This window comes from Oncorhynchus mykiss, chromosome 26 (genome assembly GCF_057628025.1).
Source record: "Oncorhynchus mykiss isolate SJ-2025 chromosome 26, ASM5762802v1, whole genome shotgun sequence".
Taxonomy (NCBI): domain Eukaryota; kingdom Metazoa; phylum Chordata; class Actinopteri; order Salmoniformes; family Salmonidae; genus Oncorhynchus; species Oncorhynchus mykiss.
In genome coordinates this window covers 22972278-23044366 of record NC_143047.1, presented here as the reverse complement: position 1 = coordinate 23044366, position 72089 = coordinate 22972278, and the positions used below count along the sequence as shown (strand labels likewise).

Here is a 72089-nt window from a genome sequence, read left to right as displayed (position 1 = left end):
CCATCTTCTTTATTTTTCTTCTGATATATCCAGTTTGTATGATGAAAATTGTAATATAGAAAAGGGCTTTCCAACCATGTTCCCGGAGTGCTACCTCCCTGTAGGGTTTCACTCCAACCCTAATTTAGCACACCTCATTCTAATATTAAGCTGGTTGATGAGCTGATTCAGGTTAGTTACAACTGCTGAGCTAAAACCCACAGGAGAGTAGCTCTCCAGGAACAGAGTTGGGGAGCCCTCATATAGAACAGTACTATTCATCTTGCATTGATACATGTATCTATGAAGATATGTGGGTTGTTTACTCTGTCTCTTGTTTTACACTGAGATATTCCTTTTTCAAAAGAATTCGAAGGATATTTCCTTTCATTAAGGGAAATATTTGTAACAACTTATTTTTGTTTTTTTCAGGACTGTGATGGGATGCAATTCACTGTACTGGGTGATCTGGTGCAGTGTGGGCTTTCTGACAGTGAGACTTGTCTAAAGGCTGTTACCCTGTCCCTCTCAGAAGGAGCCACTGTAAGTATTCTTTGACTGACATGCTATCAGCCTTTGACTGCAGTAAATGTTTTTTCTCTAGTGTTGTTAGGTTTTAGACTTTAATGCATTGTTTGAATATCATGAATAAGCATATGGTTAAACAATGACCCTCTATGCAGGTGATCAACATACAACCCAATGGAAAAGCCTTTGTAAATGGAATCTATTCTCAGCTGCCCTTTTCTGCTGGTAAGTTACAGTTGCACAATAAACATACAGTACAATCAATGTAGTCAACTTGTGTCCTACAGTTAAAGCACATCGTTTTATGGGGAATACATAACGATACATGGGAATGTTGTGATGGTAATGCAGCTTTATCATTCAACACTGACACATATATTTTCCTTAACATCATAATTCTGAATCTTACTCATTCCTTCCTCTTCCCTTTGTTCCTTATAGCTGGAGTAACTATTTTCAGAGCCTCCTCATTTTTCATAATTGTCCAGACCACCTTTGGCCTCCAGTTGGAAATCCAACTCTCACCAATCATGCAGGTCTATATTGCTGCAAGCACCGTTTGGCAGCAGAGAACTTGCGGTATGTCTCATCATCCATTGACCAACCACCACAGTCCACTGAGGTGTTCATGTTCTGGGAATGATTTATTTTCCCTGTATATAAATACATGTTCACCCTACAGGTCTTTGTGGAAACTTCAACAACAACCAAGGAGATGATTTCAAGGTCCTGAGCGGAGTGACTGAGGGCACAGCCATTGGTTTTGCAAACACCTGGAAAACACGAGCCAGCTGCCCAGACGTCAAGAGTAGCTTTGAAAGCCCCTGCAGTTTAAGTCTTGACAATGGTATCTGCATGGTTTATCACCTTTCCATGTCTGTTTTAATTGTTATGGAGAACGGTGCAAGTGTTTCTTAAAGTTGGCCTAACTGTGGTTTATTTTTTCACTTTTTCAGAGAAATATGCCCAGCACTGGTGCTCTCAGCTGGCTGATCCTAAAGGGTTGTTTGCTAAATGCCACACAGCAATAAGCCCAGACATGTACAAAGAAGTGAGACCATTTCACCATACTATTCATTTCACACAATTTCCTGAGGATAACTAATTCACAAATGTATGTAACGTGATGCCAGCTGTTATGGGGAATTTGAGAATTACGTTGCTTGCTGTTAGGTATTGTGTTTCTGCACAGAACTTGTGCATAATATGCACACACAATTAATTAAAACTATTGTACAGTATAATATGGATGCTGTTCTGACTGTGGTTTTCTATTCAGAACTGCATGTATGACAGCTGTAACTGTGAGAAGAGTGAGGACTGCATGTGTGCTGCCGTCTCTTCTTATGTCCACGCTTGTGCTGCCGAGGGTATCCAACTCAGCGGCTGGAGAGACACTATCTGCAGTGAGTGACAATCACACAGTAATACCTAAGAAGATGTGTAAATTGTGGGAGAATAAGATACAAATACCATAAATATTTACATCAAACACTAATTGTTGCCATCCCCAGACAAATACTCCACCTCGTGCCCTAGCACCATGGTCTACAGCTACAGCATAAAAAACAGTGATCGCTCCTGCCGCTGCTACAGCGACTCTGACTTTACCTGTTCAATCACCTTCGAGCCTGTGGATGGGTGTGTCTGTTCTGAGGGAACCTACCTGGATGATGAGGGCAAGTGTGTTCCACCAGCCAGCTGCCCTTGTTATTACAAGGGCTCAGTGGTGTCCCCTGGAGAGGTCATCAGCAAGGATGGAACCATGTGGTATGGACCAAGTTATTTACCTACCTATACTCAAACTGTATATCAATGTAATTCACTACACATTTTATTGCATATTTTTGAGACTTTATGAACCAAGAGCCTTGGGTCTTGCTTTCCCGTAGTGAGCATAGCGACATTCAAGTACCATTAACAACATTTTATTTCAGCACCTGCAAGGAGGGAAAACTCCGTTGCATTGGAGATTCACCCGATCAGCCATGTAAGTTCATGTATATTAATTGTCAAAACAACTCACAATTTTGAGCTATTGTACTGTGCCAGGCAACACTGAATTTGAAATAAGTCCATTCTTTTAATGGCAATCTTCCAAATCCTATATACATTTATGGTGTGTGGTAATAGTATGATATTGGCAACAGAATCAGGCTATGTGCATTTTGAAATATTATCTCTCCATCCTAGTACACACTTTACAGAGCATATTGATTTGGTGAAAGACACAACAGAGTCATGACACATGAATTCCCTTTATTTTCACAGCATGTGTTGCACCAATGGTTTTCTTCAACTGTTCCAATGCAAGCCCAGGAGTGAGAGGGTTAGAGTGTCAGAAGAGCTGCAACATTCTGGATATGGCCTGTGTAAGTCCCCTATTCACCTCGTCTCCAGGCCATTCTGCACAACGGATATAAGCTTGTGTACAAAACATTAAAAACACCTTCCTAATATTGATATTAATACACAATCCGTCTCAAGGCTTGAAAAATATTCTTTAACTTTCTCCTTCTCTTCATCTACACTGATTGAAGTGGATTTAACAAGTGACATCAGTAAGGGATCAATGCTTTCAACTGGATTCCCCTGGTCAGTCTATGTCATGGAAAGAGGAGGTGTTCTTAATGTTTTCTACACTCAGTGTATATAATGCCCATAGGATTGTGAATAGAAATTGAGTGTAAAATATAAACTTTCATTTTTTTTAAATATATACTTTTATATTAACATACAGGTAACCTCATATCCAAGCTATTGCACACAGAACATATAAGCTTGGTACATCAACGATTTAATTTTGTCCTTAGTGGGAGTAACCATATACTTCCATGGGAGTATCTTTACTGAGTAAAGTATTTGTTATCATTTAATTTGAGCGAACCATACGACTGCTAGGCGTAGCTCTGTGCTTGTGGTGTGCTAACGTATGGGGGAGGGTTAGGGGGAAGGTGTTGTGGGAGATGATTGGTTGGTAGATTAAGCTGAATAAGCCAATGCCTATGCCCTGGGAGTTTCTCCTGGTCTTTCTGTATTGGCTAATGGCTAATGAAGGCCAAGTTTGACCTTCTGGTCCACCAGACTCCACGCATTTGAGCGGAAGTTAACACAATTTTTACACAGTAGATTTTCAAATCAATAATTTTCACTTTACAGATCAGCACAGAGTGCATATCAGGCTGTATGTGTCCCTCTGGACTGGTATCCGATGGAAAAGGAGGCTGCATCAAGCCAGACCTTTGTCCTTGTTCTCACAATGGAGCTACTTACCAACCAGGAGACAGAATCAAGGTCGACTGCAATACTTGGTAAGGTTATCTTGCCTCAATTGGCGTTTTAAACCAATTAATACTTCAGTCTGATATATCTGTTTTTGCCACTTTCAGCACTTGTAAAGACAGAAAATGGCAGTGCACAACTAACCTGTGCCTTGGAACCTGTGCCATTTATGGAGATGGACACTACATTACTTTTGATGGGAAACGATTCACTTTCGAAGGAGACTGTGAATACACACTTACAAAGGTATGCTTGCAGGGTTTCTTGATAGTCTAAGTGATCATCACCAATATTACATGCTGAACAATAAGGGTTTGTGTTAATTGTTTTAAGGTATATACTGTAGGTGTTTCTGGGGAGTCTGAATAGCAATATTTGAAACTGTTTGGCCATGATCTGCTGTTGCTTTGTAGATGTTGCTGTAGCATTCCCAACAAGCTGAACCTTTTCACTATTTCAGTGATTGACTTACAACATGTATTGTTGGAGATAATGCTCCATCCACCAAAATACTATGTTGGCTGTTGTTACATTTATGACTGAAACCTTAAACAGGACTACTGTGGTAGCAACAATGCCAACGGCAGCTTCAGAGTCATCACTGAGAACATCCCTTGTGGAACGACAGGCACCACCTGCTCCAAGGCCATTAAGCTCTTCCTGGGGGTAACTAGATTCCTGCTTTCTGCCTGGCACATACCATTACTGAAGCCAAGACTACTAATATTCGGTCATACATATACACACACACACACACACACACACACACACACACACACACACACACACACACACACACACACACACACACACACACACACACACACACACACACACACACACACACACACACACACACACACACACACACACACACACACACACACACACACACACACACACACATACTATAAAGCACACAATATACACATAAATCAAAGCTTCATGAGGCCTGGCAAAAAAATGAACATTATGGCATACATTATAACATGATGAGTAATTACATAAATTAATATCTTAACTGCATACTCAAACTATTTAAAAAAAAATCTCTTTCAGAACAATGAACTAATTCTGACAGACGGGAACTACCAAGTCGTTGAGAGAAATACAGGGGAGGCGGTTCCTTACCAGATTCGCACAATGGGCATCTACCTTGTGATTGAAGCCAATAATGGGTTGATTCTCATGTGGGACAGGAAAACAAGCATGTTCATCAAACTGAACCCACAGTTCAAGGTACATTTCAACTTTGATTGGATGACACATTAGATATTAAAATATGGGTGTAGTGTTCCATCAACTGATATTCACAAGTCTGTTATGACTCCTTTTAATCACTCAACTCAATCTTTTGCTATGTCCTCTTCAGGGACATGTCTGTGGTCTGTGTGGAAACTATGATGGCAATGCAAACAATGACTTCACTACCAGGAGCCAGGCAGTAGTTGTCAACCCTCTAGACTTTGGAAACAGCTGGAAAGTCTCTGCAAGCTGCCCCGATGCAAAGAACAAAAGGAGCCCCTGTACTGCCAACCCTTACAGGCAGTCTTGGTCACAGAAGCAGTGCAGCATCATACAGAGCAAAGTTTTCACAGACTGCCATTCTAAAGTAGGTTTAGACTTTAGTCGTTCACTGAATGTTTTGGAATTTTATGTGCTCATGTCAAATAAGATCTGTTCTCCAATTAGGTGGACCCCTCTCCTTTCTACGATGCGTGTGTGACAGACTCGTGTGCTTGCGACAGTGGTGGAGACTGTGAGTGTTTCTGTACTGCTGTGGCAGCTTATGCAGAGGCCTGTAATGAGGCTGGAGCCTGCATAGCCTGGAGAAGCCCACAAATCTGCCGTGAGTTTCTAAATGTTCCATTCATTTAAGTGCTGACATAAAAATAGGCTTAATCCAGTCAGTTTAAACCAAATTGAAGATAATACTTACAGAGAGCTTTTGTCCACCACATACAGCACTGTTCTGTGATTACTACAACCCCCCTGGAGAATGTGAGTGGCACTACAAGGCATGTGGAGCTCAGTGTATGAAGACCTGCAGGAATCCCTCCGGGAGCTGCTCAACTCAGATACCACCTCTTGAAGGTACAGTAGACATTCATTTAAGATCTATTTTGGGTAACTACAATTTTCTATAACAGGTACTTAGTATTTATTTAATTTTGAAGCTAGAGTCCTTAATTGAAACAATAACAAAGTCGCCACCCCGCCTCTGTTTAGGTAAAAAGCTGAGGGAAGGCCCAGGAAAATTGTAACCACTCTCAAATCCATAGACAGAGCTATGGATGCAAGGGCTGACAATTCATGACATAAAAAGTATTGTTTTAACCATGTTTTGAGGCTATAAAGTGTTTGATTTAATTTGTTTTGTTTACAAACATTGGGGTAAAACAAGTGTATATTTTAGGTTATTTTATGGGGCACGACATGCTTTCGTGACAAAGGATTCTAGCTTTAAATTACTATCAATTTTATCTGAACAGAATTAGCAGTGTGAAAGAAATGCAGGCTACATCTTTTACCAAACCATGCTAACTGAAAAGTGATCCAGCAAGTATATGGCTCAGCTTGATAGTAAAGAGTTTGTGTACCTGGTGTTGGTGGTATAACTATAGTATAAACTTGATCTCTAGAGAACTTGATCTGTAGTCGATTCATTTATTTTGTCTTTTTGTTGGACTATTCCAGTTTTACAATCATCAAGTATTTAGAAGAATAACTGTCTGAGGTCATTTTAGATATTCTTACATTTTCACTCCCTTTCTATTCACTGTGTTTCTTCACCATATCCCTCTATCAAAAAATAGCTTTTTGATCATTAATATTTGAATATTTTTCTTCTTCTTTAGGTTGCTATCCAAAATGTCCTCCTGCTCAACCCTTCTTTGATGAAGATATAATGAAGTGTGTGGAGAAGGAGCAGTGTGGCTGCTATGGCAGAGATGGAAAACACTACAATAATGGAGAAAAAGTACCGACCACAGAAAACTGTCAGACATGGTATGCCTTTAGTAATGCAGAGAATCTTGGTCTTGGCTAAAATTGTGAACACTGTAACTGTGTTTGAGTGTCAAGAATGAAACTAAGTAGAATTGTAAATGCTTCTTTTTCCTAAGCTATTGTAATTCTGTGACAGTGGACTGCAAATACGATGTACAAGGTATGAACAGATCCTTCAACCAAAACAACAACACATACATGATTTCTGCAACATTCCAGTACCCTAAAATATATCTTACCCTTTCAGCTTGCACTTGCACCTACAATGGGAACAAATACCCCAATGGGCATATCATCTATCACACCACAAATGGGCACGGCAGTTGTATCACAGCCATCTGTGGGAAGAATGGAACCACTCAGAGGGACATTTACCCATGTTCAACTACAACTCCAACTTTAACTCCATCTGTTCCTAACTCTACTCCATCCTCTACAGTGACAACAACTGTCTTTACTTTCTCAACACCCACAACTGGTGGGTACTTGAGACTAAGACTTGAATGACTGTGAATTAGTTAATGTGTGAAATGTAAAAACTACAGCAGGTATCTTTTGTGATCAAAATGGCTAAGGACATTGCTATTTATGCCCCATAATTAAATGTTTTTACATCATTTAAAATGGTTTGTTTGTTTTAAGTTCAACCAAATAACTGTAATGTAATCCCTGATTCTATAGCGCCAACCACAACTTCAACAGAGACAACAGTGTCTCCAACAACCTTTACTACTACATGTGGCTATCCATGTGTGTGGTCACAGTGGTTTGATACCACATTCCCTACACTAGGAACTCCAGGAGGAGACTCTGAAACCTACAACAACATAAGAGCAGAGGGACACGATATATGTGAGAAGCCAACCAAGATCCAATGCAGAGCCGAGAAGTACCCAAATGTTAGCATAAGCCAAGTAGGCCAAGTGGTGCAGTGTAATGTATCAGAAGGGTTGACTTGCAGAAATGAAGACCAGTCAGGCAAATTCCCACTGTGCTTTAACTACCAAGTTCGAGTCCTCTGCTGTGATGAAGATCTTTGTACATCTAAGCCTACAACCATTTCACCAACAACTACAAGACCACCTGTTACAACAACAACTACAAACGCAACCACCTCCACTATCTCAACAACCACGTTGAATACAAAACCCCCTAACTGCACAGTTTGTGAGTGGTCACCTTGGTATAATGTGGATTATCCTCAATTTGGTCCTGGGGGTGGCGACAATGAATCAATTAAAAAGATTCTAGAATCTGGAAAACATATTTGTGAAAAACCAGTGGATGTCATGTGCCAAGCAGTGCGATATCCAGGGATCCCATTGTCTGAATTAGGACAGAATGTAGTCTGTAATACGAAGGTTGGACTAATATGCCAGAACAAAGATCAAGGCATTCCTCCAATATGCCTTGACTATGAAATTAAGGTGAAGTGTTGCAAGACTGTGAAATGTCACACAACAACACCAGTCCAAACAACTAAACCTACTGTCACAACAACAACAATGTCAGCATCCACATTACCTACAACAACAAGTAAACCAACAACAATCACTACTCCTCCAACCTCAACTCTACCTCTAACCACAACTACAACTCCTACCACTACTCCAACACCAAATACCACAATCTTAACATCGACTACACCACCTACCACATCAACAACAGTTACTCCCATCACTACTCCAACACCCACTACAAAGACCTCAACATCGACAGTTACATCGACAACAAAAACAACAACTCAGACACCCAGCCCTAGTACAACTCTAACCACTACTCCAACATCAACCTCAACAGGAGTAACACCGACCCAATGCAGTGGTGATGAAAAATGTGTGTGGTCAGACTGGATCAACCTTGGTCAGCCAACGTCTGGCTCTGAAGGTGGAGATAATGAATCCATTAAGAGCATCATTTCTGCTGGTTATCACATTTGCTCATCTCCAGAGGCAGTTGAATGTAGAGCAAAACAATACCCTGGACTTCAGATCTCTCAGCTTGGCCAAGACGTGACTTGCAATCCATCCGTTGGACTGATTTGTCAAAACAATATGCAAGGTCTTCAGCAAAAGTGCTTTGATTATGAGATTCGGGTGAAATGTTGTCAATGTGGAACCACAACACACATCCCAACCACCACCACAACAACGACAGGTCCTCACATCACTACTCCTACACCCACTACTACAACATCAACATCAACAGCTCCACCTACAACAAAAACAACAACTCAGACTCCCAGCCCTAGTACAACTCTAACCACTACTCCTACATCAACCTCAACAGGAGTAACACCGATCCAATGCAGTGGTGAAGAAAAATGTGTGTGGTCAGACTGGATCAACCTTGGTCAGCCAACGTCTGGCTCTGAAGGTGGAGATAATGAATCCATTAAGAGCATCATTTCTGCTGGTTATCACATTTGCTCATCTCCAGAGGCAGTTGAATGTAGAGCAAAACAATACCCTGGACTTCAGATCTCTCAGCTTGGCCAAGACGTGACTTGCAATCCATCCGTTGGACTGATTTGTCAAAACAATATGCAAGGTCTTCAGCAAAAGTGCTTCGACTACGAGATTCGAGTGAAATGTTGTCAATGTGGAACTACAACACACATCCCAACCACCACAACAACGACAGGTCCTCACATCACTACTCCTACACCCACTACTACAACGTCAACATCAACAGCTCCACCTACAACAAAAACAACAACTCAGACTCCCAGCCCTAGTACAACTCTAACCACTACTCCTACATCAACCTCAACAGGAGTAACACCGATCCAATGCAGTGGTGATGAAAAATGTGTGTGGTCAGACTGGATCAACCTTGGTCAGCCAACGTCTGGCTCTGAAGGTGGAGATAATGAATCCATTAAGAGCATCATTTCTGCTGGTTATCACATTTGCTCATCTCCAGAGGCAGTTGAATGTAGAGCAAAACAATACCCTGGACTTCAGATCTCTCAGCTTGGCCAAGACGTGACTTGCAATCCATCCGTTGGACTGATTTGTCAAAACAATATGCAAGGTCTTCAGCAAAAGTGCTTTGATTATGAGATTCGGGTGAAATGTTGTCAATGTGGAACCACAACACACATCCCAACCACCACCACAACAACGACAGGTCCTCACATCACTACTCCTACACCCACTACTACAACATCAACATCAACAGCTCCACCTACAACAAAAACAACAACTCAGACTCCCAGCCCTAGTACAACTCTAACCACTACTCCTACATCAACATCAACAGGAGTAACACCGATCCAATGCAGTGGTGAAGAAAAATGTGTGTGGTCAGACTGGATCAACCTTGGTCAGCCAACGTCTGGCTCTGAAGGTGGAGATAATGAATCCATTAAGAGCATCATTTCTGCTGGTTATCACATTTGCTCATCTCCAGAGGCAGTTGAATGTAGAGCAAAACAATACCCTGGACTTCAGATCTCTCAGCTTGGCCAAGACGTGACTTGCAATCCATCCGTTGGACTGATTTGTCAAAACAATATGCAAGGTCTTCAGCAAAAGTGCTTTGACTACGAGATTCGAGTGAAATGTTGTCAATGTGGAACTACAACACACATCCCAATCACCACAACAACGACAGGTCCTCACATCACTACTCCTACACCCACTACTACAACGTCAACATCAACAGCTCCACCTACAACAAAAACAACAACTCAGACTCCCAGCCCTAGTACAACTCTAACCACTACTCCTACATCAACCTCAACAGGAGTAACACCGATCCAATGCAGTGGTGAAGAAAAATGTGTGTGGTCAGACTGGATCAACCTTGGTCAGCCAACGTCTGGCTCTGAAGGTGGAGATAATGAATCCATTAAGAGCATCATTTCTGCTGGTTATCACATTTGCTCATCTCCAGAGGCAGTTGAATGTAGAGCAAAACAATACCCTGGACTTCAGATCTCTCAGCTTGGCCAAGACGTGACTTGCAATCCATCCGTTGGACTGATTTGTCAAAACAATATGCAAGGTCTTCAGCAAAAGTGCTTTGATTATGAGATTCGGGTGAAATGTTGTCAATGTGGAACCACAACACACATCCCAACCACCACCACAACAACGACAGGTCCTCACATCACTACTCCTACACCCACTACTACAACGTCAACATCAACAGCTCCACCTACAACAAAAACAACAACTCAGACTCCCAGCCCTAGTACAACTCTAACCACTACTCCTACATCAACCTCAACAGGAGTAACACCGATCCAATGCAGTGGTGAAGAAAAATGTGTGTGGTCAGACTGGATCAACCTTGGTCAGCCAACGTCTGGCTCTGAAGGTGGAGATAATGAATCCATTAAGAGCATCATTTCTGCTGGTTATCACATTTGCTCATCTCCAGAGGCAGTTGAATGTAGAGCAAAACAATACCCTGGACTTCAGATCTCTCAGCTTGGCCAAGACGTGACTTGCAATCCATCCGTTGGACTGATTTGTCAAAACAATATGCAAGGTCTTCAGCAAAAGTGCTTCGACTACGAGATTCGAGTGAAATGTTGTCAATGTGGAACTACAACACACATCCCAACCACCACAACAACGACAGGTCCTCACATCACTACTCCTACACCCACTACTACAACGTCAACATCAACAGCTCCACCTACAACAAAAACAACAACTCAGACTCCCAGCCCTAGTACAACTCTAACCACTACTCCTACATCAACCTCAACAGGAGTAACACCGATCCAATGCAGTGGTGAAGAAAAATGTGTGTGGTCAGACTGGATCAACCTTGGTCAGCCAACGTCTGGCTCTGAAGGTGGAGATAATGAATCCATTAAGAGCATCATTTCTGCTGGTTATCACATTTGCTCATCTCCAGAGGCAGTTGAATGTAGAGCAAAACAATACCCTGGACTTCAGATCTCTCAGCTTGGCCAAGACGTGACTTGCAATCCATCCGTTGGACTGATTTGTCAAAACAATATGCAAGGTCTTCAGCAAAAGTGCTTTGATTATGAGATTCGGGTGAAATGTTGTCAATGTGGAACCACAACACACATCCCAACCACCACCACAACAACGACAGGTCCTCACATCACTACTCCTACACCCACTACTACAACATCAACATCAACAGCTCCACCTACAACAAAAACAACAACTCAGACTCCCAGCCCTAGTACAACTCTAACCACTACTCCTACATCAACCTCAACAGGAGTAACACCGATCCAATGCAGTGGTGAAGAAAAATGTGTGTGGTCAGACTGGATCAACCTTGGTCAGCCAACGTCTGGCTCTGAAGGTGGAGATAATGAATCCATTAAGAGCATCATTTCTGCTGGTTATCACATTTGCTCATCTCCAGAGGCAGTTGAATGTAGAGCAAAACAATACCCTGGACTTCAGATCTCTCAGCTTGGCCAAGACGTAACTTGCAATCCATCCGTTGGACTGATTTGTCAAAACAATATGCAAGGTCTTCAGCAAAAGTGCTTCGACTACGAGATTCGTGTGAAATGTTGTCAATGTGGAACTACAACACACATCCCAACCACCACCACAACAACGACAGGTCCTCACATCACTACTCCTACACCCACTACTACAACGTCAACATCAACAGCTCCACCTACAACAAAAACAACAACTCAGACTCCCAGCCCTAGTACAACTCTAACCACTACTCCTACATCAACCTCAACAGGAGTAACACCGATTCAATGCAGTGGTGAAGAAAAATGTGTGTGGTCAGACTGGATCAACCTTGGTCAGCCAACGTCTGGCTCTGAAGGTGGAGATAATGAATCCATTAAGAACATCATTTCTGCTGGTTATCACATTTGCTCATCTCCAGAGGCAGTTGAATGTAGAGCAAAACAATATCCTGGACTTCAGATCTCTCAGCTTGGCCAAGACGTGACTTGCAATCCATCCGTTGGACTGATTTGTCAAAACAATATGCAAGGTCTTCAGCAAAAGTGCTTCGACTACGAGATTCGAGTGAAATGTTGTCAATGTGGAACTACAACACACATCCCAACCACCACAACAACGACAGGTCCTCACATCACTACTCCTACACCCACTACTACAACGTCAACATCAACAGCTCCACCTACAACAAAAACAACAACTCAGACTCCCAGCCCTAGTACAACTCTAACCACTACTCCTACATCAACCTCAACAGGAGTAACACCGATCCAATGCAGTGGTGAAGAAAAATGTGTGTGGTCAGACTGGATCAACCTTGGTCAGCCAACGTCTGGCTCTGAAGGTGGAGATAATGAATCCATTAAGAGCATCATTTCTGCTGGTTATCACATTTGCTCATCTCCAGAGGCAGTTGAATGTAGAGCAAAACAATACCCTGGACTTCAGATCTCTCAGCTTGGCCAAGACGTGACTTGCAATCCATCCGTTGGACTGATTTGTCAAAACAATATGCAAGGTCTTCAGCAAAAGTGCTTTGATTATGAGATTCGAGTGAAATGTTGTCAATGTGGAACCACAACACACATCCCAACCACCACCACAACAACGACAGGTCCTCACATCACTACTCCTACACCCACTACTACAACATCAACATCAACAGCTCCACCTACAACAAAAACAACAACTCAGACTCCCAGCCCTAGTACAACTCTAACCACTACTCCTACATCAACATCAACAGGAGTAACACCGATCCAATGCAGTGGTGAAGAAAAATGTGTGTGGTCAGACTGGATCAACCTTGGTCAGCCAACGTCTGGCTCTGAAGGTGGAGATAATGAATCCATTAAGAGCATCATTTCTGCTGGTTATCACATTTGCTCATCTCCAGAGGCAGTTGAATGTAGAGCAAAACAATACCCTGGACTTCAGATCTCTCAGCTTGGCCAAGACGTGACTTGCAATCCATCCGTTGGACTGATTTGTCAAAACAATATGCAAGGTCTTCAGCAAAAGTGCTTTGATTATGAGATTCGGGTGAAATGTTGTCAATGTGGAACCACAACACACATCCCAACCACCACCACAACAACGACAGGTCCTCACATCACTACTCCTACACCCACTACTACAACATCAACATCAACAGCTCCACCTACAACAAAAACAACAACTCAGACTCCCAGCCCTAGTACAACTCTAACCACTACTCCTACATCAACCTCAACAGGAGTAACACCGATCCAATGCAATGGTGAAGAAAAATGTGTGTGGTCAGACTGGATCAACCTTGGTCAGCCAACGTCTGGCTCTGAAGGTGGAGATAATGAATCCATTAAGAGCATCATTTCTGCTGGTTATCACATTTGCTCATCTCCAGAGGCAGTTGAATGTAGAGCAAAACAATACCCTGGACTTCAGATCTCTCAGCTTGGCCAAGACGTGACTTGCAATCCATCCGTTGGACTGATTTGTCAAAACAATATGCAAGGTCTTCAGCAAAAGTGCTTCGACTACGAGATTCGAGTGAAATGTTGTCAATGTGGAACTACTACACACATCCCAACCACCACCACAACAACGACAGGTCCTCACATCACTACTCCTACACCCACTACTACAACGTCAACATCAACAGCTCCACCTACAACAAAAACAACAACTCAGACTCCCAGCCCTAGTACAACTCTAACCACTACTCCTACATCAACCTCAACAGGAGTAACACCGATCCAATGCAGTGGTGAAGAAAAATGTGTGTGGTCAGACTGGATCAACCTTGGTCAGCCAACGTCTGGCTCTGAAGGTGGAGATAATGAATCCATTAAGAGCATCATTTCTGCTGGTTATCACATTTGCTCATCTCCAGAGGCAGTTGAATGTAGAGCAAAACAATACCCTGGACTTCAGATCTCTCAGCTTGGCCAAGACGTGACTTGCAATCCATCCGTTGGACTGATTTGTCAAAACAATATGCAAGGTCTTCAGCAAAAGTGCTTTGATTATGAGATTCGAGTGAAATGTTGTCAATGTGGAACCACAACACACATCCCAACCACCACCACAACAACGACAGGTCCTCACATCACTACTCCTACACCCACTACTACAACATCAACATCAACAGCTCCACCTACAACAAAAACAACAACTCAGACTCCCAGCCCTAGTACAACTCTAACCACTACTCCTACATCAACATCAACAGGAGTAACACCGATCCAATGCAGTGGTGAAGAAAAATGTGTGTGGTCAGACTGGATCAACCTTGGTCAGCCAACGTCTGGCTCTGAAGGTGGAGATAATGAATCCATTAAGAGCATCATTTCTGCTGGTTATCACATTTGCTCATCTCCAGAGGCAGTTGAATGTAGAGCAAAACAATACCCTGGACTTCAGATCTCTCAGCTTGGCCAAGACGTGACTTGCAATCCATCCGTTGGACTGATTTGTCAAAACAATATGCAAGGTCTTCAGCAAAAGTGCTTCGACTACGAGATTCGAGTGAAATGTTGTCAATGTGGAACTACAACACACATCCCAACCACCACCACAACAACGACAGGTCCTCACATCACTACTCCTACACCCACTACTACAACGTCAACATCAACACCTCCACCTACAACAAAAACAACAACTCAGACTCCCAGCCCTAGTACAACTCTAACCACTACTCCTACATCAACCTCAACAGGAGTAACACCGATCCAATGCAGTGGTGAAGAAAAATGTGTGTGGTCAGACTGGATCAACCTTGGTCAGCCAACGTCTGGCTCTGAAGGTGGAGATAATGAATCCATTAAGAGCATCATTTCTGCTGGTTATCACATTTGCTCATCTCCAGAGGCAGTTGAATGTAGAGCAAAACAATACCCTGGACTTCAGATCTCTCAGCTTGACCAAGACGTGACTTGCAATCCATCCGTTGGACTGATTTGTCAAAACAATATGCAAGGTCTTCAGCAAAAGTGCTTTGATTATGAGATTCGGGTGAAATGTTGTCAATGTGGAACCACAACACACATCCCAACCACCACCACAACAACGACTACTCCTACACCCACTACTACAACATCAACATCAACAGCTCCACCTACAACAAAAACAACAACTCAGACTCCCAGCCCTAGTACAACTCTAACCACTACTCCTACATCAACCTCAACAGGAGTAACACCGATCCAATGCAATGGTGAAGAAAAATGTGTGTGGTCAGACTGGATCAACCTTGGTCAGCCAACGTCTGGCTCTGAAGGTGGAGATAATGAATCCATTAAGAGCATCATTTCTGCTGGTTATCACATTTGCTCATCTCCAGAGGCAGTTGAATGTAGAGCAAAACAATACCCTGGACTTCAGATCTCTCAGCTTGGCCAAGACGTGACTTGCAATCCATCCGTTGGACTGATTTGTCAAAACAATATGCAAGGTCTTCAGCAAAAGTGCTTTGATTATGAGATTCGGGTGAAATGTTGTCAATGTGGAACCACAACACACATCCCAACCACCACCACAACAACGACAGGTCCTCACATCACTACTCCTACACCCACTACTACAACGTCAACATCAACAGCTCCACCTACAACAAAAACAACAACTCAGACTCCCAGCCCTAGTACAACTCTAACCACTACTCCTACATCAACCTCAACAGGAGTAACACCGATCCAATGCAGTGGTGAAGAAAAATGTGTGTGGTCAGACTGGATCAACCTTGGTCAGCCAACGTCTGGCTCTGAAGGTGGAGATAATGAATCCATTAAGAGCATCATTTCTGCTGGTTATCACATTTGCTCATCTCCAGAGGCAGTTGAATGTAGAGCAAAACAATACCCTGGACTTCAGATCTCTCAGCTTGGCCAAGACGTGACTTGCAATCCATCCGTTGGACTGATTTGTCAAAACAATATGCAAGGTCTTCAGCAAAAGTGCTTTGACTACGAGATTCGAGTGAAATGTTGTCAATGTGGAACCACAACACACATCCCAACCACCACCACAACAACGACAGGTCCTCACATCACTACTCCTACACCCACTACTACAACGTCAACATCAACAGCTCCACCTACAACAAAAACAACAACTCAGACTCCCAGCCCTAGTACAACTCTAACCACTACTCCTACATCAACCTCAACAGGAGTAACACCGATCCAATGCAGTGGTGAAGAAAAATGTGTGTGGTCAGACTGGATCAACCTTGGTCAGCCAACGTCTGGCTCTGAAGGTGGAGATAATGAATCCATTAAGAGCATCATTTCTGCTGGTTATCACATTTGCTCATCTCCAGAGGCAGTTGAATGTAGAGCAAAACAATACCCTGGACTTCAGATCTCTCAGCTTGGCCAAGACGTGACTTGCAATCCATCCGTTGGACTGATTTGTCAAAACAATATGCAAGGTCTTCAGCAAAAGTGCTTTGACTACGAGATTCGAGTGAAATGTTGTCAATGTGGAACTACAACACACATCCCAACCACCACAACAACGACAGGTCCTCACATCACTACTCCCACACCCACTACTACAACCTCAACGTCAACAGTTCCATCTACAACAAAAACAACAACTCTGCCTCCCACCACTACTATTATTACTACAACTCCTTTTTTTGTAATAACTGGTGAAACAGCGAAACCTTCGATTCCAGTCACATTACCCCATCATTGTTCTTTTTGCCATTTCAATCATACTGATTTCCTCATTGGTAAGTTTTACTTTTCACCTTTCCAAGTTTTAAACCTTTTGTACTATTAGTTCAGCTATTAGTGATGTTCAATTTGTATTTCATTTTACACTTTAAGTTGGAAAACTTGCTTAATGATTACACCTCAAATTACTTTCAGGCTCAATTGTTTATAATGTCTCTGACCATGATGGATGGTGCTACATTGGTCTCTGCAACAAGACTTGTGAAATAGAAACACATTTGACCAGCTGTGGTACATCAACTACCACAGTTACTCCTACTTCACCAACCACTTCACAGCCCCCAACAATAACAGTTCCACATGTAACATATCCAACTGAGAAGAACTGTGACCATGAGCATCCTCCAAGACAGGTTTTACTCTGCTATAGATAATAACTTTTGTTCCATAGGAATTATTATTTACAAAGGGATGATTACATTACAAAAATAATTGAATGATTTTATAGACATTTCCTGTAGAACTAATATATTTCTGTGTTTGTAGAATGGTGACAGCTGGAAACATAACCAATGCACCAACGGTACATGCGCCAACGGGAAAGTTAGTTATGAGCATGTACATTGTGAGACTCCGAAGCCTATAACATGTGAAAATAACTATCCTCCAATCCAAGTGTTTGACGAATCTGGATGCTGTTTCCACTATGAGTGTCAATGTAAGTTTACCACCTCCCACCCCAAAAATAGATATGTTTATTCTTTGTGTCACAAAATCCACTTTATCCATTGATTTTAGTTCAAAATTATTCTTACTATTTGACTTGTTTAGGTTTATCTAATAGTTACCAGCAGTAAATGTATATGCATGTCTAACATTGGAAAACGTTCAGCACAGCTCCATTAATTTTGCATAAAACATTCCACATCTGTGTCCTTATAAATACTAATCATTCTCTTCTTACAAAGGTATCTGCTATGGTTGGGGAGACCCTCACTATGTCACCTTTGATGGAACATACTATGGCTTCCAAGGAAATTGTTCTTACGTCTTGGTCAAAGAAATCCTGCCAAAGTACAACTTCAGTGTTGTAATCGACAATTACTATTGTGATGCCCCAGATGGACTTTCCTGTCCTCAGTCTCTGACAATTTATTATCAATCTTACAAGATATTCATGACCAAGAAGGACATTGATGGAGATTTCACAAGTCTGGTAATTAAAATATCTCAAATACTGTATGTTCAAGAGATTTTCAGTCGTTTTCTCATTTAAGAGGGATTAGTTTTTGGATTAGCTTAGATATTGATTAGCTTCCATTTAAGATTGATATACTTCCTTTATGTATTAGATATAAGATACAGTTCTAGAATACTATTGGGTATAAAAATATTGAATTATTGTAACCATTTTGTCCATCTCTTAATATTTTGGTCCTAGATTTATGTAAACCAGAAACGCATCATCCCAGCATATGAGACCAAGGACTTCCGCATCACAGACAACGGAATTGAGACCCTTTTAGTCATACCAGCAATTAATGCCAAGGTGTCATTCACTGGTCTTATGTTTAGCATATACCTGCCCTGGGACAAGTTCAGTGGCAACACTGAGGGACAGTGTGGTGAGTACAGGTGTTTTATGGTCACTTTGTTAAGATGATTACCCCATGATGTCTCATTGTCTAACAATGGTTTTCAATCTTATTCAGGTACATGTGACAACAACCGGACAGATGACTGCCGCTTGCCAAATGGGACTATCGATTCATCTTGTCCTGACATGGCACACCAATGGCATGTTGCTGACCACAATAACAGTCAGTGCACACCACCACTACCAGAGCCGACACCACCACCAGGCTGTGATCCACCCATTTGTCATCTCATTCAAAGCAAGTAAGTAGCAATTAGTATTTACAGTAAACCTAGCTCTTCTGTCGGATCGATAACCTCCCAATCATAATAATCTCAGTGCCAACAGTAACTTGACATACTAAAACACGGCAATCATTTGACAAAGCCTGATGACAAAACAAAGTGAATTATCATATTTAACTATCTACTCTAACTGAAGCGTGACATCTTTTCTAGGGTCTTTGAGAGTTGCCATAAGATAATCCCCTACGAGCCATTCCTTGTGGCATGTATCTTTGATGTGTGTTATATGGATGATGTTACCATTGGCTGCACCAGCTTGCAGACCTATGCTGATGCATGTGCACAAGCAGGAGTCTGTATTGAGTGGAGAAATTATACAAATGGACAATGTGGTAAGTAGGTCACTCCTCAAGACCATAAAGCTCAGATAGCCTCTCTATGATGTTGCTTATTGGTTATTAACCTTTTTATCTCCCCCGCTACAGACTTCACATGTGAGAAACCCAAGGTTTATAAAGCCTGCGGTCCACAAGTTGAACCAACCTGTAATGCCTGGTATGTATAATGCTGTTGTTGTTCAGTGGATGGGTATAATGATGGGCAAACGTCTTTCAGCTATTGAAACATTTTTTGAATATCTCTGCAGGTACAATTTCAAATTCATCCAGACTCAAAATGAGTTCAGTGTCATGGGAGATATACAATTGGAGGGATGTTATTGTCCCCCTGGGACCACTCTTATGAGTTCCAGCTCAAACTACTGTATCCCCAGCTGTGGTAAGAATGGTCAAATAACAGCATTGTATAATGAGGGTGTGGTGACTTACTGTATGGTGCTGTGATAGTAGCTACATCCTGCTGACCTTCACTTTGGGAAGCACAAAGTGTTTGTTGCTACTGTAGTGGTCTTTTGAAAGCTGGTTCAGCTTTTTGTATAACAAACAAAAAATATCCACAGCATTTTTCACAGATACTTCAATTGTGCAGGTTTTGGTTTATTTTGATTGATATTGATTTCATCAAGTGCTTCCGGTATATAAAATGCATCATCAAAATGAAGTTGTGGAATGTATTTCAATTACTTAGTTTTTGTAATGTATTTTTTTCTCTTTGGTTTATTAGATATTTGCCCATTGCCAAATGGAGAATGGAAAGAGGTAAAATTGTGTTTGAATTTCACTCACAGGTTTAAGCAGGGAAGAGAAACTATTCATTTCTGATATACACATTAACTTAAGGATCGGCGTCCCATCAATGGGACAGTTGTAAATCATGCAGCGCGTTATGTCAAGATCGCAGATTTTAGAGAAACAACAAACGTCGGTAAATATAAGTGTCTTATATCGGCTGAAAGCTTAAATTCCTGTTAATATAACTGCACTGTCCAATTTAGAGTAGCTATTACTGCAAAAAAATGCCATGCAATTGTTTGAGGAGAGCTCCTAACAACAAAATAATTTTTTCACTGTGATAGGTTTGATAAATTCACCTCTGAAGGTAAAATGTATACTTATATTCTGAAATCTTGCTCTGATTTACTATCCAAAGGGTCCCAGAGATAACATGAAGTGTCGTTTTGTTTAATAAAATCCCTTTTCCTATCCTAAAAAGGTCCATATAGCACGCACAATCTATTTTATATTTCCACTCGTTCAATTTGCAAAGAAAGGAATCTGTGAAAATCTCACCTTAAATGTTGTTTCAATGAGTCAAATCACGTTTGTATGTATTCCTCAGAGATCCTAGAAGGTAACAAGACTTTACTATATCATTAGGGGTGTAGTATATCCTATAGAACACCATATTTGGTCAGAGACCGACGCCTTCATGGCACGCCGATGACTCGGGCGGCCATCACTTGAACAACTGTATCTTTGTCAAATAAGCACCAATCGGGGTCAAACAAAGCTAGCTAGATATCCAATGAGCTGGGCTTAACGGGAGTATCCGGAAACCATGTATATGTCGTAAACTGTAGCTACTAACCTTGTACGACAGCATGCCTTTTTCATTTTTGACAAAAATGTCCACAAACTTCAAAGTGTTTCCGTTCAAATGGTACCAAGAATATGCATATCCTTGCTTCAGTGACTGAGCTACTGGCAGTTAGATTTGAGTATGTAATATAGACGAAAATTGAAAAAAAAAGGTCATGTAGCTTGTATTTCACTTTTGGCAATCATGTATAGTAATGTATGCAATAATAATAATTATAATAATAATAATAATGTATTACAATTCTATAGTGCTTTCATAAAACCTCAAAGCGCTTCAGTGATTACTAATTACACACACTGAATGATTGAACTTTGTACTGGTAGTGTCCATACAAACCTTAGTGTACTTAAATTGTTCCTCATTGCAGGCTAATGAGACCTGGGTGAGCAACTGCCAGGAGTGTGTGTGTGACCCGTACAGTCTGGAAATCCAGTGCCAGCCTATGGCATGCCAACATCAGCCTCCTCTCACCTGTGATCAGGAGGGCCAAGTTAAGATCGTAGAAACCGTTGACTGTTGTCAAAAGGACAAATGCGGTGAGTGACTTGTTTGGATAATGTGCTTTATATGTGGGCTTTTTAACATTTTGGTTAAAAAAAAAATCCAACCACTGTGGCCATTCGCATAGTTTTTAAAACAATCGTTTTTTCTTTCCAAACAGAGTGTGATGTCACACGATGCTCTACTTCCAAGATAACTTGCCCAGTCGGATTCGAGACAGAGGCAACTATGGGAGTCTGCTGCCTAACTTATCAATGCGGTGAGTTTGCGTCTGCATGTGTTTGAGTGTGCGTGTACAGTATTTGTGCATATCCTAGAAATCCCAACAGGTTAGTTGCATTATTGAATGATTATCCATGTTCTTTGCCCCACAGTGCCAAAGGATGTCTGTGTGTTTAACAACACTGAATATCAGGTGAGAATGCATTCTATGCTATTTTCATTTTGGCCAGTCCCACCACTTCTAAATTATCAACTTAATTAAAGAGTACAACGTTATTTTTACTTGCATACATTAATTAAAAAACAAGTTAAACTATGCAAATTCCTCCTTTAAGCAATTAGAGGCCTCTATCAGGGTGCCAACAATGTTTTTGGTCAATCCATTTATGAGATTAGATTGGACAAAAAAAGTGTCTCAATTCATAGACTTTCGATATAAATATTATATGTTCTCATTCCAGCCTGGTGCCAATGTTCCTGAGGACAAGTGTAAGAATTGTGTGTGTGGTGACAGTGTAGATGCCCAAAGCCATCTACATATCATTGAGTGTCATCCTACTGAATGTGACACTCACTGCCAGCAGGTAAGTGATCTCCATTGACGCATCGACACCCTTTGGCCTCATTATGTAATTCAACATACTTAGTGTAATGTGAGTTCTTATCCATGTCAAAATATTATAATAACACTGATTCCTCTGTGTCCACTATTGGACTACTACTGGATAAGTGTAATTACTAGTGAGTTACAAGGATCACACATTGGTATAAGAGAGATCATGTGCACATCATAAAGGTTTTCTCCTCTCTGGTCTGTCTTCTTCCTTTCAGGGCTATGATCATCAAGCCGTTCCTGGGCAGTGTTGTGGGAAGTGTGTACAGACAAGCTGTGTGGTTATGCTGCCAGATAACACCACACACACTATTCAGGTAAAATAGCATCAAGACGCATTATTTATCTCTCACAGATTCTCAAATTGTATTATTTTTTTTTACAATTCGTAAAACATATCAGTCCTATTTCACTTGATTATTTAAAAACATCAACATGTAATTTTACTGTAGCAATACAGTTTTATGCAAAATAACTATCTTAGCAATGATACAGTATATTGTATATCATTTGAAGAATCTCCTGTTGACATCTTTCATATTCTCACCTCTACAGCCTGGTTCCATCTGGATACCATCGGGAGACAAGTGTCTCAAGTATGAGTGCGTAAAGATTCAGGACCAACTCATCCCAATCGAGGCTAAGACTGTGTGCCCTGTCTTCCACCCAGAAGACTGCGTACCCGTGAGTTACAATAATCATCTGGCAAATTATCAGGGTCCGGATACAGTGCCTTGCGAAAGTATTCGGCCCCCTTGAACTTTGCGACCTTTTGCCACATTTCAGGCTTCAAACATAAAGATATAAAACTGTATTTTTTTGTGAAGAATCAACAACAAGTGGGACACAATCATGAAGTGGAACGACATTTATTGGATATTTAAAACTTTTTTAACAAATCAAAAACTGAAAAATTGGGCGTGCAAAATTATTCAGCCCCCTGAAGTTAATACTTTGTAGCGCCACCTTTTGCTGCGATTACAGCTGTAAGTCGCTTGGGGTATGTCTCTATCAGTTTTGCACATCGAGAGACTGACATTTTTTCCCATTCCTCCTTGCAAAACAGCTCGAGCTCAGTGAGGTTGGATGGAGAGCATTTGTGAACAGCAGTTTTCAGTTCTTTCCACAGATTCTCGATTGGATTCAGGTCTGGACTTTGACTTGGCCATTCTAACACCTGGATATGTTTATTATTGAACCATTCCATTGTAGATTTTGCTTTATGTTTTGGATCATTGTCTTGTTGGAAGACAAATCTCCGTCCCAGTCTCAGGTCTTTTGCAGACTCCATCAGGTTCTTCCAGAATGGTCCTGTATTTGGCTCCATCCATCTTCCCATCAATTTTAACCATCTTCCCTGTCCCTGCTGAAGAAAAGCAGGCCCAAACCATGATGCTGCCACCACCATGTTTGACAGTGGGGATGGTGTGTTCAGCTGTGTTGCTTTTACGCCAAACATAACGTTTTGCATTGTTGCCAAAAAGTTCAATTTTGGTTTCATCTGACCAGAGCACCTTCTTCCACATGTTTGGTGTGTCTCCCAAGTGGCTTGTGGCAAACTTTAAACAACACTTTTTATGGATATCTTTAAGAAATGGCTTTCTTCTTGCCACTCTTCCATAAAGGCCAGATTTGTGCAATATACGACTGATTGTTGTCCTGTGGACAGAGTCTCCCACCTCAGCTGTAGATCTCTGCAGTTCATCCAGAGTGATCATGGGCCTCTTGGCTGCATCTCTGATCAGTCTTCTCCTTGTATGAGCTGAAAGTTTAGAGGGACGGCCAGGTCTTGGTAGATTTGCAGTGGTCTGATACTCCTTCCATTTCAATATTATCGCTTGCACAGTGCTCCTTGGGATGTTTAAAGCTTGGGAAATATTTTTGTATCCAAATCCGGCTTTAAACTTCTTCACAACAGTATCTCGGACCTGCCTGGTGTGTTCCTTGTTCTTCATGATGCTCTCTGCGCTTTTAACGGACCTCTGAGACTATCACAGTGCAGGTGCATTTATACGGAGACTTGATTACACACAGGTGGATTGTATTTATCATCATTAGTCATTTAGGTCAACATTGGATCATTCAGAGATCCTCACTGAACTTCTGGAGAGAGTTTGCTGCACTGAAAGTAAAGGGGCTGAATAATTTTGCACGCCCATTTTGATTTGTTAAAAAAGTTGGAAATATCCAATAAATGTCGTTCCACTTCATGATTGTGTCCCACTTGTTGTTGATTCTTCACAAAAAAATACAGTTTTATATCTTTATGTTTGAAGCCTGAAATGTGGCAAAAGGTTGCAAAGTTCAAGGGGGCCGAATACTTTCGCAAGGCACTGTAACTGGCCCATTTAAAAACAACTGGACAATGTGCAAAATCATATTCGTGAAATGAAGTTTAAACATGCCCAGTCACTCAGACCAAGGCCTGTTGCTTAATATAGTATGCCAACTGTGTATTTATGTGAGGTTATTGACACCTGTTGCTTAAAGTGAACAATACAAGAACACTGCACTGAAAAATATGTGGAGACAGTTTGGTAAATGTCAGTGACTTAAAAATGTTCTTGTTTTTTCTTCCATTTTCTTGTTTTTAAGGGAACTGAAGTCATTGCTCCAGATGGTTGCTGCCATGGCTGTGAGTGTCTTTTTAACACCATCCTTTTTGATAGACATTTGTAAATCATTCTTGCCCTTTATCAGGCATTGGGGAAAGTGTTTTAGCTATTGCCATGGTCCTCAGGATGATTAACGTTAATTCATTTGAAAATGTCACTTTTGTGTGCAGGTATTCCAATAACTAAGCCATGCAACGTGACAAAGAGCAAAGTGTACCTGGACAGCAATGGCTGCAAGTCTGCAAACACGGTGGAAGTGACAACATGCAGTGGATCCTGTGTCACCTACGCCATGTGAGTATTTTGATCATTCCTGAAATATTTCAGGAACACTAACACATTATTCCTCCCAATTAAACAGAATTCGGCTGCCTGTCTAAATGCAAACTACAAATTATATTTTCAGTAATATGTTATGTTACAATTGCTGTGTTTACAAAGGCAGCCCAATTCTGATATTTTTCCCAATTATTGGCAAAAGAGCTCATCTGATTGGTCAAAAGATCAGAATTAGGTAGCCTGTGTAAACGCAGCCAATGTTATATAATTACAACTGCTACAATCATTACTTCCACATAATGACATCATCTCTCCTTTCTGTTTTCAGGTATTCTCTTGAGGCCAACATGATGGAGCGCTCTTGTACCTGCTGTCGGGAAGAATCCACCACCAAGAAGGAAGTGGAGATGATCTGCCCAGACGGGTCAAAGTTCAACCACCCCTACATTCACATCAATAAATGTGGCTGCCAGAGGACAGAGTGCGTGACCCCGGAGGAAACCCAGGTCACAAGGTCACGACGCAGGAGAAGATGAATGACTCTCCACTACCATCCCTTTACTGCTTAGATTAGTTTTCTATTTATGTTCAACACGTTCCTGCAAAGTAATCTGCTAAAAGTAGGAGAAATCATTTCAGCTTCTTATTCAATTTTTATTTTATTTTAGCCATTCAAAACAATTAAATAAAGTTGGCAATAGGCTGTGCATATATACCGTGTTCTTGTTTTCGTTCCTTTTGATACTCTATTGAGAAATATTTGATTGCAGACACCCAGTTCAACAATGGCCTATCCTCTTCCAGATAAACAGCCACAATTCAAAGTGTCAAACACTTATTTCAATTTGAGATGGTGTTAGGTTAGAGAAACGGATCAGTAATCAGAAGGTTGCTGGTTTCAGATCCCTGGCACCACTTCCTACTGTTGTTCTTGAGCAACACACTTAGTTAACATCTACATATCTCCAGGGGCAGCACTGAGCCTGACACTGTGCTCCTCCCTATACAGTACTAAAGACACATTTTCCACTTTGATGGACAAATAAAGTAATCAAATATTTGTCCTAACTCATCTATCATATTAAATACTATACAAAATAGTATACAAAATAGAAACTGTATTGTCCGGGCAATAATTGTCCTTCGGCTTCACCGAAAATGAAAATCAGATAATTTCATTTTAACTGTACCAAGTGAACAAAGTACAAAATGGACAAAATGCAAAGGGAAATACATGGGGCTTGTGTGATTATATAAAACAAAGGGAAATACATGGGGCTTGTGTGATTATATAAAACAAATGGAAATACATGGGGCTTGTGTGATTATATAAAACAAATGGAAATACATGGGGCTTGTGTGATTATATAAAACAAAGGGAAATACATGGGCATGTGTGATTATATAAAACAAAGGGGAACCCATGGGCCATGTGTGATTATATAAAACAAAGGGAAATACATGGGGCATGTGTGATTATATAAAACAAAGGGAATTACACGGGGCTTGTGTGATTATATAAAACAAAGGGAATTACACGGGGCTTGTGTGATTATATAAAACAAAGGGAAGTACATGGGGCTTGTGTGATTATATAAAACAAAGGGAATTACATGGGGCATGTGTGATTATATAAAACAAACACAGTATTACTATGCACTTACATGATTTCTTTCAAATGATTTTGAAAGTGTTTGTCAAACTGCATGAACAGAAATGGGAAGGTTCCCACCTTAGTTGGAGGGAATTATAAAACTATTTTGTTGTTATAACCAGTCCTCTGTTACAGATGACTTATCTTACTGATGTTGTAGCCTCACAACAATCACACAAAAAGTGGATCAATATACTCATTAAAATCAAAACTAATATTGCAGAAAAGAGCACTGCCTGCTTTATAGCATGATCATGTTATACTGACTTGTCTACAACAGGCACGACAAGTGTTGGTGTCCAAAGGGACATTTTGCTGACAGCTTTAAGTTAGTTGAGGCTTCAATGGCTCTTTAAAATGAGAAATACTCTCTACAGTTTCTTGAAACCCCTTATATTAAACAGAATGATGGATAATGGAATAATGGGCCCTTCAATAGACCACCACAGTCAAAGCACTTGACAAACAATTTCGATTTCAATCAAAGTCAGTGTAGTGCCAATTGCTATGGACAGGACATGACAGATATTTAGAAGATTATGCCTTGAGGTGCCACAGTGGATTAGATATGCATTTAAATTGTAATTAGATCAATAATTGTATTGACTCTGAATCAACATTGAAAGTCCCACCTAAGAAGGTAAACAACATTCCTGTGAGATAAAAAAGTATGCAGTAGAACAACTTAATAGGGACCCCATTGCCCAAAGGCCATAATACTAGGACTGTTTATTAGTTTTACCCAGGCACTGTATACCTAGGCACTGTATATTTGCTGCCAAGTCATCAAAAAAGGAACTCTGAGCTCACAGAAAGTGGGTTATATGTGTGACATAATTAGACCAGGGACAGTAAAATACACATGAAATAATATAATGGTCAAATAAATAAGCTAATGTATTTTTATTTTATTTTATTAAACATACAGTAGTGTTGTTGGGGAGCCTATATAGCCAATAAAACAGTAACATACAGTGGGGCAAAAAAGTATTTAGTCAGCCACCAATTGTGCAAGTTCTCCCACTTAAAAAGATGAGAGAGGCCTGTAATTTTCATCATAGGTACACTTCAACTATGACAGACAAAATGAGAAGAAAAAAAATCCAGAAAATCACATTGTAGGATTTTTAATGAATTTATTTGCAAATTATGGTGGAAAATAAGTATTTCGTCAATAACAAAAGTTTATCTCAATACTTTGTTATATACCCTTTGTTGGCAATGACAGAGGTCAAACATTTTCTGTAAGTCTTCACAAGGTTTTCACACACTGTTGCTGGTATTTTGGCCCATTCTTCCATGCAGATCTCTTCTAGAGCAGTGATGTTTTGGGGCTGTTGCTGGGCAACACGGACTTTCAACTCCCTCCAAAGATTTTCTATGGGGTTGAGATCTGGAGACTGGCTAGGCCACTCCAGGACCTTGAAATGCTTCTTACGAAGCCACTCTTTCGTTGCCCGGGCGGTGTGTTTGGGATCATTGTCATGCTGAAAGACCCAGCCACGTTTCATCTTCAATGCCCTTGCTGATGGAAGGAGGTTTTCACTCAAAATCTCACGATACATGGCCCCATTCATTCTTTCCTTTACACAGATCAGTCGTCCTGGTCCCTTGGCAGAAAAACAGCCCCAAAGCATGATGTTTCCACCCCCATGCTTCACAGTAGGTATGGTGTTCTTTGGATGCAACTCAGCATTCTTTGTCCTCCAAACACGATGAGTTGAGTTTTTACCAAAAAGTTATATTTTGGTTTCATCTGACCATATGACATTCTCCCAATCTTCTTCTGGATCATCCAAATGCTCTCTAGCAAACTTCAGACAGGCTTGGACATGTACTGGCTTAAACAGTGGGACACGTCTGGCACTGCAGGATTTGAGTCCCTGGCGGCGTAGTGTGTTACTGATGGTAGGCGTTGTTACTTTGGTCCCAGCTCTCTGCAGGTCATTCACTAGGTCCCCCCGTGTGGTTCTGGGATTTTTGCTCACCGTTCTTGTGATCATTTTGACCCCACGGGGTGAGATCTTGCGTGGAGCCACAGATCGAGGGAGATTATCAGTGGTCTTGTATGTCTTCCATTTCCCAATAATTACTCCCACAGTTGATTTCTTCAAACCAAGCTGCTTACCTATTGCAGATTCAGTCTTCCCAGCCTGGTGCAGGTCTACAATTTTGTTTCTGGTGTCCTTTGACAGCTCTTGGCCATAGTGGAGTTTGGAGTGTGACTGTTTGAGGTTGTGGACAGGTGTCTTTTATACTGATAACAAGTTCAAACAGGTGCCATTAATACAGGTAACGAGTGGAGGACAGAGGAGCCTCTTAAAGAAGAAGTTACAGGTCTGTGAGAGCCAGAAATCTTGCTTGTTTGTAGGTGACCAAATACTTATTTTCCACCATAATTTGCAAATAAATTCATTAAAAATCCTACAATGTGATTTTCTGGATTTTTTTTCTCATTTTGTCTGTCATAGTTGAAGTGTACCTATGATGAAAATTACAGGCCTCTCTCATCTTTTTAAGTGGGAGAACTTGCACAATTGGTGGCTGACTAAATACGTTTTTGCCCCACTGTATGTTGCTCAAATGTGTGCTCCACACTGGATAGTTAATTATGATTAATTTCTCCCACTCTATTCAACATGTTTTAATATTACACTTACTTTTACATAAAGGTTCCTCTTTCAACCTACCTCAATCTAACCTGTAGTTACACTTGACATTAAGCTGTCACCCATAAATCATCACAGTTGGTTTGAGTTATTCAGAGTGCTCATCAGCTTGCTCTGTATGATATTACTTCTGTATGCTGAATTGAGTTTACTCTCAACCTCAGTCTATTTACCAAGATGTTGTGTAATAATGGTTCTATACAAAAACCAAGTATAGCAATGACGATAGAAAAGCCAAATACGTAACACAGAGCTGCTAAAATCATCAAGCCTTTGGGTAAGGTTGAACCGCACACAGCCTCTGGCAAGACCTAGGTGGAGATGCGTGGGGAAGGGTGGATAGGCTATTCAGTCAGCGAAGGCTTTGTTAAGAAAGAAACCACCTGGGGTGTAGACACAAGGGCATATGACATAGCCTAGGCAGTGTGAAAGACATTGAAAGGTTGGGCCAGTTATCAGGCATAAATCAGTCAATAGCATTTTGGAAGAGCGCCCTAGGTACGGTAGTGAGGTTTGAGCTCTGTGTGAATTCCAGACTGACCACTATGAATATTCCATTGTCAATGTAAAGATGGGTCGGATACAAAAAGTACTACCCTACAAACCTGTAACAGATTCTTCCCTTTAGCAGATTAATGTAGACATGATCATATACAGATATGATAATTTCACACATAGGTCGACTCTGTCAGCAATGGATCATAGAATTCCTGTTAGGCAAGTTAGATGATTGACTTAATAAGAAAAGGCAATTCTTCAACAAAGATGAATCAACTGACAGTACAATATTTCATGTCATGTGTTACATTCATATCAGGAAAACCAAGCAGGATTTGGCTTGGTTTGAACACAGAACTGCTAAAATGAAGGAAACTCCGACATAAAGTGTCTTAATAAGGCATTGGGCCACCATGAGCTGCCAGAACCGCTTCAATGCACCTTGGCATAGATATTTCAAGTGTCTGGAACTTTATTGGAGGGATGCAACAACATTTCTATCATGCCAAGGTGGCGTCACCCCGAACTAGCGGAGGATTCTCTACCACGAGTCGAACCAGCGAGCCACTACGCCAGCCTATCCATCAGTCCGCCCAGGTCAGTGATGGCCGATTGTGCCTCCCGGACAAATATGACGGGACGCCATATAAATCCTGTGGCTTTCTATTCCAGTGCTCCCTCTATATCGACCATCAGATGGGAGCCCCCACCACCGAGAGGTCCAAGGTTGCCACGGTTATTTCCCTGTTGACCGGACGGGCGTTGGAGTGGGCTACGACCATCTGGGAGAAGATGAGCTGGGTTCCTATGAGAGGTTCATGGCTCTGTTCAGGGGTTTCTTAGATCATCCACCGGAAAGTAGAGAGGGGGGTGAGCTCCTACTCCAACTACAGCGGGATGGCCAGATCGCTGCGGAGTACCCACTCACTGTCCGGACAGTGGAAGCATCCAGAGGATGGAATGAGCCGGCACTCTACACCCTATTCAGAAGGGGACTGCACGAAGAGGTCCAGACAGAGTTGGCCTGCCAAGACGACACCCTCTCTTTGGATGCATTCATCACGATGGCCAGCCGTCTGGATAACCTCCTTTGGGAGCGTCAACACCTCCATCACCTCTCTCCTTCCTCCATTGACCATTCTGAGTCAGAGCCTGAACCAATGGAGGTAGCGGCATACGCCTCCCCGCGGCTGAGTGACACCATCGGAGACAGCTTTGGGTCTGTCCCTATTACGGCCAGGAGGGGCACCAGCTTCAACGGTGTCTGGTATGTTCCAACCCGGGGTTCACGAGAGGCAGAGGGACAGCCCCATGATCATCTGTCTCCTGGGTTAGGAGTGAGTATTCAATCACTTTCTGCCAAACCCTTTCTAGTATTGATTTCACTGGCTGCCTGTCCCTCATTTGTTGTTTCTACAGCTCTAGTGGACTCCGGTGCCGCAGGGAATTTTATGGACCAGGTCCTTGCCTCCTACCTGAGCATCACCTCATATCTGCTTTCCTCTCCTTTTCCGGTTCAAGTGCTGGATCGTGGGCCACTGGGATCCGGGACTATCACACACATCACAGCACCACTCAGCCTCACCGATGACCTGCTTTCTCTTCCTCTGTGGTTCCATGTCGGTCAAGAGTCCTGTGGTTGCCCTTCAGCCCAACATCCCAGAGGTTTACCAAGACCTGCGGGAGGTTTTCTCCAAGACCCGTGCCATCTGTCTCCGTCCTCATTGCCCCTTGGGACTGTGCCGTTGATCTGCATGCAAGCTCTGCGCCTCCGTGCAGCCGCATCTACCCTCTGTCGGTGGCTGAAACCAAGGCTATGGAGGAATACATCCATGAGGCTCCAACAGGGTTTCATTCGCAGTCCTTCTTTTTCATGGCCAAGAAGGATGGAGGGTTATGCCCATGCATTGATTACAGAGGTCTGAATTCCATCACCACAAGGTACCACTAATATCTCCCGTTGGTGCTGGCCACGATCAAACAACTCTTTACCAAATTGGACCTGCGGAGTGCCTACAATCTTATATGCATTCAGAAGGATGAATGGAAAATGGCTTTCAGCACAATGTCTGGTCACTACGAGTACTTTGTGATGCCTTATGGATTAGCCAATGCTCCGTCAGTGTTCCAGGCATTAGTCAACGAGGTGTTCTGGGTCATGCTCGGAAACCAGGTGGCCATGTATATCGATGACATCCTGGTCTACTCGGCTAACTTGGAGGACCACATCGCTCAAGTCCAAGTAGTCCTGGAACGCTCCTGGCCAACTATCTGTATGTCAAAGCGAAGTGCCATTCCATCAGGATGCTGTCTCCTTTTTGGGTTACCAGATCGGCCTTCAAAGAGTGGTGGATGGTAAAAAGGCTGATGCTGTCAGGTCATGGCCAGTCCTAACCACCATAAAGGTGTTATGACGGATTTTGGGGTATGCCAACTTCTATCGCCGTTTCATTAAGAACTTTAGCTCTATCGCCTCTCCTCAAGGGTGGTCCCCGTAAGTTGGGGTGAAGGAATGCAGCCAACGAAACGTTCCACCTACTGAAGGGACGTTTCACGTTGCTCAAACACCCAAATCATATGCTGCCATTCGTGGTGGAGTTGGACGCTTCAGAAGTGGATGTGGGGGCTGTCCTGTCACAATGACAAGGTAATCCACAGAAATTGTATCAATGTGCATATTACTCAAACAACTGTCTCTTGCTAAGAGGAACTATGATGTCGGAGATCGGGACCACCTGGTGATGAAGTTGGCATTAGAGGAGTGGAGACACTGGCTGGAGGGCGCCAAGGATTTCTCATCCTCACGGACCATCGGAACCTGGAGTACATACGGACAGCGAGGCGGCTGAACCCGCGACAAGCAAGGTGGGCGCTTTTCTTCACTAGAGTCTACTTCACTCTGACATATTGCCCAGCTTCAAAGAACATCAAAGCCAATGCCCTGTCCCTTCTCTACGATTCAGGAGAGGTTCCTGTCCTGAGTGCACCCATAATTCCGCCCTCTTGAGTCGTAGGCCCCGTGCTCTGGGACATCGATGTAGACATTCGCCAGGCCAAGGAAATGGAACCCGCTACCTATCCTCCTGAGCGAACCTATGTTCCCACAGGGATAATGGATCGGCTGTGGACCTGGGCGCACACAGCTGTCGTTGCTGGACATCCAGGTATCACCCGCACTATTCAATCTCTGGAAAGTACTGGTGGCACACCTTGGCGCAGAACATCACTCGCTATGTCAACTCTAGTTCCGTATGTGCCCAAACTAAATCTCCCAGTCACGCCATGATCGGTTTCACCTGTCCTTGTGATTGTCTCCACCCCCTCCAGGTGTCGCTTATTTTCCCCAGTGTATTTATCCCTGTTTCCGGTCTATCTGTGCAAGTTTGTCTTGTGTGTTTCCAAGTCAACCAGCATTTTCCTGTTCTCCTGCTTTTTGCATTCTCCTTTTTCTAGTCTCCCATTTTTGACCCTTGCCTGTTTCTGAACTTTGTACCCGCCTACCTGACCATTCTGCCTACCTGGTCCACGAGCCTGTCTGCCACTCTGTACCTCCTGGACTCTGATCTGGTTTTGACCTTTTTGCCTTTCCACGACCATTCTCTTGCCTACCCCTTTGGGATTAATAAACATTGTAAGACTCCAACCATCTGCCTCCTGTGTCTGCATTTGGGTCTTGCCTTGTGCCTTGATACTCCCTGGCACGCCCTAGCAGGGAAAGTCCTTCCTCTTCCTGTGCCTCAGCGTACCTGGTCTCACCTATTGATTTGTCACTGATCTCCCCTTTGATGGTTTCACCACCCATTTGGTGGTTGTGGACAGATTCTCTAAATCCTGCAGTTTTATCCCTCTTTCTGGTCTCCCTGCCTCTCTCCGGGTTGCTGCGGGACTGTTCCAGCAGGTCTTCCAGCAATGACATTCCGGAGGACATCATCTCCGACCGTGGCCCCCAATTCACGTTAAGGGTATGGAAAGCCTTCATGGAGAAGCTGGGGGTCATGGTCAGCCTCACTTCTGGGTACCGGCCTCCATCTAAAGGGCAGGTGGAGAGGATGAACTAGAAGCTGGGGAGGTTCCTGAGGAGTCACTGCCAGGACCGGTAGGGGGAGTGGGCCCAATTCCTTTCCTGGGCGGAGTACGCCCACAATTCATTGCGTCACTCCTACAACGGGCTGACTGCCTTCCAGTGTGTTCTGGGATACCAGCCAGCCCTGGCTCCATGGACCCTGAGCCAGATCAAAGCTCCTGTGCTGAATGAGTGAGTGGTTCAGGCGCACTGAGGAGGTTTTGAACGATGCCCAGGTGAGGCCCTCCGCAGACAAAAGGAGCAGGTAGATCGCCACCGCAGTGAGGCTCCCGTGTTCGCATCTGGCTCTCCACCAGGAACCTCCCACTCTGCCTGCCCTGTATGAATCTGAGCCCCCAGTTTGTGGGGCTGTTCAAGGTTCTCCGGAGGGTCAACAAGGTAACATATAAATCACAGCTCCCCACAAACTACCGGCTCTCACACTTTTCATGTTTCCTCCCTCAGGCTGGTGGTTCCTGGTCCCCTGGCTGATGCCGTCCTCCATAACACCCCTTCACCTCCCCTGGACATCGAGGGGATCCCCGCCTATGCCATCAGATCCCTCCTGGACTCCCAACGTCATGGGGGCCGACTCATGGGGGCCGACAGTACTTGGTGGACTGGGAGGAGTACGGTCCAGAGGAGCGGTGTTGGGTCCCGGTGGACGATATTCTATATTGCTGAGATTTCCCCCTTCACCCACTGGCCTGCCCCTCTTACTCGGGGACATCCTCCTGACCGGCATCCCCCTGGGGCTGGAGCCGCGCATCAGGGGATTCTGTCATGCATACTCCCACACCTAGACTTTATCACTACCTTGATTACTTTCCCTTTATCTAGCACTCTGTAGCCTTACTCATCAGGCAGTATTGGTTCTGTTTTCTTGTCTAGACACTTATTTTGTTTTGTATCTCTCCATGTTCGTTATTAAACTCACCAACTGCACCTGCTTCCAGACTCCCTGCATCTCCGTTACAGGCATGCGGGTATAGCAAACTTCTTTAATGGGTTTTTAGTAAAATGTCTACTTTTTGGTCATTTAGTAAAAGAAAATGGAGCATATTTCCAGTGTTGAGACTTTACAATTTTAATGTATGCTTAAAGTGAGGGTTTAAAGGTGTGTCTAAACTTAACAATAACCATAAGCCTTTAAATGACAACCACCAATTGAACAGGGATGGTTTGGTTTGACATAAAAATGAATGTTATATTTTCAAACATAAATGTGGAAAATGTAGATAGTCCCTATGCTGTTGCAAAAGGAACTTATGCTACTAAAGCTATGTGCTACATACCAACAAGTAATTCCTGTTGAATTTAAACATTTTTCAACCAAAAATAATAGGTTGATAGACTTAGTGGTCATATATGAAAGCTAAAATGATTAACACAGTTGTGAAGAAATGCACATCAGTGTGTCAAAATTATTTTGAAAACAATGGCTCATCTTTTTTTAATCAGGATGCAGTTCCTGGATCAGCATGGTGAGTCACACTAGCCTATGAATACTAACTATGCATACAATTAGTATGATCACTCCTTTAAGCAACAGCAGAGAGACAAATGTTTGCATTTGGACAATGTGTGCTCAAGCTACTGAGCCAATAAAGTGGATGAATGTATTATTAATCCGTTATACATTGCCAGAGTTTGGGATGGCCATGGAGATGGCCATACAACTTTTTGTTCTAACAAACCTCACTACATATTATGAATGTATCTGTAATTATACATTAAAATATACATTACATAGAGAAAAAGCATGTATTGTGTTGTGGACACCAGGAGGAGTATCTGCTCCTTTCGGAATAATGGGGATCCTAATACAATACCAAATACCAAAAGCTCAAACCACTGGAGTGGAGATGCTGCCTGAGATAGATACTGAATGAGGAAGGGAAGGAAATCACATAAGACTAAGTAAATGATCTTGTGCAATATAGATGTATGGGAGTATAATAAAGGACATTATGAACCACCTGAGTTTATAATAACAATAGGGGTACACAACGATTCCCAATGATAGAATACTTAATGAACAGCTAAATCTGTATGTAAATGCTCATGCTTAACGTACTGTTAATGTAATTAAAAACCTCATAAGACAGAACATTGAAGTCTTAAAGTCATCATTGAGTCATGTTTAACCTTTGGCCCCACCTTTGTTTTAACCTTTAAGGTCCCTCCTCAAATACAGGTGGTTATAAAGACCAGATCCATCCTAAGCACCTCTCTCATATCACCTGTGCAGGACCTGTTCACTACCCACAGGATCACCATGGGGACAACCAAGGATACACCGATATGGAGGCTGATATGCCTGGTACTACTGATCAGATCAACACAAACAGGTTGGTAGAATATTCATTCATTTGCCTATATCAGAAACTGTTCTGATTATTACTATAATATAATTATTCTACATTTTTAAAAGTGTGACAAATCTGTAAAATCTACATATTATGTCATAAATCACACTGAATGTTAATTACAAATAGTAAGTATTCAGGACAACACCAAATTATTATGATTATTGATGCTTGGAATGTATGTATGGAAGAATGTCATCGACATGTTAATTCAGCAGGTAGGTTTAAAATCTATAGGTTTCCAATCTGTAACCACAAGTTTAGTTTACAAATATACCCTATCAATATATGATTTGGTGACTTTCAGATTTGATAATATATCTATATTTATTTTATGCAAAATCTCATTATCAAAAAAATTTATGTATTAGCTACTCATAAATGTACTAACACACAGAACATTGATTAAATGTATTACAAAAAGCATTTTGAAGAATTCGACAGTAGGCATACAGTAGCAGTTGTTACGCAATCAGTAATAACGGTTCTCCTGTTTTCTGCTTTAGGGCAGCAAACACATTTACTACGATCATATGATTACATTATTCATCCTATTTCTGTTCCTTATACACATTTGTTTATGAGATTGTTTCCATCTAAATTTGAAAATGTTACACGTAGTGAAAAATGTGTAAACTTATAGAAATTGTTATCATTAGTGATTGTTATCATGAGTGGTTGTAGTATAGTTTATAGTGTTATAAATACATAAAGCACTCCCCACACTGGGTGTGTGTTTGTACTTTTGAAAAAAAAAAAGTTTGATCGGGAACGAAAACAAGAACAGAATACAAACTCAAATGCATATCTTTAAAATAACAGTTGTCGTAAGTCTGATGTCTGATATTACTCAAATAACAGAACAGAAAACATCTGATGCCTAAATATGTAAAATAGGAACTGAACAGTCATCGGAATTCAATATGTTTAGTTTACAAAGCAGATGACACTTGATTCTGGAATCTTTAGGTCCGTTTTATTTGTTGGATGACCTGCAGAGCTGAGCTTTCCAAAAGCTTGGACCACACCTATGCGATTCAAAGAACATCAAAGTACTGTAGTTCAGGCACAGAATACTCCGCTAACGCAGGAACATTCCCTTTAAAATTAAATTGCATGATAGCGCTGAACTTTGGCAATACGGTTTGAATTGAGCCTTAGGTTCGCTGTAAATATTGAATGGGTCACATCATGCTTCAAATGCTCCTTGGTCTGGACATACTGCTGTGTAAATCAAATACACTTCTAAAAGCGCAGTGCAACAATCTATATCTGCAATGATTGATTTCCATCCGTAATGTACATATAATATTGTAAAATACTCATGAATTGCTTTTATTTCAGTGAGCCCCACCACAAGTGTAACAATCATCCCGACTATGATCACGACTATACCCACACTTTCAGGTAAATGACTGACAGAATGCACACCAAATAAATGACTGGGTATCCATCAATACGCTAAGATAGAACTGACATTTGTATTCCTTGTCCCTCAGGAGTGAATGTCTCACACAATGACCAGGTCTGCAGCACATGGGGTAACTATCACTTCAAGACCTTTGACGGGGACTTTTTCCAGCTCCCCTCTACCTGCAACCATGTTGTGACCTCACTGTGTAAGAGCAGCTATGAGGCTTTCAACATCCAGATGAGGCGGCAGGTGGTGGACAACCAGCCCACCATTAGCAAGATCACCATGAAGCTGGATGGTGTAGTGGTGGAGCTATCCAAGGGTGTTGTTGTGGTCAATGGGCAGACGTGAGTTTCCCTGTCATTTGACTTATACGCCATTCTGCAAGCACCTCTCTTGAGGATTTTATGTGCTACATTCTGGAGTTTAATAAAAATTATAATCATAATGTATAGGATGACCTTTAACCATCTTCTTCCTCCTGAAGGGTGACCCTGCCGGTCAGCTTGTCTGGAGTCAGCATCGTGAAGACTACATCCAATGTGAAGGTCATAGCCAAACTGGGGCTGGTTGCTGTTTGGAACAAGGATGACTCCCTTTTGGTAAAATACCTGCTTTTATAATTTTCTAATCTTCAATGGTTGATTAGTTAACCACGTTAAATTTGTCGTTAGATTAAAAGCATAGCATCTTTGCCATTTGGCAATGATCAGCAGTTGATTGTGAGTGAAAGACACCTATTTTTGGCTGCACTTTGTCTCATGTTGGTTGAATCACTGTCTACTCACCTCGAGATATGTTAACATTGAAAGGCAGAATTACCTGAAGAACGACGATGAATTTAACAGGATCTGTGAAGATGTATAGGTTATACACACACAGGACAATGTTCCAATGTTTATCTGATGAAGTGTTTGCAAATACTTGTAGATTTGAATTAGATTTTCTGTCACTCCCTAATATAAAGACTAATAAAAATAAAGGTTTTAAATGTGGAGGATAGCCAAGACTTAGAACATGTGAATGGTGCTGAACACGATGAGATTTTTTGTTTTACCTAACACCTTGCGTCTGATCATTCTACAGATTGAAATGAACGAGAAGTACAGAAACCAGACCTGCGGACTGTGTGGTGACTTCAATGAAGTCCAAACATACAATGAGTTCATCATCAATGGTAAAAACAAATCTGACCAAACTATTGAAATTTAACTACATTACATACTGTAGGTGGAAAAGCTAATTGTCAATGTCTGTGTTGTTGCAGGTGGGAAACTCTCTAGCTCTGACTATGGAAACCTCTGGAAACTGGATGGTCCCCTGGAAGTCTGTGAGGAGCCTACACTAACTTCTGAGGAGAGTTGTGGAGATGAGGTATTACATTTCACACCGCAGAAGAAGAATACAAAAACAATATTAATAGAAGTTAGAAATGGCAATTATTCCATGTGATCCATCAAATGTTTTCTATATGGGAACCTGTTATGGTTTGTCTCTATTTGTAGGAATTTTGTCAGCAGCTGTTCTCCAGTGCAGCTTTCAGTAGCTGCACTAATTATTTGGACAAGGACGCCTTCGTCGAGACCTGCCTGGCTGACCTGTGCCACTGTGATAACAGCACCAACTCCTTCTGCCTGTGCAACACTATCTCAGAGTACTCCCGTCAGTGTGTTCATGCAGGGGGGAAGCCCCAGCAATGGAGGACTGAACAGTTCTGCTGTAAGCATGCAGATACTCTTCAACATGACCACCAAACACTTAATGATCATGTTCACAATCTATTTTAAGGAATCTGTTAATCACAATGTTTATTTTCTCAGATAAGACATGCCCCGACAACATGGAGTACCAGGAGTGTGGAAGCCCCTGTGTTGACACCTGCTCCAACCCAGTGGCCAGACAGTTGTGTGAAGACCACTGTACAGGCGGCTGCTTCTGTCCTCTAGGTACCACATAGGTTCAACTCTGTTGTACAAATTAACCTTAAGCACATCATGAAAACACCACACTTTTACCCATTCTGCCTTTTATGTCAATGTTTGCAACGTATCTGAATATGATGACAAAGGAAGAAGTAAATAATACATGTTTTTCTCAGTTACTTCTTGGAGTCAGTGCAGTTTTATGTGTAAAGTAAACATTTGAGTAACACTCCTTACTGAATGCAGTTATAGCAATCTCTTAAACAGTGAATTTTCTGTCAGGAACTAAAATCTTTCTGAATATTGTCTTACAATTCTGCCTGATCTCTCACCAAATAGGTACTGTTTTCGATGATGTCAACAACAGTGGCTGTATTCCAGTGAGCGAATGCCTCTGTGTCCACAATGGACAATTATACAAGTCTGGAGAATCTTACACCAGCAACTGTAAAGAATGGTATGCTAAGTACATCATCGGACTTAAACATGACATATCCCATGCCTCATTTTCATGAATCATGCCAAATCATTCCAAACAGATGAGCCTGTATAAATGCTCCCTTTAGCACCTGTGCTGGTGGTCAGTGGGCCTGCACAGACAAGGACTGTCCTGGGACCTGCTCTGTGGAGGGAGGATCCCACATCAACACCTATGATGGGAAAGCCTACACCTTTCACGGGGGCTGCTCTTACATTCTGACCAAGGTCAGTGCAACTGGTGCAGTATAGCAAGGCAATATAAACTAGTAGAAAATATTCATACATTTTCAGTGCAAAGGTGAGGTAAAATAGCTTTTCCTGCCATATGTTGAAAGGGGGGGTCAAAGGGGTCATTCTTTAAGTGAGTCACTCTCATTTCATGTTTTTGCATTCAAACTCGTGCTTGTTTTTTCCCAGCAATGCAATGGAACTGAATTCACCGTGCTGGGAGACATTGTGAAGTGTGGGTTGACTGACACTGAGACATGTATGAGGGCTGTTACCCTTGCCCTCTCCAGCAGATCCACCGTAAGGCAACTCTCCAAATATGTTTCAGAGCAAATAATACAGGGAACTGTCAACTCATTTTCAAACAAAAACACTTCTTTAAGATAATCATACTGGTTTGCAAATAAATGTCCCTCAAATGTTTTGTTTTAACACATAATAACCTTATTTAAAATTGCCCTGATTAGGCAAATATTGCTGGGCTGTTTGCAATCTTATAAAATGCTTATGTATGGAAACAAATGAGAATTGAATAAAATATATTATCTTCTCTAATTCACAGGTGATCCGAGTCCAGTCATGTGGAAGTGTTTTTGTAAATCAGATTCTTTCTCAGCTCCCACTCTATACAGGTGAGATAATCCAAATTAATCTGTAGTGTGGATCAGTGTATAAACACCATATCAATTATATTCACTAGATTAAGCATTGATGGTTTCCCTCTATTTATTTCATGTATTGCAGCTGAAGTGACCGTCTTCAAGCCCTCCTCATTCTTCATTGTTATCCAGACAACTCTTGGAGTTCAACTTCAGATCCAGCTTTCACCAGTTATGCAGATCTACATAACTGCCATCTCATCCTACAAAGGAACAACCTGTGGTATGCTTCAGATTCATCCATCAGTTTCATACCTTTTTCTTCAGTATCTCTATTCATAAAAATCTAATACATCATACGGCTTCAATTATTTTTCCACAGGCCTTTGCGGAAACTACAATAATGTTCAGGCAGATGATTTCAGAGTCATCAGTGGATTGGTGGAGGGCACAGCTGTAGCTTTTGCCAACACATGGAAGACCATGTCTAGCTGCCCTGATGTCAAGACTAGCTTTGAAAACCCCTGCAGTTTGAGCATTGAAAATGGTACATATTTATTAAGCCTACAGATTAATCACTTGTTGAATGATTATAACAAATTTATATGAGATAGTATATGCGTATGTTGAAATTATGACTGTCTTTTTCACAGAGAAATATGCCCAGCACTGGTGTTCCATGTTATCAGATCCTAAAGGAGTGTTCTCACCTTGCCATTCTGAAATAAGACCTGACACCTACAAAACCGTAAGTTAGTTAAGAAGGATACAATCACAAAGTAAAACCATTAAACTCTTATGTGATGAAGTTTTAGTCCTGAAACACTTTGACTCATTTTTTCCAACAGAATTGCATGTATGACAGCTGTAACTGTGAGAAGAGTGAGGACTGCATGTGTGCTGCCGTCTCCTCTTATGTCCACGCTTGTGCTGCCGAGGGTATCCAGCTCACTGGCTGGAGAGACACTATCTGCAGTGAGTAGACAATGCGTCATTTTAATGAGTGCTGCAAATTGATTAGAACAGAATGATTTACTGAAACAACAACTGTAGGGTTGAGTTACTAAATACAAATAACCTGAGGAAATAACTGCACAAATACAAAGATATAAGGAAAACAAAAATGGTCTTGCTAATACTAATCATATCGAATGACTTTTCTCAGATAAATTTGCCACTTGCCCCAGTCAAACAGTTTATACCTACAACATGACCAGCTGTGGACGCACCTGCCGCTCCCTGAGCATGACAGACCAATCTTGCCAGGTGGAGTTTGTTCCAGTGGACGGATGTGGCTGTGCAGAGGGCACCTACATGGACGAGGCTGGCCAGTGTGTTGCCCCCACCAACTGTCCCTGCTATGACAAGGGCTCGGTGGTCCCTGCAGGAGAGACTATCAGCAGAGACGGTGCCACCTGGTAAGCACCTCCCTCATACGTATAAAGCTAGGAGACCAAAATAAATACAAGTACTAATGAAACTTGATGGATATATTCAAAGCTGTGAATTCAATTATGTCATAATGATATTTGCTGTTAATTTGATTATCTAACTATAACTATTAATACTGTAACTATTTAACAGCACTTGCAGACAAGGGACACTGAGTTGCACTGGGGGAGCAATATTATTTAGTAAGTTTTATGTTCTTTGCTTCCAATGTAGTAGCAATTTATAAAATATATGGCTCGGTATTATGTAACCATTTACATGCATCCTTCACAAAACAGGTACATATGAAATGAACCAAGATAATTTAAGTAATTCATTTATGACAATGTGATTAATTATGATGAATGTGGATATTTCTGGATATATGTCAATTATATTCTTCTTGTTTGAGAATTGAAAATCGTTTTTTAAACTTGTATTCTCATATATCCCCAGTATGCACACTGCCAATGGTTTTCTTCAACTGCTCAACTGTACCTCCAGGAGCGTCAGGTTCAGAGTGTCAAAAGAGCTGCAAAACTCTGGACATGACCTGTGTGAGTCTCTCATTCACTCTAAATGGGATTGTCACATACTGTCATTATTATACAGATTCGTGTTGAATGAACAAAAACCCTGGAAAATCGAAATGATGTCAAATAGACCCCCCCCCCCCGCGCGCACAAAATCTCTTTCATTTGCCATGACTTATTTATGTACTTTTTTTTTGTTAAATCCCTTTAGATTAGCACAGAGTGCACATCAGGTTGTATGTGCCCCAACGGACTGGTGTCTGATGGAAACGGAGACTGCATCAAGGAGGAACTTTGTCCTTGTGCTCACAATGGAGCTACTTACCAAGCTGGAGAGACCCTTAAGGTTGACTGCAATACATGGTATGCCTGTTTTGTGTCTTACATCTCATGGGGGAGAAAACATAAAGAACACAGACTTACAAATAATGAAAAACCTGACATTATGTGTGTGTTGTTCACAGTACTTGCAAGGACAGACAATGGCAGTGTACCACACATCTCTGTGATGGAGTTTGTGCAATCTATGGAGAGGGTCACTATATCACTTTTGATGAGAAAAGGTTCAACTTTAATGGAAACTGTGAATACACTCTCATTCAGGTCTGTGTCTCTTTATTTGGTAGAATTGTAACAGCATCGAAAAGTGTGAATTTGAACAATATTAATAATATGTTTCATTCTCACAGGACTACTGTGGCAATACTAATGGCAGTGGCAGCTTCAGAGTTCTCACTGAGAATGTTCCTTGTGGAACTAAAGGCACCACCTGCTCCAAGACCATCAAGCTCTTCCTGGGGGTAATGAGCAACTTGACTTCACACAATACTGTACATTCCATCCCTCGTGTAAAGAACAATCAACAAATCATCAACTAAACATCAGGTTGATATCCGATTTCAGACCAAGTTATGTACGAAAACATATTTCTCTTCTTCAGACCAGTGAGCTCATACTGGCAGATGGGAACGCTCAAGTTGTCAGGAGTACTCCAGAAGAGCAGTTTCCTAAACAGATCAGCCTTCTGGGGAATTATCTGGTCATTGAAGTCAAAAGTGGTCTAATCCTCATGTGGGACAAGAAGACCAGTCTCTTTATCAAGCTTAGCCCACAATACCAGGTACATTAAGATACTCTGATAAAGAACTGAATTCAGTATTCAGTCAAAACTGATATTACCAAGACTTTTGTAGAACCCTGCCAAATCAGTCATTTTAATTCATGATCTATTTTCTTCAGGGGCTGGTGTGCGGTCTGTGTGGAAACTATGACGGCAACGCAAACAATGACTTCACCACTAGAGCCCAAGCGACTGTTGTTGATCCGGTGGAATTTGGAAACAGCTGGAAAGTTTCATCAAGCTGTCCAAGCGTAACCGCTGTAGTGCACCCATGTGCCTCCAACCCGTACAGAGCGTCTTGGGCCCAGAAACAGTGCAGCATCATTAACAGTGATGTCTTCACAGCCTGCCAGAACCAGGTATGGATATATTCAACTAGGATATATTAGTAGCGTGGTGGCTTATTTCTGCTTTACCAAATGAGGATAGTTACAAACTTCACATACCAGTCAGATTTATGCTTAAACTACATTTTTAATAATAATAAGCTTTGCAATAGCATTTGACCTTCAATGATGCGCTATCTCTAATGAACCATTGAAAGTGACTACAGAAAAGTACAAAGATCTTTTATAGCCAAGATACACCCCTCTCAAATTACATGACGAACCACAGATCTTACAAACAGTTCACAAATAAAGACTTTTACTTGAGAGAGAGAGGAGTATCCCATAGCCAGATAGCATTCACTATAAATTATCGTTCAGTTTGGTCCCTACGACGAGGTTCTAATCTCGTTCCTGGTACTTCATAGCACAGAACCATTACCTCATAGAATGGCATAACTCAATTGTCAACTCTAGATACACCCATCTCAAGTAAATCCCCTCTTGACCCCTCTCCCTGAACAAACTCACTGAGGGGAGTGACTTGCGCTCAGACAAGTAATTGGTTCCCCCTTAATCACGCCATCCCTTCACATGGTTTAACAGATACATTCACATATGAAGACAATGTTCCATCCTGTCCTCTTCCCTTTCTGATATTCTGCATAGCACCAGGGATATGTGAAAGACAAGTCTGACCTCTCCCCTCTCTAGGCCGCAAGTGACTGAGCCCCAGCTGAGGGAAGAAATGCAACTGCCAACACTAGAGTCTATAAGAAATACATTCTAATAAAAAGTATATCCCATAAGAATATGATGCAGATATCAGATCAAATTTATTTTTATAGCCCTTCGTACATCAGCTGATATCTCAAAGTGCTGTACAGAAACCCAGCCTAAAACCCTAAACAGCAAGCAATGCAGGTGTAGAAGCACGGTGGCTAGGAAAAACTCCCTAGAAAGGCTAAAACCTAGGAAGAAACTTAGAGAGGAACCAGGCTATGTGGGGCTCTCTTCTGGCTGTGCCGGGTGGAGATTATAACAGAACATGGCCAAGATGTTAAAATGTTCATAAATGACCAGCATGGTCAAATAATAATAATCACAGGCAGAACAGTTGAAACTGGAGCAGCAGCACGGCCAGGTGGACTTGGGACAGCAAGGAGTCATCATGCCAGGTAGTCCTGAGGCATGGTCCTAGGGCTCAGGTCCTCCGAGAGAGAGAAAGAAAGAGAGAAAGAGAGAATTAGAGAGAGCATACTTAAATTCACACAGTGACTCAGCCCCTGTAATAGGGTTAGAGGGAGAGAATCCCAGTGGAAAGAGGGGAACCGGCCAGGCAGAGACAGCAAGGGCGGTTCGTTGCTCCAGAGCCTTTCCGTTCACCTTCACACTCCTGGGCCAGACTACACTCAATCATATGACCCACAGAAGAGATGAGTCTTCAGTAAAGACTTAAAGTTGAGACCGAGTTTGCGTCTCTCACATGGGTAGGCAGACCATTCCATAAAAATGGAGCTCTGTAGGAGAAAGCCCTGCCTCCAGCTGTTTGCTTAGAAATTCTAGGGACAATTAGGAGGCCTGCGTCTTGTGACCGTAGCGTACGTGTAGGTATGTACGGCAGGACCAAATCAGAGAGATAGGTAGGAGCAAGCCCATGTAATGCTTTGTAGGTTAGCAGTAAACCCTTGAAATCAGCCCCTGCCTTGACAGGAAGCCAGTGTAGGGAGGCTAGCACTGGAGTAATATGATCAAAGTTTTTGGTTCTAGTCAGGATTCTAGCAGCCGTATTTAGCACTAACTAAAGTTTATTTAGTGCTTTATCCGGTAGCCGGAAAGTAGAGCATTGCAGTAGTCTAACCTAGAAGTAACAAAAGCATGGATTCATTTTTCTGCATCATTTTTGGACACAAAGTTTCTGATTTTGCAATGTTACGTAGATGGAAAAAAGCTGAAACAGTCTTGATATGTTCTTCAAAAGAGAGATCAGGGTCCAGAGTAACGCCGAGGTCCTTCACAGTTTTATTTGAGACGACTGTACAACCATTAAGAATAATTGTCAGATTCAACAGAAGATCTCTTTGTTTCTTGGGACCTAGAACAAGCATCTCTGTTTTGTCCGAGTTTAAAAGTAGAAAGTTTGCAGCCATCCACTTCCTTATGTCTGAAACACAGGCTTCTAGCGAGGGCAATTTTGGGGCTTCACCATGTTTCATTGAAATGTACAGCTGTGTCATAGCAGTGAAAGTTAACATTATGTTTTCGAATGACATCCCCAAGAGGTAAAATATATAGTGAAAACAGTAGTGGTCCTAAAACGGAACCTTGAGGAACACTGACATTTACAGTTGATTTGTCAGAGGACAAACCATTCACAGAGACAAACTGATATCTTTCCGACAGATAAACCAGGTCAGAACTTGTCCGTGTAGACCAATTTGGGTTTCCAATCTCTCCAAAAGAATGTGGTGATCGATGATGGATAGCAGCCTGTAATATGACATCTTAATTACTTATGTTGCCCAACTAATTCTGATTCATCCACCACACTAGTAAGATATGTGGATTTGTGTTTTGTGGACAAAGAAATGTACTTCACCATGCAACTTCTGTATATCTTACAACACATTTCTGTGCTTTTAAGGTGGACCCCTCTCCTTACTACGATGCTTGTGTGAGAGACTCATGTGCTTGTGACAGTGGTGGAGACTGCGAGTGCTTCTGTACCGCAGTGGCAGCTTATGCAAAGGCCTGTAATGAAGCTGGAGCATGCGTAGCCTGGAGAACCCCTCGAATTTGCCGTAAGTTTCTTCACAATCAACAGTCAATGTGATTTTCGAACTACATTAATGCACTTGTCAATTCAATACTGGACTAGGTTGACACATTATCATATAGGACAGTTGATCATGGAAAGGCATCATTATTCTAGTTCAAATAATGACAACTTTTTTCCCACAATATTTTGTACACCACATACAGCACTGTTCTGTGATTACTACAACCCTACTGGAGAATGTGAGTGGCACTACAAGGCATGTGGAGCTCAGTGTATGAAGACCTGCAGAAACCCTTCCGGAGACTGTTCTAGTTTAATTCCAGCATTGGAAGGTGACCGTCTAACTCATATTTTGTCTCATTTTGGATATTATTTCTGAATAACAATTGTAATTGAAACTGACTCCAACAATTGTTATACATCTACATGCTGTATGTCTGAGCAGCCTCAGGCTACATTTACACTGACTACTGTTATCCATAACAAGACCTTTTGTAACCTCTTGGCTATTGTGCTTATTACAGGCTGCTATCCTAACTGTCCTGCGGCACAACCTTACTTCAATGAGGAGACAATGAAGTGTGTGGAGAGGGAACAATGTGGCTGTTATGACTATGAAGGAAACCAGTACACCAATGGACAGAATCTTCCGGCACAAAATTGTGAAACATGGTATGTTTGAATAATTCAGTTCACAGTACGTGTACTATTTCAGAGCATATTCTGAATGTTACAACTGTGAAAGTATTAGGTACTCTGTGCTATGTTAATTCTGGGGAAGAGGGTAAGAGTTCGGCAAAGATTGGAAGGGCTAGTGCTAGTTTTTCCATAGTGATGCTAACTATGGTTGTATGACAATCTGAAAATGTGCCCTGCTCCCCATGCATTTCACAACTTACTTAATTACCAAGTCCTGAATAGTCCTCTTACCTCTTTACTGGTATTTCATTTGAACCTCTGAATAATTTCAATGTTTAAATATGTTTTCTTCTTTTAAAGCACCTGCACAATGACTGGAGTGAGCTGTAGTTATGATGTAAATGGTAAGGATGACATCCCCAAATAAAAGTAACATATTTAGCAATAACCAAAGCAAGATTGATTAAATCTAATTGTAAAATACTTTCCCCCCTGCAGATTGTACATGCTTGCATAATGGTAAACAACACCCATATGGAGAAACCCTCTACAATACAACAGATGGGATTGGTAACTGCATAGTTGCTGTTTGTGCCTCGAACGGAACCATTACCAGGAACATTTCGCCTTGTAAAGTGACCACAACTCCAGTACCAACCACAACATCCCCTCTGACCACAACAACAACACAGGCCTCTACGACAACACTAAAGCCCACAACTGTCTTCCACTTCTCAACACCTGGTAAGCAGAGAAGCTCTTGAATGATTCAAGTGCAGCCAGATGTTTATATCATAGTGATTAATGGCAATTTTGATGGCAATTAATAGAAATGGGTATGTAACGTGTTAGTAAATGCCTTTTCGGGTCCAAAAAAGTTGAGGACAATCAAACTCGGACAAGAACGGACCCAAGAACAATTATACTCAAACCCGAAGACAACCAGACCTGGGTCTGGGTCTGGGTCTAGACCAAACCCGATTGGACTCTATTTAAAAAAATGACGTTTACCAGCCAAGTTCCTCCACTGGTTAACAAAAAGGACTTTATATTTTGCTTTCTATAAGTATGTAATTTAACCTTATTAGCATAATTTAAATATGCTATACGCTATGCAGAGCTTTGAATGGGTAATTTCGGGTCCACTCAGGTTTATCAGCTGTACTTACAATTGACTCGAGACCTGATGACAATCAAACAGGAATCGACCTGAACCCGGGTAAAACGTTGCATTTTGGTGGGGTCTTGAGTATTCGGGTTTGGGTGGACCCGTGAGGACCTCTAGGTGGTAATGAAACGTTTAATTCATATTAACGATATGTTAAAATGTAGAATTGGAAATACGAGCTATTTGGTAAACTAAAAAGTTATTTTTCTGGCCGGGTTAACGAAGTAAATATATTTTTCAAAAACAGAACCAACATCAACATCAACATGGACATCAACAACAATGGAGACCGCAACAACTACGGTACCCTCAACAAGTGGAGAAGAATCTACATCGACCACAGCTGAAACTTCAACAAAGGAAGAAACAACAACTGAGACCATCGCATCCACAAAGCCACCTAAAGAAGTCACCACAGGCCCAACAACCACTTTCCCCACTGTAATTGTTGAAACCTCTACTTCAACATCGCAGCCCACAGCAACAGGTGAAGAAACATCAGGGCCAGTTGTCATAACTTCCAATCCCACTACTTTAACAACAACAACAGAGGTAACTACATCTACCACAGGTGTAACTACAACAGTTGAAGAAACCACAACGGAGACAATTTCATCTACAGCCACAAAGCCACCTAAAGAAGTCCCCACGGGCCCAACAACCACTTCCACCACTGTAAATGTTGAAACCTCTACTTCAACATCACAGCCCACAGCAACAGGTGAAGAAACATCAGGGCCAGTTGTCATTACATCCAATCCCACTACTTTAACAACAACAACAATTGCACCCACAACAACTACACCTACCACAGGTGTAACAACAACAGTTGAAGAAACCACAACGGAGACAATTTCATCTACAGCCACAAAGCCACCTAAAGAAGTCACCTCCGGCCCAACAACCACTTCCACCACTGTAATTGTTGAAACCTCTACTTCAACATCACAGCCCACAACAACAGGTGAAGAAACATCAGGGCCAGTTGTCATTACATTCAATCCCACTACTTTAACAACAACAACAGAGGTAACTACATCTACCACAGGTGGAACTACAACAGTTGAAGAAACCACAACTGAGACAATTTCATCTACATCCACAAAGCCACCTAAAGAAGTCACCTCCGGCCCAACAACAACTTCCACCACTGTAATTGTTGAAACCTCTACTTCAACATCACAGCCCACAGCAACAGGTGAAGAAACAACAGGGCCAGTTGTCATAACTTCCAATCCCACTACTATAACAACAACTACAATTGCACCCACAACAATGACACATACCACAGGTGTAACAACAACAGTTGAAGAAACCACAACGGAGACAATTTCATCTACAGCCACAAAGCCACCTAAAGAATTCACCCCAGGCCCAACAACCACTTCCACCACTGTAATTGCTGAAACCTCTACCTCAACATCACAGCCCACAGCAACAGGTGAAGAAACATCAGGGCCAGTTGTCATTACATCCAATCCCACTACTTTAACAACAACAACAGAGGTAACTACACCTACCACAGGTGTAACGACAAGAGTTGAAGAAACCACAACGGAGACAATTTCATCTACAGCCACAAAGCCACCTAAAGAAGTCCCCACGGGCCCAACAACAACTTCCACCACTGTAATTGTTGAAACCTCTACTTCAACATCACAGCCCACAGCAACAGGTGAAGAAACATCAGGGCCAGTTGTCATAACGTCCAATCCCACTACTTTAACAACAACTACAATTACACCCACAACAATGACACCTACCACAGGTGGAACGACAACAGTTGAAGAAACCACAACGGAGACAATTTCATCTACAGCCACAAAGCCACCTAAAGAAGTCCCCACGGGCCCATCAACAACTTCCACCACTGTAATTGTTGAAACCTCTACTTCAACATCACAGCCCACAACAACAGGTGAAGAAACATCAGGGCCAGTTGTCATAACGTCCAATCCCACTACTTTAACAACAACTACAATTGCACCCACAACAACGACACCTACCACGGGTGGAACTACAAGAATTGAAGAAACCACATCTGAGTCAATTTCAACTACATCCACAAAGCCACCTAAAGAAGTCCCCACAGGCCCAACAACCACTTCCACCACTGTAATTGCTGAAACCTCTACTTCAACATCACAGCCCACAACAACAGGTGAAGAAACATCAGGGCCAGTTGTCATTACATCCAATCCCACTACTTTAACAACAACAACAGAGGTAACTACACCTACCACAGGTGGAACTACAACAGTTGAAGAATCCACAACGGAGACAATTTCATCTACAGCCACAAAGCCACCTAAAGAAGTCCCCACGGGCCCAACAACCACTTCCACAACTGTAATTGTTGAAACCTCTACTTCAACATCACAGCCCACAACAACAGGTGAAGAAACATCAGGGCCAGTTGTCATAACGTCCAATCCCACTACTTTAACAACAACTACAAACGCACCCACAACAACGACACCTACCACGGGTGGAACTACAAGAATTGAAGAAACCACATCTGAGTCAATTTTATCTACAGCCACAAAGCCACCTAAAGAAGTCACCTCCGGCCCAACAACAACTTCCACCACTGTAATTGTTGAAACCTCTACTTCAACATCACAGCCCACAACAACAGGTGAAGAAACATCAGGGCCAGTTGTCATTACATCCAATCCCACTACTTTAACAACAACAACAGAGGTAACTACACCTACCACAGGTGTAACGACAAGAGTTGAAGAAACCACAACGGAGACAATTTCATCTACAGCCACAAAGCCACCTAAAGAAGTCACCTCCGGCCCATCAACAACTTCCACGACTGTAATTGTTGAAACCTCTACTTCAACATCACAGCCCACAACAACAGGTGAAGAAACATCAGGGCCAGTTGTCATAACTTCCAATCCCACTACTTTAACAACAACAACAGAGGTAACTACACCTAACACAGGTGTAACGACAACAGTTGTAGAAACCACAACTGAGACAATTCCATCTACATCCACAAAGCCACCTAAAGAAGTCACCTCCGGCCCAACAACCACTTCCACCACTGTAATTGTTGAAACCTCTACTTCAACATCACAGCCCACAACAACAGGTGAAGAAACATCAGGGCCAGTTGTCATTACATTCAATCCCACTACTTTAACAACAACAACAGAGGTAACTACATCTACCACAGGTGGAACTACAACAGTTGAAGAAACCACAACTGAGACAATTTCATCTACATCCACAAAGCCACCTAAAGAAGTCACCTCCGGCCCAACAACAACTTCCACCACTGTAATTGTTGAAACCTCTACTTCAACATCACAGCCCACAGCAACAGGTGAAGAAACAACAGGGCCAGTTGTCATAACTTCCAATCCCACTACTATAACAACAACTACAATTGCACCCACAACAATGACACATACCACAGGTGTAACAACAACAGTTGAAGAAACCACAACGGAGACAATTTCATCTACAGCCACAAAGCCACCTAAAGAATTCACCCCAGGCCCAACAACCACTTCCACCACTGTAATTGCTGAAACCTCTACCTCAACATCACAGCCCACAGCAACAGGTGAAGAAACATCAGGGCCAGTTGTCATTACATCCAATCCCACTACTTTAACAACAACAACAGAGGTAACTACACCTACCACAGGTGTAACGACAAGAGTTGAAGAAACCACAACGGAGACAATTTCATCTACAGCCACAAAGCCACCTAAAGAAGTCCCCACGGGCCCAACAACAACTTCCACCACTGTAATTGTTGAAACCTCTACTTCAACATCACAGCCCACAGCAACAGGTGAAGAAACATCAGGGCCAGTTGTCATAACGTCCAATCCCACTACTTTAACAACAACTACAATTACACCCACAACAATGACACCTACCACAGGTGGAACGACAACAGTTGAAGAAACCACAACGGAGACAATTTCATCTACAGCCACAAAGCCACCTAAAGAAGTCCCCACGGGCCCATCAACAACTTCCACCACTGTAATTGTTGAAACCTCTACTTCAACATCACAGCCCACAACAACAGGTGAAGAAACATCAGGGCCAGTTGTCATAACGTCCAATCCCACTACTTTAACAACAACTACAATTGCACCCACAACAACGACACCTACCACGGGTGGAACTACAAGAATTGAAGAAACCACATCTGAGTCAATTTCAACTACATCCACAAAGCCACCTAAAGAAGTCCCCACAGGCCCAACAACCACTTCCACCACTGTAATTGCTGAAACCTCTACTTCAACATCACAGCCCACAACAACAGGTGAAGAAACATCAGGGCCAGTTGTCATTACATCCAATCCCACTACTTTAACAACAACAACAGAGGTAACTACACCTACCACAGGTGGAACTACAACAGTTGAAGAATCCACAACGGAGACAATTTCATCTACAGCCACAAAACCACCTAAAGAAGTCCCCACGGGCCCAACAACCACTTCCACCACTGTAAATGTTGAAACCTCTACTTCAACATCACAGCCCACAGCAACAGGTGAAGAAACAACAGGGCCAGTTGTCATAACTTCCAATCCCACTACTTTAACAACAACAACAGAGGTAACTACACCTAACACAGGTGTAACGACAACAGTTGTAGAAACCACAACTGAGACAATTTCATCTACATCCACCGAGTCACCTAAAGAAGTCCCCACGGGCCCAACAACCACTTCCACCACTGTAAATGTTGAAACCTCTACTTCAACATCACAGCCCACAGCAACAGGTGAAGAAACAACAGGGCCAGTTGTCATAACTTCCAATCCTACTACCTTAACAACAACTACAATTGCACCCACAACAATGACACCTACCACAGGTGTAACAACAGCAATTGAAGAAACCACAACGGAGACAATTTCATCTACATCCACAAAGCCACCTAAAGAAGTCCCCACGGGCCCAACAACCGCTTCCACAACTGTAATTGTTGAAACCTCTACTTCAACATCACAGCCCACAACAACAGGTGAAGAAACATCAGGGCCAGTTGTCATAACGTCCAATCCCACTACTTTAACAACAACTACAATTGCACCCACAACAACGACACCTACCACGGGTGGAACTACAAGAATTGAAGAAACCACATCTGAGTCAATTTCATCTACAGCCACAAAGCCACCTAAAGAAGTCACCTCCGGCCCAACAACAACTTCCACCACTGTAAATGTTGAAACCTCTACTTCAACATCACAGCCCACAACAACAGGTGAAGAAACATCAGGGCCAGTTGTCATTACATCCAATCCCACTACTTTAACAACAACAACAGAGGTAACTACACCTACCACAGGTGGAACTACAACAGTTGAAGAAACCACAACTGAGACAATTCCATCTACATCCACAAAGCCACCTAAAGAAGTCCCCACGGGCCCAACAACCACTTCCACCACTGTAAATGTTGAAACCTCTACTTCAACATCACAGCCCACAGCAACAGGTGAAGAAACATCAGGGCCAGTTGTCATTACATCCAATCCCACTACTTTAACAACAACAACAGAGGTAACTACACCTACCACAGGTGTAACGACAAGAGTTGAAGAAACCACAACGGAGACAATTTCATCTACAGCCACAAAGCCACCTAAAGAAGTCACCTCCGGCCCATCAACAACTTCCACGACTGTAATTGTTGAAACCTCTACTTCAACATCACAGCCCACATCAACAGGTGAAGAAACATCAGGGCCAGTTGTCATAACTTCCAATCCCACTACTTTAACAACAACAACAGAGGTAACTACACCTACCACAGGTGTAACGACAAGAGTTGAAGAAACCACAACTGAGACAATTTCATCTACATCCACCGAGTCACCTAAAGAAGTCCCCACGGGCCCAACAACCACTTCCACCACTGTAAATGTTGAAACCTCTACTTCAACATCACAGCCCACAGCAACAGGTGAAGAAACAACAGGGCCAGTTGTCATAACTTCCAATCCTACTACCTTAACAACAACTACAATTGCACCCACAACAATGACACCTACCACAGGTGTAACAACAGCAATTGAAGAAACCACAACAGAGACAATTTCATCTACAGCCACAAAGCCACCTAAAGAAGTCCCCACGGGCCCAACAACCACTTCCACAACTGTAATTGTTGAAACCTCTACTTCAACATCACAGCCCACAACAACAGGTGAAGAAACATCAGGGCCAGTTGTCATAACGTCCAATCCCACTACTTTAACAACAACTACAATTGCACCCACAACAACGACACCTACCACGGGTGGAACTACAAGAATTGAAGAAACCACAACTGAGACAATTCCATCTACATCCACAAAGCCACCTAAAGAAGTCACCTCCGGCCCAACAACCACTTCCACCACTGTAAATGTTGAAACCTCTACTTCAACATCACAGCCCACAGCAACAGGTGAAGAAACATCAGGGCCAGTTGTCATTACATCCAGTCCCACTACTTTAACAACAACAACAGAGGTAACTACACCTACCACAGGTGTAACGACAAGAGTTGAAGAAACCACAACTGAGACAATTTCATCTACATCCACCGAGTCACCTAAAGAAGTCCCCACGGGCCCAACAACCACTTCCACCACTGTAAATGTTGACACCTCTACTTCAACATCACAGCCCACAACAACAGGTGAAGAAACATCAGGGCCAGTTGTCATTACATCCAATCCCACTACTTTAACAACAACAACAGAGGTAACTACACCTACCACAGGTGGAACTACAACCGTTGAAGAAACCACCACTGAGTCAATTTCATCTACAGCCACAAAGCCACCTAAAGAAGTCACCTCCGGCCCATCAACAACTTCCACCACTGTAATTGTTGAAACCTCTACTTCAACATCACAGCCCACAACAACAGGTGAAGAAACATCAGGGCCAGTTGTCATTACATCCAGTCCCACTACTTTAACAACAACAACAGAGGTAACTACACCTACCACAGGTGGAACTACAACAGTTGAAGAAACCACAACTGAGACAATTCCATCTACATCCACAAAGCCACCTAAAGAAGTCCCCACGGGCCCAACAACCACTTCCACCACCGTAAATGTTGAAACCTCTACTTCAACATCACAGCCCACAGCAACAGGTGAAGAAACATCAGGGCCAGTTGTCATTACATCCAGTCCCACTACTTTAACAACAACAACAGAGGTAACTACACCTACCACAGGTGTAACGACAAGAGTTGAAGAAACCACAATGGAGACAATTTCATCTACAGCCACAAAGCCACCTAAAGAAGTCACCTCCGGCCCATCAACAACTTCCACGACTGTAATTGTTGAAACCTCTACTTCAACATCACAGCCCACAACAACAGGTGAAGAAACATCAGGGCCAGTTGTCATTACATCCAATCCCACTACTTTAACAACAACAACAGAGGTAACTACACCTACCACAGGTGTAACAACAACAGTTGAAGAAACCACCACTGAGACAATTTCATCTACATCCACAAAGCCACCTAAAGAAGTCACCTCCGGCCCAACAACAACTTCCACCACTGTAATTGTTGAAACCTCTACTTCAACATCACAGCCCACAACAACAGGTGAAGAAACATCAGGGCCAGTTGTCATAACTTCCAATCCCACTACTTTAACAACAACAACAGAGGTAACTACACCTAACACAGGTGTAACGACAACAGTTGTAGAAACCACAACTGAGACAATTTCATCTACATCCACCGAGTCACCTAAAGAAGTCCCCACGGGCCCAACAACCACTTCCACCACTGTAAATGTTGAAACCTCTACTTCAACATCACAGCCCACAGCAACAGGTGAAAAAACAACAGGGCCAGTTGTCATAACTTCCAATCCTACTACCTTAACAACAACTACAATTGCACCCACAACAATGACACCTACCACAGGTGTAACAACAGCAGTTGAAGAAACCACAACGGAGACAATTTCATCTACAGCCACAAAGCCACCTAAAGAAGTCCCCACGGGCCCAACAACCACTTCCACAACTGTAATTGTTGAAACCTCTACTTCAACATCACAGCCCACAGCAACAGGTGAAGAAACATCAGGGCCATTTGTCATAACGTCCAATCCCACTACTTTAACAACAACTACAATTGCACCCACAACAACGACACCTACCACGGGTGGAACTACAAGAATTGAAGAAACCACATCTGAGTCAATTTCATCTACAGCCACAAAGCCACCTAAAGAAGTCACCTCCGGCCCAACAACAACTTCCACCACTGTAATTGTTGAAACCTCTACTTCAACATCACAGCCCACAACAACAGGTGAAGAAACATCAGGGCCAGTTGTCATTACATCCAGTCCCACTACTTTAACAACAACAACAGAGGTAACTACACCTACCACAGGTGGAACTACAACAGTTGAAGAAACCACAACTGAGACAATTCCATCTACATCCACAAAGCCACCTAAAGAAGTCCCCACGGGCCCAACAACCACTTCCACCACCGTAAATGTTGAAACCTCTACTTCAACATCACAGCCCACAGCAACAGGTGAAGAAACATCAGGGCCAGTTGTCATTACATCCAGTCCCACTACTTTAACAACAACAACAGAGGTAACTACACCTACCGCAGGTGTAACGACAAGAGTTGAAGAAACCACAATGGAGACAATTTCATCTACAGCCACAAAGCCACCTAAAGAAGTCCCCACGGGCCCAACAACCACTTCCACAACTGTAATTGTTGAAACCTCTACTTCAACATCACAGCCCACAACAACAGGTGAAGAAACATCAGGGCCAGTTGTCATAACGTCCAATCCCACTACTTTAACAACAACTACAATTGCACCCACAACAACGACACCTACCACGGGTGGAACTACAAGAATTGAAGAAACCACATCTGAGTCAATTTCATCTACAGCCACAAAGCCACCTAAAGAAGTCACCTCCGGCCCATCAACAACTTCCACCACTGTAATTGTTGAAACCTCTACTTCAACATCACAGCCCACAACAACAGGTGAAGAAACATCAGGGCCAGTTGTCATAACTTCCAATCCCACTACTTTAACAACAACAACAGAGGTAACTACACCTACCACAGGTGTAACGACAACAGTTGTAGAAACCACAACTGAGACAATTTCATCTACATCTACCGAGTCACCTAAAGAAGGCCCCACGGGCCCAACAACCACTTCCACCACTGTAAATGTTGAAACCTCTACTTCAACATCACAGCCCACAGCAACAGGTGAAGAAACAACAGGGCCAGTTGTCATAACTTCCAATCCTACTACCTTAACAACAACTACAATTGCACCCACAACAATGACACCTACCACAGGTGTAACAACAGCAGTTGAAGAAACCACAACAGAGACAATTTCATCTACAGCCACAAAGCCACCTAAAGAAGTCCCCACGGGCCCAACAACCACTGCCACAACTGTAATTGTTGAAACCTCTACTTCAACATCACAGCCCACAGCAACAGGTGAAGAAACATCAGGGCCAGTTGTCATAACGTCCAATCCCACTACTTTAACAACAACTACAAACGCACCCACAACAACGACACCTACCACGGGTGGAACTACAAGAATTGAAGAAACCACATCTGAGTCAATTTCATCTACAGCCACAAAGCCACCTAAAGAAGTCACCTCCGGCCCAACAACAACTTCCACCACTGTAAATGTTGAAACCTCTACTTCAACATCACAGCCCACAACAACAGGTGAAGAAACATCAGGGCCAGTTGTCATTACATCCAATCCCACTACTTTAACAACAACAACAGAGGTAACTACACCTACCACAGGTGGAACTACAACAGTTGAAGAAACCACAACTGAGACAATTTCATCTACATCCACAAAGCCACCTAAAGAAGTCCCCACGGGCCCAACAACCACTTCCACCACTGTAAATGTTGAAACCTCTACTTCAACATCACAGCCCACAGCAACAGGTGAAGAAACATCAGGGCCAGTTGTCATTACATCCAGTCCCACTACTTTAACAACAACAACAGAGGTAACTACACCTACCACAGGTGGAACTACAAGAGTTGAAGAAACCACAACTGAGACAATTTCATCTACAGCCACAAAGCCACCTAAAGAAGTCACCTCCGGCCCAACAACAACTTCCACCACTGTAAATGTTGAAACCTCTACTTCAACATCACAGCCCACAGCAACAGGTGAAGAAACATCAGGGCCAGTTGTCATTACATCCAATCCCACTACTTTAACAACAACTACAGAGGTAACTACACCTACCACAGGTGGAACTACAACAGTTGAAGAAACCACAACTGAGACAATTCCATCTACATCCACAAAGCCACCTAAAGAAGTCACCACAGGCCCAATTACATATTCCACAACTGCTGAAGTTGTAACTTTGACATCACAGCCTTCAACAACAAGTACAGAAACAACAGAGCCAGTTGTAATCACAGGCCCATTAGAAACAACAAGAAATCCTTCAGCATCGCCACAAGTGATTATTACACCAACATCACAAGTAGTCACCACCAGCCAGTGTATGTGCCATGTTAATGGGACACAATATCTACCAGGTAACATGTTATAAATGTCATTTAGACAATCAAAATAAATTTCATTTCACTAATCTTTTAATTCATTTTCATTTGTAAAAGGAAATGTTGTAACACTTGCCTTTCTTAACAATCAGGGGACCTAGTGTATAATGTGACTGATGGTTCAGGGTGGTGCTTCACCGCTTACTGCAAAGCAACGTGTCAAGTTGAAGTGGAATCAAATCCATGTCCTTCCTCTACACCACCCACTGTTTCACCCACAACGTCAGAAGAGACAACGACCACACCACCAACAACCCAATCCTCCCCAGACTGCACTAGCGTTCAGCCGCCAAGAAAGGTCATTTATTCCCTAAAAATCTTTTTGGGGCTGTAATAATGAAATGGGTGAATATGTATATATCTCTTTGTGGTGTAATGCTTGAGACATGGAATATGTATGTGTGCAATTCAGAGGTTGAATGGGCAAGACAAAAGATTGAAGTGACTTTCAACGGAGTATGGTAGTAGGGGCCAAGCTCACTTGTTTGTGTCAAGAACTGCAACACTGCTGGGTTTTTCACGCTAAACCGTTTCCTTTATGTATCAAGAATGGTCCACCACCCTAAGGACATCCAGCCACTGTGGGAAGCACTGGAGACAACATGGGCCAGCGTCCCTGTGGAAAGCTTTCGACACCTTGTAGAGTCCACTTAGAGTATGTTTAACCCTCCTTGTGAATGTTTGAGTAATTGCTTTCCCTTATCAAATCAATGGCAGAATGGAGAGTCTTGGCAGCTGAATGGCTGTACCACAGCAATTTGCCAGGACGGCATTGTTGTCCATCTACCAGTAAAATGCAAGCCAGTGGAGCCACTACAGTGTGAGAATGGTCGTCTACCTGTCAAGGTCTATGATTCAACTGGATGCTGCTTTACATATGAATGTGAATGTAAGTGACAACATACAACCCAACAATCTGAATGAAAATAAGACATTGTTGCTCATTCATATTCATTTGTCCTCTGTGAATAGCTTAGACAATGATCAACTCATATTTTAACATGTTGCAGGTGTATGCAGTGGATGGGGTGGATCTCACTACATGACATTTGATGGAGTGTATTACAATTTCCAGGAGAACTGCTCATACATCTTAGTGAAAGAAATCAACTTCAAATACAACCTTACCATTATTGTTGATAATCACTACTGTGGAAACGCCGACAGTGGATTCTGTCCTCAGTCTCTTATCATTCACTACAATTCCTATGAAGTGATTCTTACCCAGCAGAGATCTGGTGAAACAACAGAAAACGTGGTAACTATTTAAAAAATATAATTCCCATTGCTTGTATTTTTCTATGCTGCTGCGTTTTTATGCTGCTGCGTTATCATGCATTATTAAAATCCCATAACTTTAAATTAAAACCAATAACGAGGTTAATATTGTCATGTTACTACTTTCAAGATAACACATGACTCAACCATCTAAATGTGTATCCATTTTTGCACAACTGCAGGTATATGTCAACAGTAAACGAATCTACCCAGCTTACAGAATGGGTGACATTGCTCTAACAAGTACTGGTGTGGAGGTTGTGCTGGAGATCCCTGATCTTAAGGTTCAGGTGTCTTACAAGGGGTCATCATTTAGCATCAACCTTCCTTACTCCCTCTTCCAAAGCAGCACAGAGGGCCAGTGTGGTGAGTATTATAAAAGAGGGTCAATATACATTTCACAGTTTCAAACTTCCAGTAGATGCTCCTATCGAGACCACCCTATAGAAATTGCATACAACAAAAAACTATGGCCTGGCCTTGCTAACTAGGTCTTACACTATGCAAAATCCCTATTTTTCAAGGTACCTGTGATAATTCCCAGAAGAATGACTGCCAGTCACCTAATGGTCAGATACAGAGTTGCTCAGTCGCAGCTAGCCAGTGGCTAATTCCAAACCAGGACTGTCCAACTCCTCCAACAGCACCACCCGCAAGCACATCCCCTACCCCCTGCAAGACAGCCGTTTGTGAAATCATGAACAGCAAGTAAGGAACATATCAAACTAAGTTCGAGAAAGGGAACAAGCACACAAGCACAACAAGCACAACTTCCTAATGTGTTTTATCAATTGTAATGTACATTTTCTGTCATGTTAATTTGCTTGTATTTGAAACTTGTTTCTATCATAATACAGGTACTGTTCCATTGGCATTTCTGGTTAAAGGTTGCACTCCATGCATCTCTCTAAATCACTATGTTCTTTTCTGTCAAAGGGTCTTTGAGGAATGCCATAAAGCGGTTTCTCCTGATGCCTTCGTTCAGGCCTGTAGATCAGATGTCTGCTACAATGCTAATTCTAGCTGCTCTAGTCTGGAGGCGTATGCATCTGAATGTGCAAATAAAGGGATCTGCATTGAATGGAGGAAGTTCACCAATGGAGAATGTGGTGAGCTATGAATCCAAGCATAGTAGTCATGCCACAAATTCATAGGCAGCGACTTACATTTTTTTTTGCTGTTGTTTAGCATAACTGTGGCCTATTTTTGTCCTGCAGAGCATACATGCCCAGCCACTAAGGTGTACATGCCATGTGGTCCAGCAGTTGAACCAACATGTAATACCAGGTAAGCTTTAGTCTGATTGGATGTCATATGAATTTCCTTCATATTCCTTCATATTCTTTTAAATAAATGATATCCTGTATAATCCCAAACCTATTTTGTACGCAGATATAATGAGAAGTATTTGAACAACCAAATCCAAATGATCAATAAGACGAAGGAGGGTTGCTTCTGTCCATCTAAAACCGTCTTGTTCAGCACCTACTCTGATACTTGTGTGGTCTCCTGTGGTAAGAATGGGTTATGGGTCATTTTGCAGGTAGCTATCAATATAAGAATGAGACCTTTCTGTACTTTTAAACCTTGAATTCAGCATGAATCACAGTTTACTGGCTTTACTGGCTCCACAAAATGTGGAGGTGTGAAGAACTTGATCCCAACTATGTGAGACAAACATTTTAAACACACCCTGTATTTATTTTCAGGCTGCACCGGACCTGATGGCAACCCCCAAATGGTAAGAATTTCCTCCATCTAAATATTCTCCAGATATTCACATTGACATATCATGAGATGCATTTCACGTGAGTCAGGGAAACTCACATACTTAGGATGGATACTTTTCATTGATAGGTCTTGTCCTCTTTATTCCTTCCAAAGAACAGACCAGAAAACATTTAATCTCTGAATAACCACTTCCAACCCATTCCTTCTCACCTTATGATGGTTCATATTAACTGTCATAGTTAAATCCAGTTCATTGCAGAACAACAACATTTGAGTTCGTCTTTTCTATCTATGTATTGACCTGACATTACTCTGTTTTTCCGTTAAGCCTGGTGATACATGGGAGAGTGGTTGCCAGCAGTGCACCTGTGACATGGACTCCATGATTGTCCAGTGCCAGCCTATCACCTGCCCCACATCAGCCACACCCATCTGCAATGAGACTGGTTACAGACTGGTGAACAAGACAGAAGGCTGCTGCCAGAAATATACATGTGGTGAGTGATGGAACAGACCCTTCGGTAAATCATTAGAAAGCCAACTCTTATTCATACAGTACTAGACCAAGATTATCTGAAGTGTTGTGTAGGGTCATAGGGGTTATTTGACCCTCTATCGGCGTGTCTTTTAATCACTTCCCATTGGTTACCTCTGTAACAGAGTGTGATGCACTGCTTTGCCCCAAAGTCATGATGGACTGCCAGCCAGGGTGGGAGGCAATTATAAGCACATCCAACTCAAGCTGCTGTCCAGAGTATACCTGTGGTAAGACCCTTTGATTTTCTTCATCAGCGGTTTAGTTAGTTCATTGACTTTGTAATTCCCAGGTATCACTGGTTTGAATTACGTTTGTGTTAACTATGACATGAATCACTGGTATCACTGACTGATTCCTTCTCAATGTGTGTCTGTTCAGTTCCTAAGGGTGTATGTGTCTACAATAACATTGAGTACCAGGTGAGAATAAATAATTTCAAATAAATTTAATTCAACAAGCTTCTGAAAGACACCCACACACATAGCTTTAGATAAGCTGTATTGTGTTTGCTGCCCTCATAATTGGCCGCATTCTACTATAAAACTGCTCCCTTTGCACTCTGACCCTCCTCTACTCAAACAGTCTGTTATTGTGGATTATAACGTGTGTCTCTCCCTTTCACTCCAGCCTGGTGCTGAAGTTCCTAAAGGAACATGTGAGAATTGTATCTGCAGCTCGACCATGGATCCTAGCACCAAGCTCAACAACATTGTGTGCACAAATATATCCTGCGACACTACATGTTCACAGGTAGTCATGTCTCTCTTAACAAACATGATACATGGATTTACGTATTTATAAGAAACTTGCAGTAGCCTACTCTGAAGGCTTATGAAGTAGGTTACCAATGATTTACTAATATACTCTCCATGCTCGTATTAGGGCTTCCAGTATCAGGCCATACCTGGTCAGTGTTGTGGGAAATGTGTACAGACAAGCTGTGTGGTTAATATGCCAGATAAGACCAAACACACTATTCAGGTGAGTACCACAAGAGTGTATGAGGATGCATAATCTGTCTGCATGATCTGAAACTCCATCATAATTCTTCATCTTCTCCTTGTGCGACAGGTGAACGAAACATGGTCACCACCTGGTGACAAATGTGTGATGTACACGTGTGACAAAAGTGATGACCAATATATACCAGTAGAGGTGAAGACTGTGTGCCCTGATTTCAGCCCAGAGATCTGTGTCCCAGTGAGTTTCTATCCTATCTCACCTCCTTCTTGGGGACAATCAACACTGAAGTTACACTGTTTCCCATTCTCACTCAGAATGTTACTATAATTTGTAGTGCTCTTGGGTCATAGAGATAGATGTTTCAGTAACATTTAGAATGGAAGGGAGCTCACATAATGTATACAATCTAACGCTTATAAATCATCTCTCCTATTTTTCACTGCAGGGCACAGAAAAGACAGATGCAAATGGATGCTGCAAGACCTGTAAGTAACACGTCCAGCCAAATCATTCCTAATAACCACCTATCTACTGGTTAATAATAGCATGCTATGTCACCAAAATAAGACCAACAGGAAACATTGTGTGCCTACATACTGGCCAAAAATGTATATATTGGATGTTTCTGCTTCATCTACTGTCATACTGTTTCAAACAATAACTCTTGATGCATCTTTCCTGACCAGGCACAGAACGCAGCAATGTCTGTGAGATGAAGTACACCACCACTAGCATTGTCATCAGTGGCTGTGTGACCGCTGAGCCTGTGGAGATCAATTCCTGCTCAGGAAACTGTGGAACCTCTTCCATGTAAGTACTACGGATATTGAATGCAGCACTAGTCAATGTCATGCAGGCCCCAGTCAGTCATCACCTATTCACTGTCTAGTTTGCCCTTTATGAACTAGAAGCCAATTTGACTTACTTATTGTTCCTGTGCTCATCTTGTCAAGACAACCCAGGGAATTCAAGCCCTCTTTTCAACTTGTCTTGTGTTTCTGTGAATGTGCAGGTACTCAGCAGAGGCGAACACCATGATGCACTACTGCTCCTGCTGCCAAGAGGCGACCACTAGCCAGAAAGAGGTGGAGCTGCTCTGCCCTGATGGGTCAAAGGTCAAGCACTCCTACATCCACGTTGAGTCATGCGGATGTCATGTCACAGACTGTGACACAGGCACGACTGCCACCCCGGGAACAACCAGACAGCGCAGGAGGAGGCGCTAAACGTCTAGGGAGACAACATCGGAATTGTTCTCATGACATCGAATGTTTTAGTGCAAATTTGTTTTCTTGTTACGTTTTAATTCAGTCTGTCATGTCAGTGTATTTCTACAATCGGCAGCACTTAGTATTATGTTCTTATACCTTCATTATAGAATGAATGTATTTTCTATGATAAATGTTGAGGGTAATCTCTTTTCTCATTTGTAGTGATTAATAAACAACAGCAACATCATGTGCTTCTGCATGTTCCTTTTGCTCTTTCAGCAATTCTCACAATCCTTCAAGCTATTCACAGTGACCACTATAAGTAACATTGTGCTAATTAGAAGTATGTACAGGTAACTGGCAAAATAACAGTAACAACATAAAGTGTCCTCATACGGCTATCGGCTGACACGAGCCGCCAGAACAGCTTTAATGCAGCTTGGCATAGATTCATCAAGCGTCTGAAGCTCTATGTTGAGGTATGCGACTCCATTGTTCCACGAGAAATTCCATAATTTGGTGTTTTGTTGATGGTGGTGGAAAATGCTGTCTGAGGCTTCCCTCTAGTATCTCCCATTCATGATCAATTGGGTTGAGATCTGGTGATAGACAGCCACGGCATATGGTTTACATCGTTTTCATGCTCATCTAACCATTCAGTAACCACTCGTGCCCTGTGCATGAGGGCATTGTCATCTACTCCCATCAGGATATACATTTTTCACCATACTTTAGGTTGGTATATTGATGCAACAAAACCACCAGTAAGCCACAAGTTAATAAGGTATAGAAAATATGTAGCTAGAATAGGGTAGTGATGTTCCTGTATCATTGACAACATGGTGAGGTGTAAAGGGGCAATTTGCAGTTCAGACAAAAACAAAGTGGAGACCCCGCCTCTGTTTTATTAAAAGCTGGGGGATGGGGCTGTAGAAATGTAACCACTCTCAAATTCACAAACAGCTATGGATGTAAGGACCGACGATCCATGAGATCAAAATGATTCTTTAAGGGCCAGACTCAATCCGACCACGTTTTGTCCACTATATGCAAGTTTTGAAGGCAATGTTCCAGCGATCGCAAAGACCACAATAACGGAAAACGCAGCACATGTCGGCTCAATCGAAAATGACCTTTATGTCAATTGCTCTGTAACACAGATCTTCCACAGTCCAGATTGAATCTAGGCCTTAATCATGTTGAGTCTATGCTTGGTTTGTTTACAATTATATTGTTTATAAACAAAGAAGTAAAACAAGCTTATATTTTGTGTTCTGTTGGGGTATGACAGTTGATCTAAGATCATAAGTCATTTTTTAGTTATATTTTTTAGCTAACAAACCAGTAGGTTGAGATATACACTACAAGACCAAACAAATGCAGATAAAACATTTATTTCCATAATGTGTCATTCGTAAAGGAAACATTGGAATTAATTAACTGCAAATATAATGTAATGCCCATTCAAACCAGATAACCAATTAAATTGCTGTAGCACATAGCATTACAACAGAATCAGAACAACCTTCCTAACTTACGCTAAAGTGCCTTTGAACATAATGGTGCACATTGATCTAAAAGGACTGCAAATGTGAAATAAATTATATGCTTTCTTTAGCTTAGGAAGGTACATTTAAGTAGAAATAAGTAGACTGGCTAAATGTGTAAGAGTTAAATGGACATGTCTGGCTAACCATGACACATTCATGTTCAACATATGTCTATGATAATGGTATATGTGTGAGAAAAACTGAGAATGTTACAGTACTGTGTAAAAGTTTTAGGCAGGTGTGAAAAAATGCTTTAAAGTAAGAATGCTTTCAAAAATAGACATGTTAATAGATTATATTTATCAATTAACAAAATACAAAGTGGGTGAACAGAAGAACAATCAAATCCATATTTGGTGTGACCAACCTTTGCCTTCAAAACAGCATCAATTCTTCTAGGTACACTTGCACAAAGTCAGATATTTTGTAGGCATACAGTTGAAGTCGGAAGTTTACATACACCTTAGGCAAATACATTTGGCTAAGGTCATGCCATCTATTTGGCTAAGGTGATGCCATGATGCCATCTATTTTGTGAAGTGCACCAGTCCTCCTGCAGCAAAGCACCCCCATAACATGATGCTACCACCCCCGTGCTTTACGGTTGGGATGGTGTTCTTCGGCTTGCAAGCCTCCCCCTTTTTCCTCCAAACATAACGATGGTCATTATGGCCAACCAGTTCTATTTTGGTTTCATCAGACCAGATGACATTTCTCCAAAAAGTAAGATCTTTGTCCACATGTGCAGTTGCAAACCGTAGTCTGGCTTTTTTTATGGCGGCTTTGAAGCAGTGTCTTTTCTTTGCTGAGCGGACTTTTCGCACCAAAGTACGTTAATCTCTAGGAAACAGAACGCATCTCCTTCCTGAACGGTGTGATGGCTGCGTGGTCCCATGGTGTTTATACCTGTGTATTATTGTTTGTACAGATGAAAGTGGCACCTTCTGGCATTTGGAAATTGCTCCCAAGGATGAACCAGACTTGTAAAGGTCTACAATTTATTTTCTGAGGTCTTGGCTGATATCTTTTGATTTTCTCATGATGTCAAGCAAAGAGGCACTGAGTTTGAGGTAGGCCTTGAAATATATCAACAGGTACACCTCCAATTGACTCAAATTATGTCAATTGGACTATCAGAAGCTTCTAAAGCCATGACATAATTTTCTGGAATTTCCCAAGCTGATTAGTTGCACCGTCAACTTAGTGTATGTAAAATTCTGATCCACTTGAATTGTGATACAGTGAATTACAAGTTAAATAATCTGTCTGTAAACAATGGTTGGGAAAATTACTTGTGTCTTGAACAAAGTAGACGTCGTAACCGACTTGCCAAAACTATAGTTTGTTAACAAGAAATGTGTGGAGTGGTTGAAAAATGAGTTTTAATTACTCCAACCTATGTGCATGTAAACTTCCGACTTTAACTGTATAGTCAGGTGTATGATTAAACAATTATACCAAACAGGTGCCAATGATCATCAATTCAATATGTTGATAGAAACACAATCATTAACTTAAACAGAAACAGCTGTGTAGTAGGAATAAAACTGGGTGAGGAACAGCCAAACTCAGCTAACAAGGTAAGGTTGCTGAAGACAGTTTACTGTCAAAAGTCATACACCATGGCAAGACTTAGCACAGCAACAAGACACAGGGTAGTTATACTGCATCAGCAAGGTCTCTCCCAGGCAGAAATTTCAAGGCAGACAGGGGTTTCCATATGTGCTGTCCAAGCTCTTTTGAAGAAGCACAAAGAAACGGGCAACGTTGAGGACCATATACGACGTTGAGGACCATACTTCCCTTCACAATCGCAAGATGTCCAGCAGTGCTATCAGCTCAGAATTGGCAGAAAACAGTGGTACCCTGGTATACCCATCTACTATCCGGAGAAGTCTGATCAGAAGTGGCCTTCATGGAAGACTTGCGGCCAACAAGCCATACCGCCGACGTGGAAACAAGGCCAAGCGACACAACTATGCACAAAAACACAGGAACTGGGGTGCAGAAAAATGGCAGCAGGTGCTCTGGACTGTGAAATATTTGGCTGTAGCAGAATGCAGTTTGTTCGTCGAAGGGCTAGAAAGTGGTACACGAATGAGTGTCTGCAGGCAACAGTGAAGCATGGTGGAGGTTCCTTGCATGTTTGGGGCTGCATTTCTGCAAATGGAGTTGAGGATTTGGTCAGAATGAATGGTCTCCTCAATGCTGAGAAGTATAGGCAGATACTTATCCAAAATGCAATACCATCAGGGAGGCATCTGATTGGCCCCATATTTATTCTGCAGCATGACAACGACCCCATACAGCGAAAATCATTAAGAACTATCTTCAGCGTAAAGAAGAACAAGGAGTCCTGGAAGTGACTGTATGGCCCACACAGAGCCCTGATCTTAACATCATTGAGTCTGTCTGGGATTACATGAAGAGAGAAGCACTTGAGGCTGCCTAAATCCACAGAAGAACTGTGGTTAGTTCTCCAAGATGTTTGGGCCAACCTACCTGCCAAGTTCCTTCAAAAGCTGTGTGCCATTAATACAGGTAACGAGTGGAGGACAAAGGAGTGTCACGTTCTGACCTCTATTTCCATTGTTTAGTATTTATTTAGTATGGTCAGGGCGTGAGTTGGGTGGGCAGTCTATGTTTGTTTTTCTATGTTTGGGGCATGTCTATGTTTTCGGCCTAGTATGGTTCTCAATCAGAGGCAGGTGTCATTAGTTGTCTCTGATTGAGAATCATACTTAGGTAGCCTGGGTTTCACTGTGTGTTTGTGGGTGATTGTTCCTGTCACTGTGTTTGTTGTCACAGGATAGGACTGTTTTGCGTTGTCACATTTCTTGTTTTTGTTAGTTTGTTCATGTGTAGTGATTTATTAAAACATGAATAACCACCACGCTGCGCTTTGGTCCGCTTCTCTTCCTCCTACAGACGAACGCCCTTACAAGGAGCCTCTTAAAGAAGGTCTGTGAGAGACTTAAATCTTGCTTGTTTGTAGGTGACCAAATACTTATTTTCCACCATAATTTGCAAATAAATTCATTAAAAATCCTACAATGTGATTTTCTGGATTTCTTTTCTCATTTTGTCTATCATAGTTGAAGTGTACCTATGATGAAAATTACAGGCCTATCTCATCTTTTTAAGTGGGAGAACTTGCACAATTGGTGGCTGACTAAATACTTTTTTGCCCCACTGTACAAGTGATGGCTCCAATAAATAACAAACTAAATAAAACATGCAAAATATGACCATACGTTTTTGTGTGTGTCACATATGGCAAATGCTTGGGTACTACCTTGACATCTCTGATCTGCTTGCATCAATAAATTAATGCTAGAACATTGGTCGCCTGTGTTAGCTATTTGTATTTAGTGTCTTGATAATTGCATAACGTTGCAAGTTCTACAAATTGTATCTTTTGTTTGCATGTAAGCATGTCTTTTTTTGTCGGTCCTGTCAGTGTTGAGTGATCACATGCCTCAGCACGCATAGAAGGCTACTTTGCCTGCTTGCAAATGTGTGCTCAAAGTGGGGATGTTTCATAGTTTTTCTGATTATCTTATCTACCCACCACCAATTAACCACTTAAATTTTTTTTTTTTTACAGAAAACCACAGAGCCACCATTGCAATATAGGCCTACACTCAGGAAAAAGTGCCATCTAAAACCTAAAAGGATTCTTCCGCTGTACCCATAGGAGAACACTTTTTGGTTACAGGTAGAACTCCTTCTATGCCTAGGTAGAACCCTTTTGGGATCTGTTCAACAGCGGGTTCTACGAACCAAGAATACTTCTACCTGCATCTTCTACCTGGTGACAGCCAAATAACCCTGTTGGAACCCCTTTTTCAAAGAGTGTAGTCAACAAGTTCAACCTGTTAAGTTTACACCATTTAATTCTGTACTCAAACATTTTCCTGATATTCAAGATAGCACCACCATCTTTGAAGGTTTTCGTCAACCTCTGCTCAGACTTAAATAGCAGTGTTCTAAGAACCTCCACCAGGGGTGACTGTAGTTTCCTAAAACTGACAAAAAGGAGACACAAGAGGGCACCCAACACTCATTTTAGATCCCAATGGGTCTTTATTTTCATACTGTACGCTCTCACGCTCATCACTATCTCCTTTGTTATAGTCTCTCTGTGGATACATGATCACATTCTATTAACTGTAGGCTACAACATAGCTCAAGGTGGCTACATTGGAATGTTGGACTGCACGGGAAAAAACTGTACGTTTCTGACATTTATGGTTGATATTTAATTCATATAAATATAGATTTTTTATTTATTTTTATTTAACCTTTATTTAGGTAGGCAAGTCAGTTAAGAACAAATTCTTTGTACAATGACGGCCTAACAAAAGGCAAAAGGCTTCATGCGGGGATGGGATTGGGATTTAAAATATATATACATAAATATAGGAAAAAACACACATTATGACAAGAGAGACAGCACAACACTACATGAAGAGAGACCTAAGACAACAACATAGCAAGGCAACAACACATGGCAACAAAGCATGGTAGCAACACAAAATGACAACAACATGGTAGCAACACAACATGGTAGCAGCACTATACTTTGTACAAACATTATTGGGCACAGACAACAGCACAAAGGGCAAGAAGGTAGAGACAACAATACATCAAGCAAAGCAGCCACAACTGTCAGTAAGAGTGTCCATGATTGAGTCTTTGAAAGAAAATATAAAACTGTCCAGTTTGAGTGTTTGCTGCAGCTCGTTCCAGTCGCTAGCTGCAGTGAACTGAAAAGAGGAGC

The 72089-nt window shown here is 42.0% G+C and overlaps 3 protein-coding genes across 5 annotated transcripts in view; all 3 read left to right on the top strand.

Annotated features, from left to right (window-relative positions):
- LOC118944421 (mucin-5AC) overlaps window positions 1–7422 on the top strand; it is a 12985-nt gene extending 5563 nt beyond the window's left edge. The window contains exons 11-29 of the mRNA XM_036963620.2: window positions 412–522; window positions 663–732; window positions 949–1086; window positions 1190–1354; window positions 1464–1558; window positions 1787–1913; window positions 2022–2277; window positions 2445–2497; window positions 2779–2879; window positions 3667–3818; window positions 3897–4035; window positions 4345–4455; window positions 4849–5028; window positions 5162–5401; window positions 5482–5638; window positions 5755–5883; window positions 6648–6798; window positions 6915–6958; window positions 7046–7422. Coding sequence (XP_036819515.2) covers window positions 412–522; window positions 663–732; window positions 949–1086; window positions 1190–1354; window positions 1464–1558; window positions 1787–1913; window positions 2022–2277; window positions 2445–2497; window positions 2779–2879; window positions 3667–3818; window positions 3897–4035; window positions 4345–4455; window positions 4849–5028; window positions 5162–5401; window positions 5482–5638; window positions 5755–5883; window positions 6648–6798; window positions 6915–6958; window positions 7046–7305 — 2679 coding nt within the window. The 3' untranslated portion in view covers window positions 7306–7422. The remainder of the gene's footprint in view (window positions 1–411; window positions 523–662; window positions 733–948; window positions 1087–1189; window positions 1355–1463; window positions 1559–1786; window positions 1914–2021; window positions 2278–2444; window positions 2498–2778; window positions 2880–3666; window positions 3819–3896; window positions 4036–4344; window positions 4456–4848; window positions 5029–5161; window positions 5402–5481; window positions 5639–5754; window positions 5884–6647; window positions 6799–6914; window positions 6959–7045) is intronic.
- A 17939-nt stretch (window positions 7423–25361) lies between these two features.
- Window positions 25362–26217, top strand: LOC118944400 (intestinal mucin-like protein). Its single transcript, XM_036963263.2, has 2 exons — window positions 25362–25519; window positions 25833–26217. Exons 1-2 carry the CDS (start codon window positions 25377–25379, stop codon window positions 26038–26040), a joined length of 351 nt encoding a protein of 116 aa, XP_036819158.2. The 5' UTR covers window positions 25362–25376; the 3' UTR covers window positions 26041–26217.
- A 10305-nt stretch (window positions 26218–36522) lies between these two features.
- On the top strand, window positions 36523–66003 carry LOC110506633 (uncharacterized). Of its 3 annotated transcripts, none has more exons than XM_090222459.1 (49): window positions 36523–36739; window positions 38102–38164; window positions 38257–38518; window positions 38659–38773; window positions 39258–39348; window positions 39439–39545; window positions 39677–39890; window positions 39992–40117; window positions 40433–40550; window positions 40660–40798; window positions 40991–41101; window positions 41364–41433; window positions 41546–41683; window positions 41783–41947; window positions 42054–42148; window positions 42249–42375; window positions 42566–42818; window positions 42985–43034; window positions 43288–43388; window positions 43576–43727; window positions 43829–43967; window positions 44054–44164; window positions 44305–44484; window positions 44604–44843; window positions 47455–47611; window positions 47793–47921; window positions 48114–48261; window positions 48589–48632; window positions 48727–48972; window positions 49644–55355; window positions 55842–60011; window positions 60128–60333; window positions 60753–60924; window positions 61046–61293; window positions 61496–61679; window positions 61838–62021; window positions 62250–62422; window positions 62531–62600; window positions 62706–62827; window positions 63023–63054; window positions 63373–63541; window positions 63705–63809; window positions 63961–64001; window positions 64210–64332; window positions 64465–64563; window positions 64654–64782; window positions 64991–65030; window positions 65232–65355; window positions 65558–66003. In XM_090222459.1, the coding sequence occupies exons 1-49, from the start codon at window positions 36667–36669 to the stop codon at window positions 65769–65771; spliced, it is 16281 nt and encodes a 5426-aa protein (XP_090078585.1). In that variant the 5' UTR covers window positions 36523–36666; the 3' UTR covers window positions 65772–66003. The 3 variants fall into 3 exon arrangements, with proteins under 3 accessions (XP_090078585.1, XP_090078587.1, XP_090078584.1); XM_090222461.1 differs by having other exon boundaries at window positions 49644–57245; window positions 57732–60011; XM_090222458.1 differs by having other exon boundaries at window positions 49644–60011.
- Window positions 66004–72089: the final 6086 nt, after the last annotated feature.

What these genes read in the sequence shown, in the direction of transcription:
- LOC118944400 (XM_036963263.2), top strand. Translation starts at nt 25,377, where the DNA reads ATGTCACTTTTGTGTGCAGGTATTCCAATAACTAAGCCATGCAACGTG. An exon ending in TCCTGTGTCACCTACGCCAT is followed by an intron (nt 25,520 to 25,832) that starts GTGAGTATTTTG and finishes TTCTGTTTTCAG; the next exon opens with GTATTCTCTTGAGGCCAACA.
- LOC110506633 (XM_090222458.1), top strand. Translation starts at nt 36,667, where the DNA reads ATGGGGACAACCAAGGATACACCGATATGGAGGCTGATATGCCTGGTA. An exon ending in AAGGTTGACTGCAATACATG is followed by an intron (nt 43,728 to 43,828) that starts GTATGCCTGTTT and finishes TGTTGTTCACAG; the next exon opens with TACTTGCAAGGACAGACAAT. An exon ending in CTGCCAGAAATATACATGTG is followed by an intron (nt 63,542 to 63,704) that starts GTGAGTGATGGA and finishes CCTCTGTAACAG; the next exon opens with AGTGTGATGCACTGCTTTGC.